Genomic DNA, 72089 nt, shown 5'->3' with positions numbered 1-72089 from the left:
ACCGAGTCAGAAAATTCATACTTACATTCTAGATTTTTTCCATGTATTCTGGTTTGACCTTGGGGAAGACAACTAATTTTTTTCCCTGAGCTTCAGCTTGCTCATGTACAAAATGAGGTTGGTAATACAACAAGGCAGGTAATGCACCTTGGGTGCAGGCAGTGAGGATGGAAACTAGCGCAGCATCCTTCCTGAAGCAGCAGCAGATGCTTAGGCGCCATCAGCTCCCTTCCTCACCTCCCCTGAACAAGCCCTCCCCATATCCAACTGTGCACTATTTGTGTTTCCCTCTTAAGGCTGTGTCTCCTTTGCTCCCTTCTCCCCGGCTCTTCCTTTACTTAGATCCCACTGATATCTGATTTTTTTCCATGATTAAAATAAAGCATCATGGAAAACTAATTAATATTTTGGAGATGAAGGATGTAGTGCTGCCAGCCCTGGCTCTCTGCTGAGTGCAGAACAATTACAATGAAACCTACCAGCTTGGCTGTTCAGGAGGAAAAGGATTTATTTATCAACTAGAGGGAACAGAAAGCCTTTATAATGCAGCCACCAGCTTGCCTTTGATGGCCCTGCCAGCTTCCAACCCCAGGTGTTTCTAAAAGAGGCCAAGGGGAGAGTGGCCTTGCTCTGCAGAGAATGGCAGCATCTAGTCCCCCAACTCAAGCCTGTGTGTGGCCACATCTTAATGCTTACCCCCAATAGCCTCTCTTGTGGGACCTAATGTTTTGTTATTAGGACATAAAGAATGCCCCATTAGGAGCCAGAGACTGGTGGGACTAGAAGAACCAGGAGAGCATCCTATTTGATAGTTTCATGGACCACACACCATGGATCACACCCAGTACTCCCAAATGTGCTGGATTCCTGTATCTCTCTAGGAAGATCATTCCTGGTTCCTAGTGCACATTGTGGCTAAAATCCATTGCATGGTCTTTGTATGGAGCCATGAACCTTGGCACAGTCCATCCATGAGGCCCTCCAAAATTGAGATGTTATTTTTCTTCTCTTATATTTACCCAATCTAGAAGGACATTGTGTGTGTAGTAGCGGGCTTATAATACATATACAATGACACCCAAATTCCCTCAGATTTGCCTAGAGGTGAATAGGCTCAGTGAAGAAATACCAGTGACATGGACTTGAACTTGTGGGCTTTGGAGAGCACTGTCATGGTGACGTATAATCACCTTTAGATGCTTTAGGCTGAACAACTGCTTCATGAAGCCCAGAGACTTGCATGTTCCTGCCCCCAAGCTGGTCGCCCTGGCCTCACATGGCAGCATCTTCTCTATGTAGTAGTGTGCCTCAGTTTCACCATCTTCACCTGCTCAATTGCATATCACAAGGACCACAAACCCAGGGAGGAATCAGGGTCACTCTGTGATGTGTGCTTGGCACACAGCTTCCTGGCTATGAGTCTAGGAGCTTCAACCTCTTGAGTTAAGGCTCTGACTCAGTCAAAGGCAGCATGGGCTGGGTCTAGTTGCCAGCTCTGATTGGCACCCAGTGACTGTTAGCAACTGCTCTGCTAACGGATGAGGCTAAGGGAGCTAGCGGAGGGCTGGAGTTAGCAAAGAGGCGGTGGCATGATTGATCGCGAGGCTTTTACTGTGTGCTCAGGGATTTTTATTCTGCTTGTGGTTTAGAGTCTACTTCCTGACCCTGCTGTTTGACCCCCACTTTCTCGTGTCTGCATCTCAGTGTCTGCTCTCTCCCCACAGTCGCTGACAGTTCTCTTCCCTTGTTCCCTCTTTTGTTGAGAGCCCTTTGTGGTTTGTTCGTCCTCCTCCCGTCAATACGTTCCCTGGAGCACAGCACTGCCGTCAGATGATTCAACTAAAGTGTGTGCTGTATATAAACGTTGGCCTCGGAGGGAGAGGGAATAGGTCCTCCATGCCCTCTGCAGGCTGAAGGCTCCAGAGAGTCCTAATAAACCTTCACCAGGCCAGACAAGGCCAGTTGGCTTCCTCAGGAGCCCTTAAGTGACTGAAAGTCTAGGGACTTCTTCCTGTATGTAGGTACTGGATGCCTTGACCTTCCAGAAAGGACTTCATCCAGTGGATAAGAGGCAGCTCTCAACTGTCAGAAGGCCCAACATCCACTGAATGCTGTGGACCCATAGATAAAGACAGACTCAAGTTAAGTGTGTGAATCATCCTGTTGATCTAGGCTACTTCTCCACAGAGCATTGATTCATGCATGCATTGAGCCAGAACCCATTTGTCTGCTTGGGAAGTGACCTAAGAGTTTGACCATTTTGAGTTAAGACTCTGATTCAGTGAAGGAAAGCTTGGGCTGCCTTATGTATTTGTCATCATGCAGTGTATCTGCTCTGCACCTGGGCTGGGCCTCGAGAAGCTGAGAGGTGCTGTCTCTTACTGGCTTTCCCAGGATTAAAAAGGCCTAGTCCCCCAGCATTGTGTCCGCCACATAAAATGCCATAGCACGGAAGAAGTCAGCCTCTTGGCACTTCCAGTCTCGTTATGGGGAGACTAGAAGAAGTTAGTCCTGTTGGAGTGGGTTTGGTCTGGGGTGAGTCTGGGATGGGGACTGGGTTGGGTCACATCATCACCACCTGCCTGAAGCCAGAGGACAAAAAAAGCCTTTACAGGGACTCACAAGGATAAAATGGAGGCAGCTGTCCCCTCAAGTCCAAGGAAACAAAGATCAATAAGACAATAAGGGTCTAAACACAGACCCCAGAGTGGCTTGGGTAAAGGCCACGGAGAGCTAGAAACTGAAGTTGAAGGAATAGAGAGGGAGCAAATGGCAGAGTCCTTTTGGTGTGTGGCATCAGGCTGGGAAGCATGTGCAGCAGCATCTGTAAGAGAAAAACTTTTTTTGGGGGGGGGTAAGAAAGAAATGGTCTTTATCATGTATGAATGTGAATGAATATATAAATTGTGGTACATCCGAATAATAAGTCTTAGCAGAAAAGCCACAGAGCAGAGCCACACATGTCAACATGGATAAATCACACAGACATAATGCCGGGGGAGGGTGGGAAAGCTGAAATCTAGAAAGCTTCTTTTATAGTACAATTGATGGGATGTTTAAAAACATGCAAAACAATTCCACATATTGTTCAGGAACAAATAAATATGCAGTAAATGTGTAATGTAATTTATGCGAGCAATAAAGCCTAAATTCTGGGTTGTGACGGCTTCTGTGGGAAGGGGTGTTCATGAGGAAGTGCCGAGGGTTCACTCCCATTGGCAAAGTCTCGCTTCTTATACATGGGGAGATCCAGAAATGCTTATTCTATTATTATTTATTCCTTTTTATGTGTCTCAAATACTGTGTATTAAAATGTGTTTAAGAAGTATAAAGTTGGGTTGGTTGAGAAAGTGCGAGCCAGTCTGCTTTCTCCCCCGCTTGCTGCCTCTAGTCCACACTCGGTCTTCCCACATCCTTGCTCAGAGGTGCCAGACATGTCCTTGACGTCTGGTTCTTGGGCCAGACTTTTTCACTCCCTGAGCCTCCTTCAGTGCAGTGCTATCTGCACTGAGACTGAGAGGAGCCAAAAGGTTCACCCCTCCTGCTCACTATACAGGGCAAGTATGGCTTTATTTGAGGAGTTCTCTTGGCTTGGGGGTGTAAGAGGACCGCTAACTCTGGAATTTCCTGAAAACAATTCCTTCCCAGACAGCCCTTCCTCCTCCTCTCACCATTCCCACAACAACAATGCAATACTAACCTTGCTTCCAGCCTCCCTTCCAATGGAGATAGGAGATGGGGAACCCTACGCCCTTCTATTTTCATCCATAAAGACAATGTACGACTGGAGTCTCTGCAGCGGAGGAGACTGCAAAGCTCAAATCAAGGCCTTCCTTATGTTGTCATAACTCATAAGGTGTAGATCTGGGTTTCTAGGCTCTGTGTGCATCTGATCCTAAAGCCCATGCATGCCCTTTCCTCTGCACTGACTGTCTCCTGGCAGCTGACTGAAAGCCCCCAGTGAGTGCCTCAGAGCCTTTTCACTCTGGTTCAGCAGCACCATGGGGCATGTCCTTAGCCAATCCGCTGTGCTTCTATTAGTCCTCTTCTTGTTTGGCTGGAAGAGAGGTGGTGGGGAATTCTCAGACTCCATCATGTCCTTCACTAGAGTAACCTGCTTCAGTGTGCCTTAGTGTCCTGTCCTTGAGCAGAGCTACAGGGCATCACTCCACTTCTCAGTGCCTGGCTGTGTGGTGAGGAAGTTCCAGGCAGGCCCTTGATGTTGCCACTTAAGCTTGAAGGTATCAGTACCAAATCCAGTGGCCTGACTAAGACAGACTAGCAGCTGTGATCCCTACCTGCTAGAGTCCTACAGAACTTGCTTTGGGGGTTTGGATCCTGCTGGACTATCTTTCTAAGTTTATAGAATTAACTTCTACCTGGATATGGGTAATTGGATCTTCATAAAGTTTCCAAGGAATTATAGACTGCCATATTTCATGGACTGACTGAAAAGTCAAACTTAGGCATAAAAAGGTTTAGATTATATCACAGATGTTGTCTCCAGAATGGCAGCTCAGGTGAGGGCTAAGTGATTTATTTTTCAAGGTGTTTTGCAGTTTTGCAGGCTGGGGTGAGCTTGCCTACTATAAAGTGTTCTGGGATGGAACTTATTTATTTACACATTTATTTATTTTATTTATTGGGTGGGGGTTTGAGACAGAGTTGCACTGTAGCTTTGGAGCCTGTCCTAGAACTAGTTCTTGTAGACCAGGCTGGCCTCGAACTCCCAGAAATCTGCCTGCCTCTGCTTCTCAAGTGCTGGGATTAAATGCGTGAACCACCACCACCCAACTGGAATGGAATTCTTTAGGATGGCAGCATCTACAGTCATTGTTGGGTCTGAGAGGTGCCACTTAGGCTGATGTAAGAACCCAAATTCATAACTTCTAGTCCAGCATGTGACTTATTATCCAACTGCTTTTCTTCCCCCAGGAAAGTGTAGTAGGGATCCTTCCTCTTGGCCTAGAGGGGTAGTGAGACTCCTAATTCCTTCCCCTGAGGGAAAAAAAGTGTTTTGTTTGTTTTTGCTTTCTGCAGCCTTCACAGGCAAAAGTGGACATGGGTGGGGAGTCATCAGAGGGAGAGCGTGAGGCTGCATAACCAAGCTTCCACGAATCTATCAAGCCATACATCTCAGGAGGAGCACCCCCAAAGGAGTGTGCATGTGAGAAATGGGTCACTGCCAGGATTATAGGAGCTTGCCAGAGTTTGGTGGGTGCATCACTAGTGTCTTAGCTCCCCTTACATATTCCTTTTCCTTCCTGGTTCTGGTAGCTGTTTAGAGAAATAAAATGCAGGCCTTCCAAGGCAAAGGCTGGGCAGAGCTGGTGAAGGGGGAGTTCCAGATGGAAGAAGGCCCCAACTCTGCCTTCATGAGTTCCTTCTCTCTTGTCTCCCCTACCCAAAGTGACCTGCTTCTTATTTCCGGTCACTTCATGTTATGCCTGGTGACCTCTTGCTGGGCACACCAGGTCCACAGGAAACATCTGCATGACCTTGAACAAATCATTTCGTTTGCAAATCAATGGCTTCTGCACTTCTCCAGTGCTTGTCTCCTCTTAGGAGCAGTTGGGTGTGTGTGTGTGGGGGGGGGGTCATGTGTGCCCGTCACTGGGCTTTCTCTCTGGCAGAGGACAGCTGTCTTAGTTTCATTTCTGCTCTTGTTACAAAATGTCCTGACCAAAATCTTAGAGAAGGCTGGGTTTATTTTAGCTCGTGATTCCAGTTATCGGCCAAGAGTGGGGGGGAAGTCAAGGTACGAACTTGAAACAGCTGGTCACACCCATAGTCAATAACATAGAGAGAATAGATGCACACATACTTTCTTATGCTCAGCACCTCCTCTACATGTTTGTAGTCTAGGGCCCAAGGCCAGGGAGCAGGGCTGCCCACAGTGAAGTGGGCCTACCCATAGCAATTAGTGTAATCAAGATAATTCCCCACACATATGCCTACAACTCAACTTGATCTAGGCAATCCTTTATTGAAACTCTCTTCCCAGGTGATCCTAGACTGTGTCCAGTTAATAATTAAAGTGTGGATGGAAAAGATTGTAAGAGGAAAAGATTGTAAGGGCCAGAGGAAGCTGTCTTCTAGACAAAACGGAAGATAGTACTATCAAAGCAGTCATGACAGCACACAGAGCTGTGCAAGCTCAGCTAGGAGAAACCCCAGCATAGAAGGCGGAGGTAGGCATGAAGTCCAGTTCCTAATCAAGGAACTATTCGCAATTAAGAGTTGCTGGAGGAGGAAGAAAAGGAAGATGAGAAGGAGAGAGAGAGAGAGAGAGAGAGACTGACTCAGTTCTCTGTAAGTATATGGTACCTGATAGGTCAACCAACCCTCAGGAGATGATCATAAATTGGACTTGATGTTTTTGATTTTTTTTTTTTTTAAAAAACAGGATACAATGTTGGGGGGCAGATAGGGAAGATGTGGGTGGGTCTTGAGAAGAGCTGGGGTTTGGGGGAGTAGGAGAATATGATCAAAATATATTGTATAATAGTCTTAAGGAATTAATTTAAAAAGAAATACCAGGTAGAAAATCTGAAAGAAAAAAAAATACTAAGCATTCCAACAGTGGGGCGGGCTATCTGCTTGCTAGTAAGGAGGAATTATTTGACCCTCCCCCAAATAAGGTAGTGCCTTCACTGGAAAGCTCTGCTAGACACTGAAGGCCCCTCAAGCCATGTCAAGCCTTCAAGGCACAAATTGGGAAGCTCCCTTCAGACTGAGCTGTATGCCGCTGACATGATTGAGATCTGATTGGGGTCATAAGGATGAGGATAGTGAGCTCACTACTGTATCACTGGGGACCCAGAGCAACCAGAGAATGAACCGAGCTGGAAGATGCCCGTGTGAATGGCCTAATAACTCAACACGAGCCCCAACTCTGGGATCTCTATAACTGAAACACAGAGAATGAGCTAGAAAGTTGGCCCTGGAGCCGTAAGATGAAGGCAGGTGGGCAGAGCAGAGCAGGTCTGAAGAGGTATGAGATCAGAGTGTGGCTGTGGGGATGGAATGAGTCACTGGAGAGAAAACTTTGCCTGTGGTCTGTCTGCACTGCAGCAGATGGGGCTGGGGGCCCAGGCTGGGCAGGGAGGCGCAGAAGGCACATTTTAAGGTATAGTGTCGATACTGCATCTGTCCCTTTTAAATTCAGTTCATTCTTCTAATAAATCAAGTGGAGCTTGGGTGCAGGCTTGTCATTCTGAAAAAGGCCTGTGGCTCATCAATTTCCATAGCACACTGGTGCTTTAAGGGGAACGTAATTACTGAACCCAGAGAAGCCCGGGGCACTTTTTAACATCTGTACACACCTGGCTGTCTCGATGATCTTTAAAAACTCCTCGGAATTTAGAAAGGAGCTACTAATAAGAGATTGCGTTATTGCTGGTCATTTAGCAGGTGTGAGCATGTAAAAGTGTGTGTGCCTTCCACAGGGCTGCCGCTCTGTCTGCCATGTTATCTGTGAGTTTCAGCACCGAGGACAGTACCCCGGAGTCCTCTGGAAACACCAGCGTTTATTTATATTTATTTGTTCTGAGATAGACTCTCACGTACCTATCTCTGAAAAAATATTTTTTAAGAAATGAAATTCTGCCTACTATGAGTACAAATCTAGAGGGACAAGAGAAGCATATTTCCTTATATCCACTGGGAAACATTGTTTCCAATTCTGAAAGACAAAGCTTGGCTTGGAGGAAGGAATCAAGATTCAGCTCCGGACTATACCTTCAGCTTAAACACTTTATCTTTGTGATCTTGGTTGGCCACATTTTGTGCTTTGGGTGATGGTAGAAAACATGAACTCTTTTTTTCAGGAGTGGGGAAAATAATTTGAGGAACTATCTCATAAAGTAGCTAGCACCGTGCATAGTAAGCCCTCGGAATAGTGGAAGCTCTTTTGGTGGGGGCTGTCCATATGCTTCCAGGAAATATTACTGCATGTAGCAGGTGACTCAGATGGACTGTGGACTCTCCAGTCCTGGTACTGGAGCTATCACGTGACAGTATTCCCATCTGTCTAAAGCAGAAAGAGCAAACTGAGCAGTGGAGTTAAGCTTCTCATGGAGCCAGGTTATTTAAATTTAAAGGACAATGGCTGACACTTTTGAGACATTCTCCCCCCCCCCTTTTTTTCTTACATTTTTAGGTGTTGAAATTCCAGGTTTCATGATACTGACATTAAAACACAGTGTTTAGAAATACATTTTTTGTCTGAAAAAATGAAAGTGGTTCAGCTTTAGTTCTCAATTATTATGGCTCAACATTGGCAGGAAAAAAAGTTCCATATGTGAAATGCCATTCCCTGGTAGTCACTGACCTTTCTCGCTAATATTTTCATATGCTGGGGAGGAGCCGAGGAGGGAGGTGATTCATCCCCCTGAACCTAGAAAAGGTCCCCTAAAGTAGTATGGAGAACTTGAGCGCAACCTTTAAACATCACGGTGTTTTTGATGGACAAGAAAGTGTGGCTTATTTACGTAAAAAGGACAGTGGGAGGGAAGACTTTTTAGGCACCCATGAATGAGGTGCAATGTGAAATTTAACCAGGGAGTTGGGTCATGGAAAAGCAAATGAGGAGAAGAAAGCCCCACGAGATATTTTATCCGGGACTTGTTGTCTTGAAAATAGGGTTGAAGAGGGAAACAGCTCATTTATTAAATTCCTATGATCATCTCTAATACTCTCTACCAGCCTGGAACTATTCCCCCCAATTTATACACGAGGTGACTGAAGCTTAGAGGGATTAAAAAAAAAAAAAAAAAAAAAAGGTGTCAGGGGTAATAGAACTCATAAGTACCAGAGCCAAGAGTGTAGCAAGAATGCTAAGATACAAGAAGTTTTGAGAAGTGCAAATGAAATTTGATGGGAAACAGTACAGCAAATCCCACTTAGTGAAATGTTAGGCAGAGCTCTCAGGAGAGCAGGTGCTCAGGTGGGAGGTAAAGGATTCGCTTTGCCGTCTTAGGAAAGGAAAGTGATTTGAGGTAGTGGGTCCCAGATGATGCCTTCAGCAGTGCTTAGTGAGTCAGAGGACCAAGGGTGTATCAATTTCCTGAACCCAGGCATGGCTTTGCCCAACAAGCTTGGTGGTATCTGTTCAAATGTCTTTTGTAGGTTTCTGGATATATATACATCTGGAGTAAATTCTCTGTCTGTCTGTCTGTCTGTCTGTCTCTCTCTCTCTCTTTCTCTTCAATCTCCCTCTTTTCCTCTCCTCCCTCTTTCCCTCCTCCCCCTTTCTACTTCCCTCTCCTCTTCTGTGTGTAAGTGTATGTGAGTATGTGAGTGTTGCACAGAACAACATGTAGATACATCTATACATGTATGCATAGAGCCAAGTTGAACTATGACTCTAGTTTTCACTCTGCCTGTTTTAGGGATATCAATCAATCACTTAAACAATCAACCAACCAGTCAATTAATCGCTCATGTCTCATAGACCCAGAATAGCCTGAATAGATAAATATATGACAGCCATTAGGTCCCCTCTTCTCCCTGTGACCTCTGGATGTTGGTTCTCAAGTTTCATGCTGTGCCAGTATCCCATGAAGAGCTTGTGAATTAGATCCTCACAGTCAGCAAGACTAGGGTAGGCGGATGAAGGCCATATAGTAACAGTTCCTTTGGACTTTTAGTGCAAATGGTATCTTGACCAAACTCAGAGCAGCTTTGAGGTTGCTCCTCCTCCTGGTGCTGTGCCAGCATCATCAAGAGACCACCAGGGGGTTGCTGAGCAAAACTTCCATAGTTGCATAGAACTTAGACCATGTTCTTGGTTTTTTTTTTTTTTCCCCTCACACCGTGGGTGAGAGGCTCTTCAATGAACAGGGCTGAAGAGAGCATGGCTCTTCCAGCTGATTCTGAATAAAAGTCCATCAAAGCTGTTAGTCAACTTTGCTCCATCACTAGAATGCAGCTGTGCATTTGAAGGGGACCTGGGCTGGGAGCACAGGACCCTGCCCCGCTGCTGATTCATTCAGTGGTCCTCAGCGGAACTTCCCCATTGCTACACTCCAGTATCCATGTCAGAAAACTGGAGGACTAGGAGCCTCTGGAGTCTAAGGTGCTCTGAGTCTATGATGTCATCATTAACTCTCCCAATCCCCACTTTCTCTGAGGTGTAAACCCTTCCCTGCTCTCCCAGTGCACCACAGGGATTGCCCATTTTTCTCTCCAATCAAGTGGAGTCATTTACAAAGAGGAGAAGACTAAAGAGACTTGGTCAAGTTTTTAGCTGGGAAACTGACCATGTGGGGTTTCTGGGATCAGATTGTTAGCATCCAGTTTAATTTTTTCTCATTTACTGGGGTGCAGGTAAGGATGTTCTGAGTGCCAAGAGAGTGGCATTGGAGTCACATGTGACTGAGAGATCGGGGGCACATGGTGACTATGCTACAAAAATTCAGGAGCATGGTTGACATGCTAATTACATGACCAGGGCCCCCAGTGTTGTGTGGCAAACAACGTGAGAGGTCTTTGTGGTATCCCTAGAAGTGCATATAGGCTTAGAGGTGTATCCTTCTCCTTTAAGAGGTGGCTGTTAATGATAGCATTAGGGACCATCATTACAAGTGTTAGGTGGGAAGCTCAACGAAGTCTTTAGCTTGTCTTCCCTGGAAGTAATGAACAGCATCACTTGGACTCAGTGTAGAAGCCATCAGCTCAGAAGCCCATGCACTTAGGGGGGAATACATCTTCCATATCTCACCCTACATGCAAGAGTTGGAGATCTCCATGGAGATTCTGATGAAGCAGAAGATGCTTTCAAGTTCTACATGGACCAGGGCCTCCTAGGAAGGACAGCCTCCTCTGTCGCTCTCACAAATAGATGCTGTTTTCTCCACCATGCCATGCTTGCTGAACTTGATAAGCAAAAGTGAGGTGAACAAGTCCTAATAACAATTCATGCATGTAGGGGTTCAATTATGCACCCTACGGGGCTGTCTTGGCTCTCTGTGTTTTCAGCCCTGTGACATTTTAAACCAACTACTTAGGAATCAACTGTGTGTTAGATTTTAAGAAACAAAAATGCCCAAAGATAGCCTTTCTTATAAAGGACTTGAGATGTCTTTGGGAAAGCTCTCAGAAAGCATGATTCTCAAGGGGCGTGGACTTGTTTTGATGGGCATGGGGTCTCTGTGGGAGAGGCTCTTTTTTCCTGGGGAGTCTAAGAGTCAGGGGAAGATTTTCAAAATGAGAAGAGTTTGAAGCAGAAAAGGGAAGGGGTAAGAACTGTCATTCTGGGAAGGCAGTGAGGACAGCAAGGGTGAAAACCCTGGGACAGGGGAGCTAAGTGATTGGGACACGCTGGTGACCCCTGTGCTTGAGATGGAAATACATGGGCCAGGTCCTAGCAGAGGGAACTGGGGAGAAGGTGACTAGAGAGCCAGGGCTGCAAAGTGCTGAGAACTTCCAACCTGAAACCTATGGGGAGCTGCTGATTTATTCTCATTAGGAAAGTGACCTGATCAGAGCTGCATCTTAGAGCTGTCATACTGATGGAAGATAGAACTGACCCAGGGGAGGAACGTGCAACCGTGGAGGGATTACAAGAGGGCAGGGGAGGCATGTGGAGGCCCCATCAATCTTCTGGCATAGTGCCCTTAGCTTGCCCCTGGGCAGGAAAGCTGCCTCCAGTCTCCTTAACCCAGGCTGGCCCGAGAAACTCCTGTTCTCCAGAACGAAGGAGGCTTCCTCAGCAGTGCTTGGGAGGAAAGTTTAGGGGACCATTTCAGATCTGATCTGGAGCCTCAGGGTACTAGGGAGTGGGAATAGATAGCCCTTTCTTGCAGTGGCTGAATGGAGGAGAGTGCCCTTGGATTCTTTCTTCCAGGACTAAGTAAGGCCTTCCATTTATAGAGTACTGGGGGCTACTCCGTGCTGCTCCCTCTATTTCTATGGCAATATTACCCCTTTCTTTCCTTATTGCTGTCTCTCAGATGGTTTCCCAGCGCCTCCAGGGATGCTAGAGAAGGGAGCTAATTGCTTTCCTATAAATACTAGCCCAAATGAGCTCCCTCCTGGGGCTCCGAGACCTGGCTTTCCTTTCTCATTGCCTCTGTGGTGGGTGGGCAGTAGTGGGTGGGTGTAATCTACAACAGCAATTCACCAAGATGTTTAATAGTTTCTTCAGGGCCTCTTAGGCTCAGCTGCGCCTTCCTTTACCCAATTAGCGGGGGAGTGGGAAGAGAGCTAAATGTCAGGCACAGTGCTAGGCTCTAGCAATATGGGGGTGAATCAAAACCACTATCAGGGATCTCATGAAGTAGAGATAAAGACAGATCTACAGCCAAGTCACAGTGGATTATATATAATCTGGTGAAAAGGAAGAACCCTGGGTCTGCCTAGAGCAGGAATGGAGGATTTCACAAGGTAGGGAAAAGAAGAACAATAGACAGAGACCAGTAGGGCAGGCTAGACAGAAGGCACAGCTATAAGAAGTGCCACCAGAGATAGCTAGAGCTGGCCCTGTGTGACTCTGGCCCAGGGTGTCTTGGGAGGAGGGGAACAGGCTAAGAAAACACAGTGGCACCTCAGAATCGTGGAACTTGCTATCCTGTGGTTGTTGGGAGTCATAGGAGGCTCTTGAGCTGTGGTGTGGTCTCATCAGAAACTGCTTAGGAAAGGACACTCCAGAGGGAGGCTGAGACTGCCCTCTCTTTGGTCAGTTAGCCTCATTAGCTCAAACAGGCTGACTTCTTGGGGTTGGAGCTCAGAGGGAGGTGAGAGCATTGAACAAGGAATTACAATGAGGACACAATTAACATCTCACAAACAGAACAGAAATGCAAACACCTCGCTGAAGAGCAGAATTATGCACAAGGGGGAGGGGGAATCTTCCTCTAATAGCTCTCCGACTTTCATTAGTTCTGACAGTGAAGGCTGCATCGTCCTGCGTTCCATGGCAACTGTTTCCAGGAAGAGCAGCCCGGAGGAGGCAGGCTCTGAGACTTTCAATCAGTCTGGAAGCTTAGCCAGACAAAACGTCTTGTCGCTAGTTTTGCAGCCTCCTTGGGCACAGAAGGGAAAGGGAATGACGTTGGCAAACACTCAGAGAGGTTATCTGAAGAAAGAGACATCCTTCTGAGGATGTATTCTAGGAGAAGGACCCAGGACCAGCACTTCCTGCTTCCTCAAAACCAGGGTCTGTGGCTAAAACAGACACCAGAGGCAGGGAGAGCAAGGCTACAGGCTATGGGGGTCTTCTCCAGTCCTCTGGAAATTATTTAGATATCTCTCCACAGTAAACCCTCCTGGAATAACAGAGGTGGAAAATCAGGAGATTCTGTGGCAAGGCCGGAGCTGGATCTAAATTGCAAATGTTCCCCACTTGCTGGACTATCCCAGGCAGTTTGTGTCTTTTCTCTGGGGTTCACTGAGCGTCCCTTGGGCCCTAGGTGGATAACCAAGACAGCTTCTAGGAAGGCCTAGTTGAAGAATCATCTCTTAGTAGGTAGGTGTGGATTTTCTGCCCTCTTGTTCTGCTCCTATGGTCAGAGTCTGATTAAATGAAACAGATACATGGTCTAGCATCTAGAGATTTTACGTTTCAGCTTTCCAGACAGGCCCCTGTAGTAGCACTGCCTACTCTCTGTACTTTTTCTTCCTTTTCTAGCCTTACCTCAATGCCCTCCCAATGATTCCTGCGTCATTGACTATATAGCACAAGGATTTTGTATGGGGATGGAGGGAATAAACGACTTAGCTCTGTCTCTCTGCACAATAAAGAGTTCAGTGTTCTTAGGACTCTGATCCTAGGTCAGACAAAATGGTTGGGATTAGGACCAGGGAAAACATATACTAGGTTTGTTGGCCACATGGGATGGCACTCATAGGCAGTACAACCCCGCAGGGCTCTGTTCTTCATCACAGCAAATCTGTACGAATGGCCTACTGTATTAGGAAACTCTGTGGCTTACACAGAAACCCTTTTCTCATGAGCTTGCTGGCAAGAAGAGGGAGATGGTCATAAACCACAGACACGATGCAGCGTAGAGACGAAGCAGGATATGTTGCAGCCATGGACAAAGGAAAAGGAGAGGGAGGAAAGAGGACTGAATGCCAGTCAGAGGAGGGCTGTGATTTCAAACTGGTGTGGGCAGGAGGCCTTGGGAGAAGGCTGCATCCAAGCAGGCTGGAATTGGTCAATGTCTGGATAGAGTCTTTCAGGCAAAAGGGACTCGGTGCAAAGGCTCTGATGGGGTATGATAGGCAGGCTCAAGGGATGGCAGGGGAGCAAGGTGGGTGCCACACTGCAGGTGTCCAGGCTGAGTGGATTGCTGTCAATTTTCTCTATGTGGCGCTGTGTTAATTGTCAAATATTAGAAGGAGCTACTTTCTTCTCCCTGGAATCAATCACAATCAAATACTTTCTTACAAGTTATCACTTAAATGAAGTCTTTTAAACTTAAAAAAGCATCTGAAATTTGTCAATGGAGTCTTATGCCAGCAGAGAAACTGAGGCTCAGAAAGGGTCAATTACTTGTTTAAGACCATTTAGATAGTAGAAGAGATGGAATTCATATCCAGGACGTTTGAAAAGGAATCTGCACCCCAGGGCTCTGGTTCTGGGAGGTCCTGGGGGTTGAACTCAAGGTTTGTGATACAGAGTTCACTTGGGGGTACCATCCGACTGGACTCCTCAGATCCCTCTCATCCCTGCTCTCCCAAACCTCTTACATGGTCATGAAGCTGCCATCTCTGTGAACATGGCTGCTTCCAGCTCGACTTCAGTCTTTTTTATAAACCCACACATGGACAACTAAGCCACAACGCATCCTTTATCCTTCTCTAACTCTCAGAGCTATGCTGCCCTAAAACAGGTCGCCCCACCTACCTGAGCCATTGTCTCTTGCTTCCTGCCTGCTAATGGAAGTTACCCACTCAGGGCTTAGGATGGACTTCAGTAACATAAAGTGTATCTTGTATCAGTGTCTGACACAGGCAAGGTAGTCAATGAAAGTTTATTGAGTAAATAAATCAGGATAGTGTTTGCGGAAGTATATATCCATGGACCTGTTTAGCCTATCTGTAAAGAAAAAATCCTAAAATGTAATAATCAATGGTATGAGCTTTGCAATAAAGAAAATCCAGGTTCAAGGCACATGAAAAATCTGTCCTTGTTAAAGGATAAGAAACAGAAACCCAGATACATATAAAGCCAAAAACATAATTTCTAGGTTTTGGAAGCCTTCCCAGGATTTCTGAGAGGTAGCTGTCATTCTCAGAGCATGAATCCCTATACATGAAAATGTCCCCATGCAAATAAATAGATTCTTTATCTGCTACATAATAAATCCCACAGACTTTCAGCATTCTACGGTCAGGCATTCTGAATCCATATGACTAAGCTCCAATCTTTATTTTTTTGTTGTTTTTGTTTTTGTTTTTTTTATTAATTAATTTATTTAATTATTAAAGATTTCTGCCTCTTCCCTGCCACCACCTTCCATTCCCCCCTCCCCCAATCAAGTCTTCCTCCCTCCTCAGCCCAAAGAGCAAGCAGGTTTCCCTGCCCTGTGGGAGGTCCAAGGACCACCCACCTCCATCCAGGTCTATTAAGGTGAGCATCCAAACTACCTGGGTTCCCACAAAGCCATTACGTGCAATAGGATCAAGAACCCATTGCCATTGTTCTTCAGTTCTCAGTACTCCTCATTGTCCGTTATGTTCAGCGAGACCGGTTTTGTCCCATGCTTTTTCAGACCCCGACCAGCTGGCCTTGGTGAGTTCCCGATAGAACATCCCCATTGCCTCAGTGTGTGGGTGCACCCCTCGCGGTCCTGAGTTCCTTGCTCGTGCTCTCTCTCCTTCTGCTCCTCCTTTGGATCGTGAGACTTCAGTCCAGTGCTCCAATGTTGGTCTCTGTCTCTCTCTTCTTTCATCGCCTGATGAAGGTTAATATTCAGGAGGATGCTAAGCTCCAATCTTTACAAGACAATCATGAAATACCTAATTTTCCCTACTCCCTAGCTGTGCTTGAGATAAGATCAGTTTTTCAAGGGTCCGTGGTGGGGAGCCTGGTTCTCAGAATGTTGTCATTCACTTGGTGGGACCTTCAATAGGCAGAAACTAGTAGAAGCCTCTTATATGACTGGGGGTGTGACCTCCAAAGGGGTTGAGATATTTCTCCCAGAAGCTTGGTTATTTGGGGCAGGGGGATGTTTGTTGGAAAAGCTGGATCCTGGTCGTTCTGCTTTCTCCTTTGGCTATCTGTATCAGGACACATTTACTTGTTCTGACATGTACCACTATATGATGAATTCAACCAGACTGCACCGCTCACCAGAACTGAGCCCCCAGACCTTGACCCCCTCAAACTAGAAACTGAATAAACCCTTTTCCTTCTGAAGAAATGCCTACCTCAGGTATTTCACCGTGACTAAAGATTTATAGTTCATTTTCGGACTTGCTGCTCATATTTTTGCCTCTCAAAGTTTCTTTTAGCTGAATAACCTGGGACTCTTATGAATCATCTAAGAATCTCTGATAAGCTGATAAACAGCTATTTCTACTTTAAACCAGGGTTTGGTAAACTACAGCCTGTAGGCCACATCCAGCCCATGGCATGCTTTCGTAAATAAAACTTAATTGGAACAGAGATATCCTTTCATTTCTGCATTGTCTGTGACTGCTTTTGAGGGGGGTGCACTGACGACAGGTTTAACTAATCGCAGCAGACCATGTGGCCTACAAAGCATTGAACAATTGCATGTTGCTCTTGTATAAAGTCTGGTGTCTTGACTCACTTTCCAGATCAACTGTGGCTGTGCCCATGAATGATTACCAGATCCCACAAAGCCATACCTCTCCCCCGTTCTCCTGAAAAGTCCCGGTTCTCTGTCCATGGCTGTATTCCTTTATTTTCCATATCTGCTTGTCTGCCCCAAGTCCTGTCTACTGTTCTCTCTTCGCAACCACACAGTTCAGCGCCAGGGCACACAGAGGACCTTCCTTGGAGTCCTTCATTAACTCCTCCAAATGGAAAGCAACCTCCATGTCCAGGAATAGCAAACTGCTGAGAGACTATGGTGTAACCTGGCACATCACTGCGTGACACATGAAATCAATTGCTGGAGAATAGACCGTAGCTTCCAAAGGGTTGCCCATCTCAGATAGGGGATGTTTTGAGAAAGGAGCCTAAGAATCTGTTTAAGATAATTCCGCTTCTACAAATAAGTAAATTAATAAATACTCAGAAAAAAAATAATTAAAAAGAGCAGGAGGAAATGTACAAAATTTTTATTCCTCTCTGGGTAGAGGGTTATGGGTGACTTTCATTATGCTATTTTATTAGTTTGTATGTTTTTCATAATAAGAATATATTGCTTTTAGAACCAGGGGAGGGGATCCAAGTTATTAAAACACTAGTGCTGTAGACATAGCTCAGCAGCAGAGGCTGACCAGCATATGTGAGGCCCTAGCTTCCAATCTTAGCCTTGCAGAAACAGTGACTAAAGCCCAGCTGCCAGCTTGGCCACATGTCAACCCTTTGACCTTGAAAATCCATCTAGACTCGGTTTCCTTATCTGAGAAACAGATGAGAGCATAGCTTTCTTCACTAAGTTGTTGAATTGACCTTTGAAAAAGATTTATTTGCTTTTGTTTTATATATGAGCATTTTGCCTGCATGTATATATGTATACTGTATGTGAGTCTGGTGCCCAAGAAGACCAGACAAAGGCACCAGAGCCATAGACAGTTATGAGTCACCACACAAATGCTGGGAACCAAACCTAGATCCTCTGCAAGAACAGCAAGTGCTCTTAACCACCAGGCCTTCTCACCAGCCCCTAACGGAACTTCAAGAACAGACCAGTTGGCTGTAAAACGTCCTTCTCTGAAGCAGGCTGCACAAGCAGCCAGACCTTAGTGGGGATAGGGAAGCTGCAGGGAGAAGCCCACGGAAACCCCATCGGCTCTGGAGGGAAGAACCACTGTTGGATAAAAACAGTGGGGCTGAGGCTTAGAATGTTCAGAGGCAGCAGAGGCTTTCACCACATGGTGCCAGACACTCATCCCAGAAAGGAGACCACTCTGGAAGGCCCCCAGCTTCGTCTCTCTGCCATGCACAGGGGCTCTTTGTGTTTTACCTTCACCCAGAACTCACTGTGCCCAGAGGGAGCGGCTGCCCTGTCTTTTCCAACACTCTATCTTCCTACCCTATCTTGCTTTCTCATTGCTTCCGGGCAGCCTTGTGCTGACCAATCCCTTCCTTTCCCCTCAAGAGGCCCACCTTGGGCCCTCTGCAGATTTTTGTCTTCATTACCAGAATCTTTCTTGTTTCTCTCTGCCTGACTGACTTGCTAACACAGTATCTTTGCTGGAGATGACGAACAATGACTCTTATCTGCTCTCCTCCTCTCTTCTTTCCCCTCTTCTTTTGCAGGCACCCTTACTATTTTTCCTTATCATCCATATAAGTGAGGTGAGGGAAGAGGATGAAGGAGGCCAGTTCAGGAGCTGGTGAAATGACTTTAGGAAGTATTGATAAAAACGAAAAGATATGGGATTGCCGGAACGCAAATAGCTCTACGCAGTTTAAATGCATAGAAAGGTGATGCATAGAAAGGGCTATGATGTCTCCTAAGGGTCTGTATTGGCAAAACAACATGCCTAGGAATCTGGGGCTGTGCTATTGGATAGATCTGAATGCCTGCATGCATTGCTATCTACCATACCCTTTCTTACCGCCTTTTTCTGAACACCGTCCGGGAATGTGATAGTATTTGGACAATTGCAGGTCATTGTGTAAGGTGATTTACATGCAATCTGGAGAGGTCAAACAGATGCCTACTGACTTCTTAACTTCTGAGAACCTAGAACAACTGCCTGCTGCTGCAAAACTTGGGGTTTCAGGGAATCCATTGAAGCTCTCAGACCATGGCTTTGGAGGGAGCAGAAGGGATGATGTCAGCCCTTTAACTGCATTGTTTCAAGGGAGTGACAGATTCTGTCTTCATGATGTTATGTCACAGTCTCTGGGATCAGAGTCCCCAGTGCAGGAAGGTGCCTCTGAAGCAAGGTAGGCGTGGGAGATTTTCTAGGAAGCGTGCATAAGAGGAAACTGGAATTTGCTAACAGTACGAACCTTCTTGGTTTTAGACTGATGAGGGAATGATGGCCAGAAATGCTGTTCTTCCTCATCTTTCTCTTGTATGTTAGGGGTAGGGATGAGAGGCCAGCAGCCCCTGTAAGTGGCAGGAGCCACATTACATCTTTGTATGCACTGAACTCCAGAGATCTGAGGCATCTCCCCCAGATCTTGCTGTCTCGGGAGACTCAACTTCTTCACAATGTAGCTATGGAGATTTTAATGTTTGACTTCTGACTTATCCTTTCCTTCTGGACAGGGTGGGCTTATTTCCTTTTAGTTTCTGGAAGGTACTATAACATGCCCATAACCCAAGAAGGAAGAGAAATCACTCATCTGAATGGATAGAGGGTTGAAAGATCTTACATCTTTCACGAGACATGTAAGTTCCCCTCCCAGGCTCAAGGTGTGTCAGGCAGCTTCCCACATGCCCCTCTGGGGACACAAAGAAGCAGAAAGGCATAGTCTTTGCTCTTGAAAGGCCAAGGGTGCAAAGTCAAGGAATGATGAACATTATTACAACGATACCAGCACCCAGGCAGTGGCTGTTGGGCAATGGATCTTCAAGACACCTTCCAGTGTTCCTTCCTCATTGTGCAAGAATCAGCGAAGGACCACGGAGAGTTGGCATTGCCTGAAGACACAGGGATATTTTATGACTGATCTGGGATTGGAAACTACCTCTCCTGGCTTCTAGAAACCTGTTCTCTGGCTTCAAAATAAGCTCGTGGAAACTGTAGCAGGTTTCCCAAGCAGGAAAGGCAAGTGCCCCCCCTTTTTTGCCTGAGAAGTTTATGGAATCTCCCCTTTTGGCATTGTAGGAAATCCCTCAGTCCAGGTGAATCCAGATGGTTGCTCCGGGAGCTTTTCCAGTCTTTCTTCCCTGTACTTCTCCCTCACTGTACTCTGATTTGGTACCTTCCCACCAAGCCCACAGAGTCACAGAAAGGCAGACGGGAGAACCCTGAGAAACCGTGGGGCCATTCCTCACCCTTCCTACTGCAGATAAATACTGTTACCATTCCCCAAACTGCCTAAAGGCAAAGGTGACTACAAATCCATCCCCTATACTGGGCCAACATCTACCCCTGACTGTGTTTGTCTTTTGGAAACAGAAATAAATGTAATGAGTTGCAAAAACAAGCAATTCGTGTAGATTATTAAAGAAATTAAACAATAGGATGTTGTTAATCAGTTAAAAAGTAGAATATCTTCAAAGACATTGGTCTCACCTCACAATTAGGTCCTTATCCTTGGAAATAACTTGATCTATCTATCTACCTGTCTACCTTTCGTGTATCCATCTGTCATCTGTCCATCTCAACATGCCTGTATGGTGTTGTTTATTAGATATGCATGGTACTAAAATCTGATCATGGGAGTGGCATTACTTTGCAATCAACATTTTTCTTTAACAATACATCATGAGCATCTTTCCTCATTAGCTCTTGAGCGATTACCCCATCCTTCATAATGGTAGCACATTATCCTATTGTGTGATGTACCCTAATTTATTTAATCATCCCTATTTTTAAAGACAACTGGGTTCTTTCCATTTCTTAGAATTTTAAAGCGAGCATTTGAACACTGTCAATAATCTCCTTCATATACTTTTTTAGAAATAAAGTATTGGATTGAAGTCTCCATCCTTACAATTGTCATGCAATGCGCTCTCTGGGAGGCTATCTGATGTATGCTCCCATGACAGTCTCAGAGACTACTAATTGCCCACATGTTCATTAGTCATGGGTATAAATCATTTGCTAAGCTGACAGATAAGAAATGAATCCGTTGCATTTTAAAAGTTGCTTCGTTTTGTTTTTCAGTGAGGATTTGAATCTTTCTCATGTGTCTCTTGGCTATTTTAAGTTCTGCTTGATCCATGTGCTTGTGTGTGCCCTGGCCTCAGCATACATGCACACCATAATGTAGAACTTCATGGAGTAAGTTGTGTCCACCCCAGTGCCTAGCCTATCAAGGAAGCCTTTATCAGTTGTCTGCTCTGTGCTGGCTGGGAGGTTGCAAGGTTTTAGGCAAAGACACAGCACACAATGTTCCTACTCTGAAAGGTTTTTAAAGAGACAAACATAACCCACTGGAAAGCATGAATGACGTGGCTAGCCACTGAAGAGCCTGAGGGCAGCAGGGGCCCATCTTTCGGCTCTAAATTGAGATGAGATGCTGTGAGGTCATTTTAGTTCTCTGTTATTCAACGTAAGAAGTGCTGTTCCCGAGGTGAACCCAGATAATAAACAGTCTTATCTATATCAATGAATTGAAAGTGACCAATAGCTTTTCTCTGCGGTCTTGCTTACCTCGAATGCCAAGTTCTCTGAAACATTAGCAGTGACTCACATCTCCAACTGTGATTCCTCCAAGGTCATCTCCTGGACAGGCAGAGTTCTACAGAACACTGCACTGACAACGGATACCGTGAGTAGAGAAGTCCTCACAGGTCATGAGTCTATGGCACAACTGTAATTAGGATGGGTAATATTGGAAGATACCAGAGGAATGGTGACATCTGCGATTCCTGTCCGTGAAGCAGTTGCAGGCTAGACTGTCTTTGGGGAGATGTTGTGGTGTACTCCATAGAAGAACGTCAGCTGTCCAGCAGAGGTGGCTGCCTATCACATTTGCCTCCATCAGTGCGTTACAGTCCAAGCTACATGTCACAGTCACCCAGAGAACTTCAAAAAGCTTGAATTCTAAGCACCCATCCTTAGGGATTCTGATTCAAATGGCTAGGAAGTAGGTTCAAATGACCAGGTCTTATAAAATTTCACCAAGAAACTCTAGCGTGAAGCCAGAGCCAGGAACCACTGGCCTGAATACATCATGGGGAGATTTTTATAGAAACTAACTATAGGATTATTGACTCTGGGATTAGGAGTCTTGTCTGCATCTTGTCACAGTTTTGTCTGTGATTTCTTTCTCTTTCCTTTTTTAAATGAATGTTTTGTTTGTTTGTGCACTACATGTGGGCCTAGTGATCAGAGAGGCCATGCAAGGGCATCAGATCCCTTGGAACTGGAGTTACAGATGGTTATGAACCACCGTGCGCATGCTGGGAATGATACCCAGGTCCTCTGGAAGATCAGCTAGAACTCTTAACTGTGGGGCCACTTTCCCAGTCCCTCTCTGGTTTCCTGTCTTTTTAAAATCCTTTGAAGGTATGGACATGGAAGTCAGATTTGATTTTTTTATTTCAAGGCACTCTCAGAGGTCATGTGGGTAGCAGGGTCAGTCTTAAAAACGTAGAATCTAGGCTCAGACTCCTTGGACTGTGTAATCTAAGCTATGAAGGAGCATAGAGAAGGCGCTTAACCTCTGGGGGCCTCCCACTTAGAACTGTGAGTGGCTCGAACACTATGACAAGGGTGTCGGCAAATTAAAAGAGTTTCATGAATTCAGAGCTCTTGGCAGTGGCAGGTAGTGGTAAGTACTCCATATGCATTATTCTCCATCTGAGAGAAGGTTTTTCCAGAGCCAAGCACTTCTCTTCAGAATCGCTAGTCTACACCGCTCTCTTCTCATCCCTCATATCAGTGACTGAACTTTGCTTGGTCTCTGAAATCTTCTCATTTGCCTGCTTTCGCCTTTCTCAGAGTGCACTGAGCACGGATATCAGTAAAACCCTCTGGCATGCCACTGGCTTGACTGGCAAGGGTCACCCTGGGTGGCCGACAGAACAGCCCCTCAGAAGGCTTTGCTTTGGGAGCAGTGCAGAAGGAAGTGTGGGGGCTTTGGAAAGATGGAGGAAAGATTTTGACTCTTGGAACTGAATCTGCTGGTGGTATGAACTTGGGCAAAACCCTTCAAACTACTGAACCACACTTTTCTCTTTCGTGAGTTGGAGATTATTGTACTTACTTTGTGAACTTTTGACAGAGAACGGGAAATCATCTCTTCATCACCTATAACAATTAAGGCAGGTATCCTTAAGAGAAAACGTCTATAATAAGTCACTTCCAACGTGTCCTTTCCTCTGGCTGTAGCTGAAACCTTCCGGGTTGGGGGGTGGGGTGGGGCTAAGCATGTCCAAAAGTATTCCTGTCTGCCATCTTTGTAACACCAGCTAACATGTCCATAAACGTTCCTGTCTGCTGCGTTTCCTTCTTGAACTCTGACCTTAAACCAAGCATGTCCAGCAACGTACAACTCAAATTGAGCGTTCTTGGAAATAAGCCAACCCCAAAAGTCTTTCCCATGTGAACATTTAGGGGATCTTGAACAAAATCACCATACTTCTTTGTTCTCAGAGGGTGTTGATTTCAAATAACTCCTGGGCTCAATTTACCTGTTTGGTTTGCTTTTTTTTTTTTTTTTTTTTTTTTTTTTTTTTCCGGGGGCAAGGGGCATTCTTGTTCTATAAGCAAATGGGAGAAAAATCTTAATAATCACCCCGGGTTTCACAGAGGCATCTGGTCTGGAAGGAGAAAGTAAAGAAGGCAGTTTTGAGGTCACACTCCCAGGACCCACTGCTCCCCAGAATAGAACTACTGGTGTTTCAGGGATGAGGCCTCAGCCAAGGACTTAGATTAAGAACATAGTTCATCCATGAAGCTTTCTCTCCAGGTCACAGTGGACTCCCCAAAACAAGAAGGTTTCCTAAGACAGGAAACAAGTAAAAAGATCAGGCTCTGAGAACAGGCTCGGTTTCTTCATCTACAACATGGGTTTAATCCACACAGGTCAGCCTAGGGAGTGGGACAACTCAGTAAAATGACACCCATGTCGGCCCAATGTGAACTCTGTGGGGCTATGCCACTTGGAACCCCTAGAGTCCTGAAGTCTTAGGAATGAATCTTCTATAGGCAATCTCAAGAAGTTCACATTCTAGCAGATGACAAGAAATTTAAAAAAAAAAAAAACTGGAAAAGAAATGGAAAGAGAAAAGAGGAAAAAAATCTTTCAGATGGGAAACTCAGGCCAATCTTCCCAGCCAAGGAAGCAGTAAGTTCAGGCAAATTCTATCTATCTATCTATCTATCTATCTATCTATCTATCTATCCAACCATCCCAATCTTTTCTCATTTTACATACCAATCCCAGTTCCCACTCTCTCCCCTCTTCCCGCTCCCCCACCTTCCACCCACCTCACTCCCCCACCCACTTCTCAGAGAGGATAAGGCTTCCCATGGGGAGTCAACAAAGTCTAACACATTGCTTTGAGGCAGGACCAAAGTCCTCCCCACTATATCTAGGTTGAGAAAGGTATCCCTCCAAAGAGAATGTGTTAGTTCATTCACTGGGGATAAATCCTGGTCTTACTGCCAGTGGCCCCCCAGACTGCCCCAGCCGTGGAGCTGTCACCCACATTTAGAGGCCCTACTTTGGTCCTATGCTGTTTTCCCTGCCGTCAGTTGGGAATCAATGAGCTCCCACTAGCTCAGGGCAGCTGTTTCAGTGGGTTTCCCCATCACGGCCTTGACCCCTCTGCTCATAGTATCACTCCTCCCTCCTTCCACTGGACTTTGGTAGCGAATTTTTAAAAGTAGGAGTCTGCTGTTTGTATGGGCAGAATGTGCACACACACCTGTGTGTGAGAAAAAGCCCACACCACTTTTCCAAAAGGATTGTCATGACCACTAGCACATGGGATGGGAGCAGAAGCCAAGCTTCCTGGAATGGAACTGCAGAAAGAACGCAGGCGGCGGTGTCAGACTTCCAGCCCCAGCAGCAACATTTTCAAAGTAGTGTGTAGCAAGGCTCCTGTTTCCTGCCCCACCTTTGCACGTCCCTACTCTAATCAGCCGTGTAATTGCCAGATTTTGTCAGTTCTCATTTCCAAGTATCTGAAAACATTGCGCTCCTCTCTGCACATTGTCAGGCACTAACCTGTATCCTGTCTTGCCTCCTAACCCCTCAGCGCTGATGTGAGGCTTGCCCTCTTCTCCTTGCCTCTAGCTGCCTGCTGACTACATTTCCTCTGTGCTGTAGCTCCCCTTCCTGCATCGGCCCATTGCCACCAAACTCGAAGTACATGTGTGAGCCCGCCCCCTGTGCTGTGAAAGCTTTAGCAATGACCTCTCTTGCAGTACAGGTAATTTCAGTGAAGATCCAGGCCTTGCACACCTCTACGGCTCCAGTCTTGCCTCCCCCTCACACTTCTCATCAGCCAGCTTCTCTCTGCCATGCCCATACCGGCTCCATGCTGGCTTCTCTGTAGGCAGTGCCCTTTCCCAGCTTGTCCTCAAGAGATGGCTCTAATTTAATTTTCCTTGAAAGCCGAGTTTAGGTCTTTTCATCCTCCGAGGAGTCTTCTCTGACTCGCCTTGGAATGTCCACAGTAATGGAACCAACTCTTCCTGAGTCTGTTTACATATCTAGGTGAGTCTTAGCAAAGATGGTGTCTATTTATCTTTACACTTAGATCTAAGGCTGTGGCTCCACGTGAGTCAGGAGTCCAAATACAAGCCTGATGATTAAACGAATGAGTTACTGAATGCACATATAGTTTTATTCAGAATGAAACCACTCACCTGTGGTTTCTTTGGGGGAAGAAATAAAGAAGTCAGTGATCGCACGTTACTAATCTGTCCAGGTGCATTGTTGGCATTTCCCCAGGGGTATTTAAATGATTCAGTATTGCATTCAAGTGTGCCATACTTTGGGGTGGGTTTTCACAATATTGGGTTCTTTAACCTCTAGGATGTGAGAGGATCCCAGGTGAACCTGAGACACTCAGAACATCCTAGTTTTTCTGTATCTTGAGAATCTGGTGGGAAGGTCCAAGGTATTCATGAAGGACCCACAGGGAATGGAATCAGCAGCTACTTTGGAAGAGGCACTGGGATAAGGAAATAAAAGATACGGGGTTGAGAGTTACTGGGTCAAACTATAATTTACTCAGCTTGAGTCTTCGATCTGGATTACAATGCTTGTTTACTTAGGGCAGAGACTCTGGTCTTTACATTGTTTGGCTCAGGGACATCCACATGATCAGCAGTAGAAAAGTCTTCACAGCTTGCCATCACCCTGTCACCCCATGTCACCCCAGATGTCTGAAGATGGTGCTTATCACCCACAGCACCCATCCTGCCTACCAGTCCTAGGCAAAGACTCGCGGTTTCTCAGTAGGTATTATATCCCAATAGCATTTAGAATTGGCCAGAATTGACTCATGAACTACAACCCATTTCCCAGCCACCTCAGTTACTTTTGTTGTCATAAAACACTATGACCAAAAGCAACGTGGGGAGGGAGAAAAGGGTTTATTTAACCTACTATCAGGTATCACTCCATCCCTGAGGGAACTCAAGGCAGGAATCTGGAGTCAGGAATCTGGAGTCAGGAACTGAAGCAGGGGCCTCCAAGGAACAATGTTTACTGGTTCACTCAGCATACTGTCTTAGACCACTCGGAATCACCTGCCAAGGGCTGGAACCACCCACAGTGGACTAGGGCTTCCCACATCAGTCATCAGTCAAGAAAGTGTATGGCAGACTTCCTTGTAGGCCAGGCGGATGGAGGCATTTATCAACTGAGATCCCCTCTTCCAAAGTGACTCTAGCTTCTGTTAAGTTGACATAAAGCTAATCAGGAAACCACCCTTCTACCAGATCTTGAGATCTTTATAGCAGGAAGCCTGGATCTGTATGATTGGCCAGTCTTTCCTCTGAGCTCCAGGTTCCATGTGCTTCCTTTACATCTACGATGTCTCTGTCATTGTGAAATCAAAGTCTGTTGCCCAGATTGGTCTTGAACTCTCAGTCTTCTCTCATGACTTTGCCTCCTAAATACATGGATTACAGGTGTATACCACCACATCTAGCTCCTCCTCACTTTCTCAGTATCAGCAAAAAGGTCCCCAAGTATGTCCCATTGAGTCACCCTAAGTACCTACTAGTCACCCTTGTTTTTTCTCATTTTCTTACCCCTGCATCTATTGCGTCAGAAAATCCTATTGATTGTACTTACCAGTGCTGGGTACCAATCTTCCCCCTCCAGTCATATTCCAGCTCTTCCTTAGCATCCATCATGATAAAGCTACCTCTGCCATTTCAATTGCTCCTAACCTCCATTCCCAATGCTTAAAAACATAATTCAATTCCACTCCTAGACATCTACCCAAGAATGACAGAAACATATGTCTATAGGAATCACCATGTCATATTTATGCAGGTTTACTCATACTTGCCAAGATTGGAAACCACCCAAATAGTCATAAAAAACTAATGGACAAGAATGTTGTATATTAATACAGTATGTTATTCGGCTATAATTTAAAAAGGCAAAGTACTGATGTACACAGCATTCACGAATCTCAGATACACTATGCAGAATGAAAGAAGACACAGAATTCGAGTTTGAGTTCTGTAATAAAGCACTTTGACTAAAAGCAGCTTAAAGCAGAAACAGTTTCTTTGGTTTATGCTTCCCTGTTACAATACATCACTGATGGATGTCAGGCAGAAACCCAAGACATGAAACTGAGGCAGGGAGGCAGGAACCACGAAGGAAGGCTCCTTGCCGGCCCATCTGAGGCTCTGTCTTCGGCACATATTTAGTTCACTGTCTTCTACAGCCCAGGGCTACCTGCCTAGGGATGGTGATGCCCACAGTAGGCTATGCCCTTCTGCATCAATTAACATTTAAGACAGTCCCTCAGAGACCAGTCTGACCAGGCAATTTCTCAGTTAAGGTATGCTAGGTTGTATCTAGTTAATAAATAAGGCCAACCAGGACACATGGGAAAATTAAATGGTAGGACCACATGGATGTCATCTTTCAGAACAAGCAAAACCAGCATCAGATAAAAGGGAAAGAGCCACTACCTCCAGGGTTGGAGAGGTAGGGAGGAGTTGACAAGGTAGAGACTTGAGGGAACTTTCTGAGAGGAAGGTGTTCTGTAATAGCAACGTGGGCTTCATTTGTCAAAATAGTACAGGCAAGATTAGTTCGTTTCATTGAAGTAAATTTTACCTCAAGAAAGACAAAAATATAACTGTAAAAAAAAGTATAAACAAGTGGCAGGGTAGCGAGTGGGTGGATTTTTTGAATGATGCAAGAACGGCAAGCCATGAGAAGATGCTGGAGCTTGGCGATGGCACAGGGAGCTCATTCTACTTTTCTGATGACTCTGGATGTGTTTTCCCCATTTTCCTTAATGCCATTTTAAAGTGTAAATCAAATCGTGCCTCTTTGCACCTTAAATTCATTGAGTGGTTTCCAGCTGCTTGTAAAATAAATCTGAACTGTGTGCTGTGGTTGTGCACAATCTGGCTGCTGAGCATGCGTGCTCTCTTCCCCCTCCTCATCCCTGACTGGGTTCTCATTCTCCTGAGCTACACAAGAAACTCCTACATATGCCAACAGCCCTTCTGATGAGCTTCTTCAATCTCCACGTGGGTGCCTCTTACAAGCTTTCCAACCTTTTGGAAGCCTTCCCAATGGGCAAGGTGGAGTCCCTTGCTTGCCTATCTCCTCACTAGGAGATGGAATCTATGAAGACTGGAAAGAGGTATCTATTAGTGGTCACTTTACATAGAACTCTTCAGGCATCTCACCTTATGGAGCTCTGAGACTAAGCATATTCTTCTGTGCTGTTCTGACTGGCACCCGGGACCTTTCAAGTCTGAGCTGAGGTAGAGTCAGAGCTGATGTCTTGTAGGGCAAGGTAGGTGCTTTGGCATGTTTTGGGTCCATCTGGGTGAGTTGTGAATGAGGGTGTGTGATCTGAAACTCTGGGAGTCTTCTCAGAGAGGCTGGGAGTGAGAAGGAAGTGACCACGCTGGCTTTAGCGGCGATCTTTATGCTGCCTATAATCTTGGGAGGGGCACGTGTTCACCATGCATTGCCTGGAAAGAGCACTGTATTACAAGCCAAGACCTATAAATCTCATCCTGGCCCTATGTGATGTTTCACAGTTCTGGGCAAATAACAGCCTCCCCGAGCCTTGTGTCCCTCGTGCTTCAGAAGACTTCTTTGACATCAGTGTTTCCCAAATGCAATAATATTGTGGTTCATTAATGGGCGGAGAGAGGAAAATGAAATACAGAAAGGGGAAGAGGAGAGTGGGTTCGAACACTTAGTACGGCAAGATGACAAGAAGTAGGAGAGGCCATTGGACTACTCAGCATACGTGTGAGCTGTTAGGAAACAAGGCTGATGTGTGCCCAAGGCTATTTACACATTCTCTAGCATGTTCTGCTATGTGGCACTTACTGCTCTTTACATCCTAGGCAGGGCTGCAGTGCACAGAGCTCCCACAGTCCAAGAAAATGTGCTCAGGTCAGAGTCACTAGCTCTAGTTGTTCACAGTCCCAAAGGCAAACGCAATGGAGGATGGATGTCTCATGTGTCCCTTCATCCTTGTCGGCGACAGAGAGAGGAGAGAAGGTGAGCATAGACAGAAGAGCGTACCAATGGCATACACTAGTTCACAACTGTCTTAGATTCATTTGAATCCTTAGGCTTTACCGATGGCCATCTTCCAGCACCAGTGTCTGTGTATGCTTTGGCAGTTAGGGTATGAAGCCAGATGACTTGGGTCTGAGCAATCTAAGTTTTCCCACTTCTGTGTCGTTTGTCTTTGAACTTACTACTTAATGTCACTGTGGATCAAATGCCTTCTCTTATTTTTACACTACTGTAAAATTAAACACAACCTGTGACATCACCAGACAAATTACATAGGAGAAACATAGGGGGAAAGCTTTAGTGAGCAGCCTGACATACAGTATGCACTCAGCAAATGTCACCCATTATGAAGATGGCTGATGCTGTGGGATATTACCTAAGTGGAAGCAATCACAACTCAGGTTTTGCATATAATCTTGGAAGTCATTTTGTCCTCTTCCCAACACTGTATTTATCATCAAAAGTACCAAACATCACCCAGCACTGCGCATTCAGAGGGCAGCATGCTATGATGCTCCAGCTAGGGACTGGGAGGCTATTTCTGTTGTCTTCAGCCCAGGCAGCTCTTACAGAGCCCGATTTTTATGAGTGTGTAAAATGCCTTGTGGACACATTAAATTTAATATATGACCATAATAACAATGGAGCCACCAGCTTGAGAGAGAGAGAGAGGCAACAACCAGGGAGAAGAGAATTTGAAGCATAAAACATGGGCAGGGAAAGCTTTCCCACAGGTGGTGGACACAGGCAGTGGGGAAATGCAGGGCAGATATATAACACACAGCTAGGAGCAGCAAGCCGGTAGAAGATCTTTGGCCTGTCTCTCTGTGCTCAGTGCAGAAGGGTGAAAAGTAATATGGGAGCAGACACAGAACTAGAGAAGAGAGGCAATGAGAGCTAGGGAAGGGTGGCCCATAGCATCTTGAGCCCCAGGGACAGGGAAGGCAGAAGAGGCAAACTGAGTCCAGCTACAGAAGAAGGTGCCAGTAGAGATTATAAGTAGATCATTTGTTCGGTCCATTTTTCAGGCTGTGTCATTAAGAGTGGCCATCATTATCATGCACATAGATTCAGACTGACCAACACAGAGATAGAGTCTTCTGAGCATTTGAGTGGTAGCATGTCCCAGTTATGGGAACAGTATCTAAAGCGAGAGAGTTCTATCATTTTGATTTCTGAATCATAAAACTGAAGATTAAATAAAACAGAGAAAAGTCCATGTCGTGTGAATGTAGACAGTTATGGGGAGGCACTGTGGATCTTAAGGGGTTTGACCTCTGGGAAGTCTTTAAGTCATTGGGGGCATGCCTAAAAAGGATATTATGGGTCCTGACAGACCTTCTCTAACCTGCTTCCTGAATGGTATCGTAACAAGTTTGCTCAACCATGTTCCCCAGACAAGATGGCCACCCTTGCCACAGGCCTAAAGCAGCAAAGCCTCCTAATCTTAGCCTCAAAGAACCAGAACTGTGAGAAGACAAAAGAGCTCTTTACTGTTTATTAGTTATTTGCCTCATGCGTTTTGTTATAACAATAAGTAGTTGATGTATCCATAATGGCAATAGTAAAATTTTAAACATTTTATGGGTCTAGGGACAAGAAAAGTCTAGAAGGACACATGGTGATTTTTCAGCCAAAAGGCTGCTTCAAATAGTGAAGCTTCTTTATCATGAAGGTGAGCATTTCTGCAGCTAGTGCTCTGGAACCGTTTGCTGTCAGTGAGCTGATACATGTACGTATGAATAGACACATGGTCAGTCTAACAATCCATTAGGGTAAGAAGCAGGGCATCTGACCTACCCGTCTCAGCTCCATGTCTCAGTACAAGTGAAATATATTCACATAGCCAAGAGTCACACTTTACATAATACATAGTGGACTTCAAAGTTAACATGTTTTTTTTTTAGGTACCAGAAGGAAAAATTAGCCTACATTCTCACGTATCATTCATATCATTCAGAAAGCACTAACCAATCAAAACTTTTATCTGAAGATTTCTAAAGTTTAGTTATTTTAGAATATAATTACTCTACTTGTAGTTTAGCATAGATGGAGGACAGAGGCCTGTGTGCAGCAACATTCCCTAAATTGAAAGAGTCCATCCTTGAAGGATTCTCTAAAGATTCAGGAAGTAAACAACTCACAAGTCTCAGGAAGGCCCTGAAACTTACAAGATTTACAAGACCTCTTCCTTCCCAAGGTTATATAAGCAGTAAAGACGTCTGGGAGAGAGAACCTTTCTGACTTGCTGAGAGTCATGCAGGAGGCTCCCAGGTTGCAGCTCTTATGAGTTTATTACTCATGCTGGGGTAGGATTTTCAGTGAAACACCTTCCCTTTGACTCACCCATGTTCTTATAAATTACCCCTTATACACATTCTTGTTAATAACCCCAAGAAACTCATTGGTTCATGAAGTTAGAATTTTGGTGGGATAATTTCTTTGGTTTGTCACTGGAGTCTTTTATGGGGTTAGCAGATGCTTCTCCACAGAAGTCACACAACAATGCCCTAAGCTCAAGAAAGAACACCGTCCAGTTTGCTCACTAAGTTAAGTGTTGTCAGGTGCAGGAATTCCAAAATGAAGGGAGAATGAACCTTCCCATCTGAAGAATGCCAGGCTTCTTCAAGAGAATTCATCTAAATAATCCCCAAATAAAGAGCAAAAGATAAATGAGGTGAATGATAAATAAGATAAATGATAGCAGCTTTGACTTAAAAGGAGCTCCCTACCTAATGAGCTGATTTTACATTTCTATGTCCTCTGATCATTTAGACCATTTTAGAGGGGAGACAACTGAGGCAGGCAGTGGGAGTTCTTATGCTTCTCTAAGAGCAGTATGACCAAGAGCCTGCCAGGTGTGCTGGTAACAAACAGGTCCTCCGTGCTGTGGTTCAACTGCTTGGGGCCCACCAGCTCCTGGTGCTGCTACTATTTGGGTTCTCTAGACAGAAGGGAGCTAAGGAGATTGGAGGCAATCCACAAAGCTACTCTGTTCAATGCTACAGGCTCATCTGAGAAAGGGATCCTTGGTGGTTGCAAGTATAAAGAGAAATAACCTCTCTCTTCACTGCGGCTCTTGGCAATTTGGTCTTTCTGGGCTAATCAACTGGTAACCTCAAGTTTCAAGAATGCAATCACACAGTACTGACTCTCAAAGTCAGAAATGCGTCTTGCTCTGTTGTCGGGGTTTCTGTCCTGCCCAGTTCCTGCAATCGTTAAGTCACAAAGAAATCACACAGAGGTCTACATTAGTTATAAACTGATTGACCCATTAGTTCAAGCTTTTTATTAACTCTTATAACTAATATTAGCCCATTATTCTAGTCTATTTTGGCCACATGGACTCAGTACCTTTTTCAGCGAGGCAGTCACATCTTGCTTGCTCTGCAGCTGAGCCAGGACTGTGGACCAAGCTTTCCCCTTCCTAGAATTCTCCTGTTCTCATCGACCTGCCTCTACTTCCTGTCTGGTTGTCCCGCCTATACTTCTTGCCTGACTACAGGTCAAACAGCGTTTATTTAAAATATAATTGACAGAATACAGACCATTGTTCCACACCATTCCTCCAAATCAGAAACAGAGAGAACAGGCTTGACACACGCAAGGAAACACCCAACTGCACGCCCTGTAGCTGCTCATTGCATCCTACCAGGGCACATGCAGCAGGAGGACTTGAATCCTGGAGTTTAAGCTCCAGCCATCAGCATCATGCTTCCTTCCTTCCTGGGTATCCTCTACATCTCTGAGTGCCCTCAGCAGCCTCGGTTCCTCATTTATCTTTTGCTCTGTGTTAGAGAGATTGAGCACCACATTTCCTCCTCATGGCTTTAGCAGTAAACACATCTTAGACTTGCTTCCTGCTTCTGTAGTAGTAAGTACCTGCAGGCTGGGGTATGCATTCACTGTTTCTTCTTGTGCAAGTGCCCAGTCGGTGCTCAGTAAGGGTCTTTTGTATTTAATGAACTAGAAATGAAAATTGAGATCAAGTTTGTTCTTCTTGTTTTAACATTAGCTCATCAAAGGAACTTGGTTTTGCAACAGATGGGAGCTAGTACAGAGATCCATACCTGCTCAAAATGCAGAGAATAAGTGACTCTGGAGTGCTCACGACCTACATCAAAGGCTCAGAGAAAATTGTGGAAGAAAGGACGCAAAGACTGTCAATAGAGAACCAGGACAACTGCTGCTAGGTAGTATCTCCTAGATATGACAGGGCACATGCACCCAGGATGTCAGCAACATGCATAATGACCACAGAAGTTGACATGCCTATGTGGAAGTGGAGATTCCACAAAGTCTTATTCCTAGGTGAAGAGCTGCAGGAAGTCAATGAATGTTGAGAGAGGGAGAATCAGTTTCCTCTGGGGATAAACCAGGTCTTGTATAGGTTCCCCAATGTCAAGTGGTCAGCTCTAGCCACACATACATTTAGACAGTGTTCATGTAAGAAATTCTAAATATAAATAGATATATAATGTGTGTGTGTGTGTGTGTGTGTGTGTATTTAGAAGCTAAAAATTCTGCAGCACAGGACTCTAACCTTCAAGTTCTTCTGACACTTAGCCTAAGCAAACAGAATATTCCAGAGTCTTGTAGCTAAGCATCTGTGAACACCCATGTTAGCCTTCCTGTCCAGAGAAGCAGGTCTCTGGACTGCATTTGATCTGAATGTATCAGACCTGGCATTTCTGCTGCAGAAGCCCAGCTGACGCATGCCTCTGCAGCGCTGAAAAAAAAGCTTCCTTTTCTCCCCTTTCACGACTTGGTGACAAATGATCCATGGTGCAGTTTACACATTTTCTGGCAATCATAAACACTCTTCTTATGAGGGAAGATGAGATATGTTATATTTTCTTCTTTTTCTTTCTCAGCCCATTCTTTGCCTTCAGGAACACAGAGAAATTACAGGGCTCAGTACTGGGATAGGGACCCAGAGTACTGTCATTAGATGGAAAACTATCTAAAGCCATTGATTGCTTCTTTGACATCTTGATGCTTTAGTCCATGCCATCTCTTTTATGTGCTGTGCTGGGCTGGGTTCTGGAGACCTCACCTCTACTTCCACAGTCCAGGAGACCAGTAAGTAAACAGAACCTCAGTTTGTGGAACACAGAAAGTTCTTTGGTCCCGAATGAACACAGAAGGGGGGTAATCACCTTTTGCTGGGAGCTATCCACTTGAATTCCCTGAGGAGTCAGACTTTCTGCTGAGGTTTGAAGGCACGTAGAATCGATCAGAATAAAGATTCCAGGTAGAATCTTCAGGTTGGAAGGAATGGAAGATTCTACAGCATGCAGATGCAAAATATTATGGTGGTGTGGCTAGTACATGATTGATGTGAGACGCTCTTCTGTATGCTGTGGATATGTTTTGTTACCATTGGTTAATGAAGAAGCTACTTTGGTCTATGACAGGACAGAATATAACTAGATGGGAAATCCAAGCAGATATAGGGAGAAAGAAGGTGGGGTTGGAGATGACAGCAGTCACCGGAGAAGCAAGATGCGAGGTAACAAGCCATGAGCATCATGATAAAATATAAACTAATAGAAATGGGCTAATTTAAGTTGTAAGAGCTAGTTAACAATGAGCCTGAGTTAATAGGCCAAACTGTATGTAATTAATATTAAACCTATAAGTGGTTATTTTAAAAGTGGCTGTGAGGCCAAGCAGGACGAGAAACATGATGGCATATCTGACTGGAAGGTGAGAAGACAGAGTTGCCATGGTGCTTTGGAACTCTGCTGGGGACAAGGGATGTGATCACACAAGGCTCAGAAGAGGACCAATGTAAGGGCAGTGGAGAGGGTGGGCAGGAGGAGGGTATGACACTTGGCAGGTGTGTTCTACATCCTTGTAGCCTGCCCTTGGAGAGGGAGGATCCAAACCCTTGGGACCACTGCATCTTATTCCAACCAAAAAGGCTTCTTCCAAGACCCTGAAGACTCTCCTTCCCAACATTATTGCCTGAAAAACTGCCACAGTATTGTCCTAAGTGTCTTTTCTCTCCTGAAACATCACAGAATAGGACCCATCCATTCAAAGGGACAATTGAGGCCACATAATCTCTTCTATAAAGAATTAGTGAAACTGTGTTGAATTTTCACATAAGAGCAAAGCCCTGGAGTACAATGGAAATGGCATCAATAGACCACCCGCATAGATGGATGGCTGTCCACCGTGCAGCTGGTCTGAGAGCTGTTTCATCTCCACCCAGTATTTGGAAGGAATGGTGCTTGCTCACACCATACCACCCTCTTTTATAGCCTTCTTAATTCCTTTAGCTGAAAGGGAAGGGAATGTGTTCCAGATTTCTGCCTGAAGAAATCAAGATAGAGAAGTGATATGCCCAAGCACACGGAGTTTATAAATGTCTAAACAAAGCTGCAGATCCAGTTCTGATTCCCACGTCCTTTCTAAGTGGTGGGACTCTGCAGATGCAAGGAAGGTCAGGCAGGAGATAAGCCAGTCCAGCCTCAGTACTGGAGATACCTCAGAGCTGGCCGGGGTATTTACTGAGCATCTAGGATTGGTTCCATTGTACATTGCTGTGACTTTTTGGAAACTTGTAAATCCAATATCATCTTTTAAACTGCAGACTCTGGGACTGGCATGCAGCTCAGTTGTAGAGCTTGCCTAGCATGCACAAGGCCCTGGGTTTGATCTTCAGTACCATATAAACTGAATTGCTCATGCATGCCTATAAACCCAGCACTCAGGAGGTGGATGCAAATGAATCAGGGGCTCAAGTTCATCAAGATCATCCCTGGAGCACAAATAATAAAAAAACCCAGAGACAGATATTGGGGTTCAACCTGAAGATCAGAATAGCAAAGCAGTCAAGCCACTAGAGAGATCTTACCTCTATCAAGGCTCAGACAAACAAAGAGGCGATCCTGAAGTGCTCTCCACCAACTTCAGACTCCACGCTCCCTGAGTTCCTGCCTCTTCCCCTTTATGTTCCCCTCTCCCTTAGAGCTGTTGACAAGTGTTAGGAATCCTAATGCAGATATGAGGTGAGATCTAAGCATCATATATGATTGGATGATTCTTTCTGCCCAGAAAAGCAAAGATTCTTCTACATGATTCCAGAAATACAATTCTCCACAATTCCCTGGAATACAAATTTCGTTCAAGTGGAGGCCATGCTTGCTTCCACTATGTATATTTTCCAGTTCCCAGAACATAGGCCAACTCATAAACCCAACAGCGGCATTCACAGTTCACATATGGGTGTAAGACTGAACTTAGCATCTGACCTCTGGAGTAGCTGGAGTTCAGGAGTAGCATCCTCCCTACTGTTTCTTTACTTATTTTTACCAAATAAGCCAGCCAAGCGAAATAATTTGAAGGGATAGATGATTTGAACTCTTAATATAAAGATCTACACAGTCATGTAGATATTGGCATGAGTGATATAAGGATACGGGAGAATAAAGTTTATAGGAAGAAATACAAGATGAAAATTTAGATGACTCCAAACTGCTGAATCTGGCTTTAATACTGGAAATGTGGCATCTGTAGTTTAGTCCAAGTCATGCTAAAGGCACAGGACCTAGTCACTCAACGATCAGAGTTCAGGAGAATCCCTATTACATGCTTCAAGGTTTTTTGTAGCTAAGGACAGGGAAGGGGGGGGGGGCGGAGGAGATTCATTAGGGGCAGAATGAGGTAATTAATTGTTTTCCTTAAATAAACTGGTTAGCAAGTGCTCACAGTGATGGTTGAAATAGGGAGCATCTTTCAGTTTGGGGGGGCTGGTTAAGAATGTGGGCTTTGGGACCTTAGGTGCTTTTGCTTAAATGTCACCTCTGCTACTTTTTAAACATAAGGTTTTACTTCATATTTTTGACCTTCAATATTGCAGCCTGTAGGAAGGGGGGCTCATAAGTGGGTCCTCAGACGTCCCCTTTAAGGTATAGATGAGGTAGCATAAATACATTCTGTAGCCCAGTGCTTGGCATCAAAAGTTCTCAACCACTGGTAACCTCAGGTTAGCAGTGGGAGGTGGGAAGGGAGGGATTCTGTCCTGGGAGTAAACGTAACTGAAACTGAATTCTGCAAGGAAAGCTGACCCCTCTGGGCTTGGACAGCAGAGTTAATTTGGTATGATGCTATCTATGATGCTCGTGCAACAATCAAAAACAACAGGACGTTATTGGTAGAACAGCAGCTTTTGCTGTTCTGTACCCCAGCTTCTCAGGCCCCCATTCAGTACCTCACAAAGCCATTTGTTTTCATGATTTTTTTTTACAACTCTGGACCTTTGAGAAAGAGTAGAAGTCAGTACTAGTTGAGGGTGGAAAACTGAGAAGTCAGCTGGCTGTTTATAGGTGAAATATTTATTATCTTCCATGTTTGGATCAAGGGTGGTCTTGAATCCATGTCTGGGGAACACCTGCTTGGCACCGGCCAATCAGCACTAAGTAATTTTTATGTTAATGTATCCTACGACAACGGAATGTCTTTGTAAGACAGGTTTTTAATGGTCTGTTTTGACTGCTGATTTGTTTGTTTTTAGATACTATGCAACCTACAACCTTCCTCTAACCCACACCTGTCAGTGCAGTTGCCAGCCCTTGTATGGTTGTGCACCCATCACAGGTACACAAGCAATGCACTTCAATTATCCATTGCTTTATCACAAGCTACGCCAACATTTAGGGGCTTCAAATAACCAGTATTTACTCATTCATTGGTAAACTATCTCAGACTCATTTGGGCAGTCCTGCTTCCTCATGTGGCTGAAGGCATCTGGAGGCTCCATCAGAACTAGAAATCTAACATGGCTCCATTCACACATACAGTGACTCGGAGCACTGCTTGGACCATCTAGCACTCAACAGTTTCTCCAGCATGTGACCAGGCCTCTTGACATACGGTATGGGACCCTTCTAGGACCAGAGTGAGAGCTTTCTGGTTTCCCAAGCTCTAGACCTCAGACTAGCACAGAGACGCTCCTTCCATCTTCCACTCATCAAAGGAATTCCTAAGGAAACATTGATTGAAGGGACCCAGACTTCACCTCCGTATGGGGGAAGTGGTTGCGAAAAATTATCAGTGGTCTTGTGTATTAGTTACTTTCGGTTGCTGTGACAAAATGCTGGACAAGAAAATAACTGAAGAAGTAAGTTGTTTTGTCTTGTTTTGGTTCACAGTTTCGGTCTGTCATGGCAGGGAAAGCGTGGTGGTTAGGCAGCGGGTCGCATGACAGGAAGGAAGCAGAGGGAAAGGAATGCTGACATTCAGCTCACTCTCTTTTTTTCTGTTCAGCCCAGGATCCCAGCACATAAGACGGTGCTCCTCACACTCAGGCTCACTCATTGCTCTATAGCAGAACCTTTCCGGAAACACAATCACAGACACAGCCAGTGTTGTGTCTCCAAGTGGTGCTAGATTCAGTCAGATTGAAAACATAGATAAGCTCTCACCCTTTGTCAGCGCAGAGGCCATCTTGGTTCTACTCAGCTCCATCTCTCTTCTACAAGGCTGGCACTACCTTTAACACAATTTTGCTGATGGGTTCTGGACTACTTGGCTTGACTTGGAGGGCCTCACTTCTTTGGGAAATCGTAGCATCTCTGCATTTTTTTTTCATTTGCAAAGGATTAAGTGGAAGTCACTTTATGAAAGTCACAGGGACAGACAGTGGTGATGGAACAGCGGCATTGAACTGGGGTCTACAGCTCACCTCCCCATTCACTCTTCTTGAAAGTTTCTCCATCAGCTTCCTGGGAAAGATTGAAATAAATTGAACACAAAGGTGGAGTCCCAGAAAAGGTCTCTGCAGGCAGAAGAGAACCTCAGAGCTGGGTGCCTGCTATGAATGAGCCTTCCTTGTCTTCTGTTGAGGCTTGTGTGGAAGTAGCAAGTGGTCTGTGAGCCTGGTTTATGAAGAGCTGAGAGTGACTATATTGCCAGCCTCATCCTGGGATGGGAGGGTTTAGTCAGGTGACTGTGGTGCAAATAGTAGAAGGGATCCTGGGGTGAGTCTCAGAACCTTCCTGGGTGCTAGTCAGGGTGTTGACCCCTGGGACACTCAGCTTCCTGATGTCTTAAGAAACAAAGGTCTTTTCACACAGGCATTCATCCCCATGTCAGCAACCAGGTGGACCTTTAGTGCCATTTTCCATGTCCAGCTTCCTGTGTGACCAAAGCTCCCCAAGGCATTTGAATGGGGAAAAGCTAAAGAACTAAGATGGCCCAGAAGGATTGGAAGTCTCGGCTGGCAGAACACTGTGGCTGAGTGAGGTCCCAGTCAGGGCTCCTAGACACATCCAAAGACCCCCACTCCTTCCAGCTAGACAAATTGATTCACTAAAAGACCACGTATTCTGGGGAATCTCCAAGCGGAAGACGGGTAGAGAAACAAACACAGGATCTCCATTCTGATTCTTCTCCCCCTCCGAACCCTCTTCTAACTCCAAGGGGCTGGGGTTCTGCTGCAGCCACCAGGATTAAAGTGTACCCTCTCCATCAACCGTGTAAGGAGCACTTGACAGCTTTCCAGGGCTTCTTCCCCAGTCACCCTCCTCCTGCTGCTGAACCATAACCACATCCTATTTACGGTCCCAGAGATTAAGGATGGAAATTTGACTTTTTAATTTTATTATTCTTGTTCTTCCTTCCTGCTTCATTAGAACCGTGTTATTGGCCTGAAATACTGTACGTAAATGATGCTCCAGGGCCCATCTGGAAGGTGGATTCTCGGGGGATGTAATTATGCTAAGCGAGTCTCACTGGGAACAGCGCAAAAGGATTTAGCTCCTACCTGTGCGTCCTCTGGCACTGCATCCTTTAGTTGTTTCCAGGGGACAGGCTCCTGTCCCTTGAGGCCCTATCCTACTTGATGTGTGTGTGTTTCAATGGTATAGCCACTATCATCCTTAATAAGCCATTGTGTATGTAAAATGGAGATATAATTTATCATACCTTTGTGTGTTCTTGAGTTGAAGGTATTCATGACTTGGGGGCAGGGTTAATGGTCACCATAGAGAAAAATGCAACTTCAGATGATGGTGGAACTGTGCTGTGTGCCCTCCATGTGGAGTCAGAGTTTGATCTTTTTTGCTCTGGTGATTGGCTGGGAAGGAAGCTGGCTGTGGAGGTAGGCATGTGCCCTTGATTCCAGTCAAGGTTGAGGCCTCAAAAAACATAAATCCGAGATGCACAGTGCGCCCAAGCCTTTGCCCTCATTTGCAAGAGGGCTTCTCACTCCTGGGAGCCTTCTTTCTCCTCTGTGAAAGGAAAGTAATCACTCTCAGCCCTTATCTCAGAAGAGTGCGTGAAAGTGTTTTGTAGTCATTCAAATAAACATTGTTCCTCTGCTCCTCTGTGCCACTGGGTGCATGGATTAACTGAGTTCTCACCCTTCGGAGAGCACAACCTTGCAAACTTTAAGTTATCCAGCATTAAACACATGCAAAGAATTCATATATTTGGTATATTTGAGACTTGTAGAACAGGAACAAAATACCTATGAAGTCAACATGCCTGGATGTATGTGTCATCTGGCCTCAGACCTCACACGGGCCACCCCTTCACACCACATCTTCCCTCTCCTGTCCTCCGCACTCCAACCCCAGCTCCTTTCTTATTCTGCACCCTTGTTATGGGGTATTGGTTTAGCCCCGCCAATACTGCCTCTTATTACATACTTCTTGGATAACCTTTACGAAATAAGGCATGGGCTAAGTATGGCAGCTATCTAGAAAGCGCAGTCATCCTAAGCCCATAGTTGAGGCAGTGCAGTAAGAAGCCGTGGATAGATAAGTGACATGGGTCATGAAAGACAGTGTCATCAGCCTCCTAGGGGCCCCTACCATGCCTCACCACCAGTTCCTGACCTCTTCTCTTGGTCTCTGTCCAAGGTCACAGATGCATCTTTATATAATTTTAAACTGTATATGGAATTATATGCTATGTATTATTTATGTTTAATGTGAGTAGCCTCACATTTGTGTGAATCCCCCAGGCTGATATGTGTGACCATATTCATTGTCATTGCTGTATAGTATTCTGAAACATAGACAAATCAACACTCATAAATGCTAGAAACATTTATACTGCTTCCAATTTGAGGCCATTGTGATGAGATCGGTTGCATACTTTTTGCTTATATCTTTAGAAGGGCTTTATTGCACTCTCAGTGGCATAAACGAGCAACACGCTAAGCATACACATGATGCATGATGTCTTAAGTCTTGACAAAGTCGCCACTACGGCAGTCAAGGTAGTTTATAGCCATTCAAAATGTCCACATACCTTTCTTGAATTCCTTCCTCCTGTCCTCTTTACAGCCCAGCTCTGCCTCCAGTCAACATTAGCCTGCTTCTGTCAGTATATACTCACTTTAATTTCTAGTTATTACCAGCATGATAAAGTATGACTATACTCTCTTTAGTCTGAATTCTTTGGGTCAGCATAATTGTAGCCTCTGTGTGTTTGGTTTTTTTTCTGTTTGGTGGTATTCCATTTTCGGCACATCCTGTGGGTTATCATTCCTCCATTGATTGGTGCTACGCTATTCCCAATCTGGGATTTCTACAAACAAAGCTGTTAGGAGCAGTCACATTTAATCTTTTAGGAAACTACTTGTTAATTTTTATCAGGCCAAATATGTAAGAGTCAAATGGCTGCGTCAGATAATAGGCAAGGTTTAAACTTTTAAGGAATGGCTCTGTTGATTTCCCGTGGTCACACCACTTTACCTAGCCGTGTTTCTGGACACTTAACAAAACGTGCCATCACCTTGATTAAACAAGAGTGGAAGTGCTCTGGACTTTTGGTTTACAATTTCCTAATGGCTGATTCGTTCTGAGCATATTCTCATCACTCCTGACGAACCTTCAGAGATGTTTCTATTTGGGATGTAACTTCCAGGAGGATAAATTCTTGGTTTCGGTGGACTACTCTGTCAGCTTATGTTGCAAGGGCGACTTCAGAGTGAGCAATGCTGAAGGTAAGAGGTTGTGGTACATAGGACTTCTAATGTCCCTGTATCTGCATCCCGACTAGACTACAAGCCTGGGAAGCAGTGACAGGAGCATTGTAACTCTGTTTTTACCCCATGACCCCACACCAAGTGCCACCCATGTTGGGAGCGGAGGAGAGACAGCTGGACAGTCACCTCTGTGCTGGTCTGTATACTCAGTCACTTCCAGTGACAGATATGGGGACAGAGATAAACCCATGTTACAGCTAATTGACAGAAGGTCCAGGAAAAACCCATTTTCCCAAACCCTTGGAGCTCCCATTCAGGAGAGATAGAACTTATCACAAGTTTAAAGCTAACAGTCCTGTGTTTCTATTCCATGCCCTGTCTCCCTTGGATCACACCACCTCCCAGGTGCTCCAAAAGACACATCTGAATGACTGTACAGAAATGTCTTGGAGAATCATGCTAAGAGGCTCTTGTCATGGTTCAGAGATGTTGGCTGTGTGCTCAGAGCCTCCCCTGGGCTCACCAACTAGTCTCCTCTCCACCCCTGACCTGGCATGGTTGTTATAGGATTTCAATAGTTGTGTTGGTTGTGTTTAGAAATTCCGTGCACCTTTGCCAAGCCCCCTCCTCTGGGCTGATGGCCTCCTCTCCCTCTTCAGGGCATCGCCAGCTCTTCTCCTCCCCTTCGTCTTGCTCTCTAGGGCCCTCACTTCATGCTCCACAAGGCGCAGGCCCCTTTGGTTTGTTGTCGGAGAGTCATGTTATTGCCTGCTTCCCTGTACACCTGAGATGCCTCTTAGGAATGGCAGCTTCGGAATCTCAGCAACGTCTTGTGGGGTTCGCATGACCCGTACAGATTACTTAATGTCTCTGGTATTCTGCCGCATCACCCACAAACAGGTGAACATAGTGGCAGCTTAGACAGCTAGGGGGATGGCATGACGGGCAGTTAATTAGTTAACTCTTGCTGTGTTTCCTTGCCGATGTTGCGTTAGATGGTCCACCCTTAAGCTTACCCGTGTGCTTCAGGAATGACAGAAAGTGCTTAATCCCTAAAGAATATGAGGTAGGGGTGGGGATGGCAGGAATCTGGAAGTCACCTCCCATGGCACTTCCAGGGGCATAGCTGTTGTCTGCAGCACCGTACGCTGGGGAAAATTCAGTCAGTGAAAGGTCACAGTAGCTGCTTCGTCGCTGGGGTTTCTAGTAAGTCACACTATCGTGCCTATGCTTGTATTCATCTTGGAAATGGGTAAATGGACACCATATCAGCTGGTACCCTGTGTGTTGTCACCAGTGCAGACTTGTGAAGTTGGCAGGAAAGCCTTCAGTCCCTCTGGTGCTCAGTGGTTATGTTTAATAAAATGATCAGACCTACCTGGCAGTGTCAGTTTTTTGAGGTCTCTGTCTTCTTCGGTTGCTTTGAAAATATCACGTAGGCCAGGTGAGGAAACAGCAGACTTTGTTATCACAGTTCTAAAGGCTGAAAATCTCTAACCAGGTACCAGTTGGTTGATATCCTGCCATGAACTCTCTTCCTGCTGACAAATGGCCACCTCCTCACTGTGTCCTGTGGTAGAGAGAAAGGAAAGGGTTCCTTCTGCCCTTTCTTATAAGGCTACAGTCTTATGAATGTAAAATGGGGACTTTTATGGATATGGAAGAGGAAATGGAAAGGGGGGATGAGAAAGGGTAATAGAGGTTTGGTGATAATGTCACCAAATTGTTATGTGAGTGTATGAAAGTCATAACTAAATTCACAACTTCCTATACTTAACATATGCTAATAGAAAGCCTAGCTGGGCCTGGCATCATAGGCCTGTAAGCTCAGCTCTGAAGGAGGTTCAAACAGAAAGGTCCTAAAGTTCAAGACCAATTTTGGCTACAGAGGAAATTCAAGACCAACCTGGGAGACTTATCAAGATTTCATCTGAAAACAAAACAAAGAAAACATTGTTATTTGTTTGGTGCACTGGGGAGATAGCTCTATCAGCAAAGCTCTATCTATCCACACACAGGAGAACCTGAGTTTGTATCGCTAGTGAGTTTGTATCGCTAGTGAGTTTGTATCGCTAGTGAGTTTGTATCACTAGTACCCATGTTCATGCCAGGCACGTGTCTGTAACTCAGCACTAAGGAGACTAGCATCCATGTACAAACCAGGCACATGTCTGTAACTCAGCACTAAGGGGGCAGATGGGCAGATCCTTGGAGCTTATTGACCAATCCAGTCGAGTTGGATCTGTGGGCTCCAGAGTCAGTGAGAGACCTGGTCTCAGAAAATAAGGTGAAAGGCTAGAGAAGTGGTTCACCTGGTAAGAGGTTTGCTCTGTGAATGTAGTATTCATATAAAAAAAAAGGCACAGATGCATGGGCATGCCTGTAACCTCAGCATTGGGGGCCTGGGACAGACAGACAGACAAATCCCAGGGGTTTGCCAACTTAGTCAACAGAGTTTCAGGTTAAGTGAGAGACCCTGTCTCTAGGGAAGACTCCCAATGTCCTCTTCTGACCTTCCTAGGTGTGCACACCCACAAGCACATATGTGCACACACACATGGGAGGGGCAGGGAGAACAAAAGAAAACACTCAGCATAAATGCTGGCCCCTTTATGCACGCACAGGACTGGACCTCCTCGTGTACATATACGGAAAATAAGGATTGATGCTATAGCTTAGTGAGAGAGGACTTGCCTACCATGTTTAAAGCCCCAGGTTCCATTCCCAGTACAATAGAAACAGAAAGCAGACACAGGGTTGATAAAGGGCACGGCCCTATGGGATTAAGGCTCCTTTCTTATATCACCCAGCTTAAGTTAGCTACAGAAATAAGCCCACAGTCTGCAGATGTAGTTATACTGGGAATAGGATTTCAATAAATGAAAGAGGGGTGTAGGGGTCTACCCAGAGCAAGGGATTGAAGTCAGAGTATCTACAAATGCACTTCACCAAGATGCGCATTGTCCTGTGGAAGGAAACTTCCAGGCATGCTCATTGAGGAACAGTGACGAGAACTGAGCAGCATGCTCATTGAGGAACAGTGACAAGAACTGAGCAGCCAGGGCTGTGTCAGAGATGGTGGGAGTTTCAGAAAGACGCAGGCTAACGAGACTGCTCTGTGCAGGATGAGGGAGGGGCAACTGTGAAGACAGAAGTGAGAGGTAATTTCCCTCCAGGGAGACGACTGCATGTATTTGCTGTGGATCTCTGTTTCTCTCCAGGAACTTTTAGGAGCCATTTCTCATCTGTACCTAAGTGCCTCCCAACGTCTCTGTGACTATAGATGGCTTTTCCTGTGAAGCTCTGGGGACAGGACGCAGGTGGGCAGATGTGGAGTCCCTATGTTATTAAGGGAGGAAATCCATAGCTGGTAGTGGAAGCCTAAGAAGCGGGGTTGACTCAAAGGCAACACCCCCACACGCTAAGCAGACCCTACATTCCTTGTGTCAGCCATAGCAACCGGCAGAGTTCCTAGACTAACATGAATTCTCCAGATGAGTTTGCTGGAAAACGTAATCTTTCCTAGAGGCACGGATTTGGCATCAGAAAGAAGACAGTGCCAAGTTTCAGGTCCTGCTCGTGAACAGGACCAGGGCCATCGTTGCCTCCTCCATGGATGCCAAGTGAGTTACAAAGAGTTCTCAGCCTCTCCAGCAGTGTCACGGGCATTGGGTGTTACTGAATTTGGCATCCTTGGCCCACTGTCTAGACACTGGTCCATTCTTTTCAGGCTGTATAAACTCACCCCAGAATTCCACTTTGTCCTGCCTTACCGCGCTGTTTGCAGGGTAGAAGTTCTGAGGAATATAGAGGATATAGTTAAGTAGGGAAAGCCATTGCTATCCCCATTTTAGAGGCACAATATTAGGAGATGCGCATCATGTGCTCAAATCTGCACCTCCTTTTGGGAACTGCAGCCTAGCATGGGTCTGCTGTGAGCAAAGAAAAAGCTTAGATTCTAGAACCACTGTACTACGTAGCTCTAGAGCCACTCTAGTGTGTATGGGAGGGGCAACACCAAGCCTCTGCAGTACAGTGCAGACAGTACAGGAGAGAGATGATAATGGTGTACAAAATACACCACAATGATCATGGTAGGTGGGTAAACAACAGCAGTGGACTCCCCACTTGTGACTCTCCAAACCCTGCAATTTCTACATTATCCCATGATGTGGGAACCAGGCAGGACTCATGCACTGGAGGAGTTTTCAAAACACAAAAGTAATATCTGAACTGAAACCTGAAGGGCCAGTCCTGACGGTCTCAAGAGAGTTCCGGTGAGAGCTTGCATTGGTCCAGGGAGGAAAAGCCAACTTCTGAGGAAGTGAACCTATTTGTAGTCAAGTAACCAGCCAAGGATACCCTCAGAGAGGCCGATGATGGGGTGGAGGGAGATGCATGTGTGTGTGAGAGGGTTACACAGATGAGCGCATGTGCCCAGGCGTCATGCATGATCTTTCACTCGTCACTTTATTCCCTTGAGAGTGTCCCTCGCTGAACCTGGAACTCACCTTTTTTTATTTTTATTTTTGTTGCTAGGCTGGCAAAGCCTCAGGATCTCCCTGGCCACCTCTTCACCTCTCTACTCCCTCCCCACCTCCCCACCTCCTATCCCACTCCTCTGTTTTAACTCTGAGGTTTGCAGACACAGATAACTACACACCCGTGCTAGGGGGATCCAAGTTCAGGCCCTCATGCTTATATAGTAAACATTCCTAATCCTGTGAACCATCTCTCCAGGCCCGAGGCCAGAGAATTCTAAAGACCACAAAAGCTAACAGTGCTTTTATAGAACAAATTCAGGGGGAATTTTGGAGATGTGATATTTGTAACTAGGGTCCTGTTGGCTAGGGTGAGGGAAGACAGGAAGTCGGGGGTGGGTGCAGAATCCGAAACCACCCATTGTTTTCTGGGGTTCTCATTTTTCTTATGTCTGTGCTCTTGTTTTTGTCAGCACTAGACATTGTTAATATTTTCGGGACTCTCATTAATATTTCATCCGACTACTTTCGTTTTCTCCTTAAACAAGTATTTAGAGTGGGTTGCCGCATCCCTGGGTAATTTTATTAAATCTAAAGGCCAATTTCTTTTTACAACAGCCGACTGCTTTGGTTTTAAGAGGAAAATCAATAGGAAGAAAGAGTTTGCTGAAGCAGACGGTTGCTCCATAGCAAGTGTCCGGGAATTTATCTATCCATTTTCAAACGGGTGAGTCGCTCCAACTGTAAAAATAATCTCCTCTTGTGTGCACATAGTAAATGAGGATCTGTTTAAATTGGAGGAGAAGAGCATCAAGCAACTTCTTCTCAAAGGCAAGACTTTGAGAACACACTCTAGCTTAGTCTGCTCAGATGCTGACAGAAGTCAAGCAAGAACAAGGCTGAGCTCTCCCACCTAGGCAGAACTCCCAGCTCAGCCACCAGCTCTGAGTGCAACCTGCAGCCTGGCTTCGCTGCTCTCTGAGGCTGGATCCACCTCCTGCTTTAGGGGAGCTGATGTGTGAGAGACGAACTTGGCCTAGAGGCTGCAGAGGAGACAGAAAGGCTAAAACGAGCATTTCTATTCAGTTCAAAACAGCAGAATGAGCAACACTGAGATCAATTAAAATGAACCACTTTTCTTGAGTTAACAGTGAGTAGAAAAACAATGAAATTATCGTTTTGGGGAACCTTTCCGACTTAAGACGAAAACAAGCCCAGGACAACAGTGAGATCCCCCTGGCTCCCGCCGCTGATGTGGGGATGAAGTTCCCCAAGGTTGGGTGAGGTGCTTTTTCCCCCTTCATTTTCCAAGACAGAGCAGGGATCATCTATGTGGGCCATGCCTTTCTGCTGCTTCCCAAACCTCCAGGCATTTCCTAAAGCTAAATTAACTTCATGCATGGCTGGCAGCTTCACCTTTCCACTGCTGCAGGACTCCTGACTCTCATTAAGCCTTCAGGGCAGGTATGCTGGCATCCATACCCTGACACCAAGTCTGGGGTGAAGGTGACAGAGACAGGAGCTCCAGGCAGCACAACCTTCTGCAGAAAAAAACACCAATAAAGTGTCACCACAAGCCTCCACGCCCGTGACAAGCCACGCAGTAAACAGCTGCCTTTTGCAAAGTCCTTCCAGTGTCTTGAGCCCTCCACCATTAATGTCTCCTAAGGGAGGGCAACCCTGTCCTATCCATTTTGTGGGTGAGGAAAGTAAGGCTGGCATTTGAAGCTACTTAGAGTTATACCACTCATGACAGTGGCGTGATCCTTGTAAGTATAGTATTAGCATTTTATAGCCCACCTGGTTTTCTACTCGACACTGATATGTAATCTCACTTGACCCTCAGTAGCATTTTGGTGACACATGAGGGCAAGGTGTGTGTGTGTGTTGCTCTTGTCGGGGTGTGCACATGTATGTGCTGGTGTGCACATACATGTGAAAGCTAGAGATCAACATTGAAAGGCTGTCAGTTCTCTCCCCCTTATATTTTGAGACAGGGTCTCTCACTGAACCTAGAGCCCAAGCATTGTGCTAGGCTGGCCAGCCAATGAGCTCCAGGTACCCTCCTGTCTTCACCTTTCCAGCACTGGGGTTCCAGGCACTATGCACAGTATCGCTTTGGGGGCATATGGCATGTGGAGATGTACCCAGCTTTTTGTCTAAGTGCTGGGGATCTGAACACAGACTCTCATGTTTACATGTCAGATTGAGCCATTTTCCCAGCCCGAAGGCAGAATTTTTATCTCTGTGTTATTAATATGAAAACCAAGACTCAGAGAGGGTAAGTGATGTGCCTGAGGCCAGAACGAAAGAATGAGCAAGTCAGATTCATCGTTCAAATTTGGCCGGGCCTCTCACTACATTGGCTGCATCCAGTGTGAATACAGTTAATTGTGAGAAACAGATTATTGAAAGAAAAGACATTTTCCTACAAGAAGTTTGGAATGGAGGGCACTCTAGAGCCACCCTAACCAGGATGAGTTTTTCATCTGAGGCTCTTGCTGAGAGAGGGTCAGAGCATCCACATACTTGTGGGTATCTACGTGCAAAGGCCTCGATTAGAGTGACAAGGCTATTATTACCGTGTGGGAGAAAGGACCACGGTTTTTTACTAATAAAAAGAAGGGAAGGGAGGGTGCACAGACCTGTCTGAAAGAAACATGGTACAAGAGAATGTGGGGCGGGCATGCCCACTTTTTAAATGTAGTTCAATGCATGCGTATAGGGGCTTACATATAGCCAATGTAGGCATGCATATAGATTACGAGACCACGCTGCACATGTGCACAGATTACGAAGGGTATAAGGCCCTAAGGTGACTAGGCATGTTGCCTAAATGCTGATGGCACATGCACGGCCCTGGGACACACACACGTGCGCACACACACACACACACCACCCCTGCAGAAATGCTAGCACCTAGGGTGACTAAGCATTTAAGCATTTTACCTTAATGCTGATGGCCCTGGGACCCGAATGTGATGGAAATGACAACAAAGGCTGTCTGGGGAAATTATCATTGGTGGTGTGTTTGGGGGAGTGTCACTTCCTGATACATAGACCTCTGATAGGGCAAGTGCTCTGTTAATGCCCATGGGATTCATCTGATCCTTGGGAGATTCTGTGGTGTAGGAGCTGAGAAGACGATGGGATGGCGCAGTGGGTAAGTCCTAAGACCTTGCTGTGCAAATACGAGGATCTGAGTTCTAATTTCCAGTATCTGTGCAAAAAGTTAGGCATTACCATGCATGCCTATAAACCTAAGTGCTGGTACCAGGGACAGGGACAGGGACAGGAGGCTGGCTTGGTTTGTGGGTTAACAGCTAGCTCTGAGTTCAGTGAGAGATCCTAGCCCAGGGGAGTATGGTGGAGAATAAGAACCATAGACAGGGCAACCTGATGTCTTCCTCTGGCTTCCAGAAACCTGTGTGTGTGTGCGCGCGCGCGCACACACACACACACACACACACACACACACACACACACACACACAGCAATGCTTCTACATTTTTCAAGAATGTTTTCAGGGCAGCACCTTAGCTCAGAAACCATCGCCCCATTTTTTTTTTTTTTTTTTTTGGTTTTTCGAGACAGGGTTTCTCTGGGTTTAGCTTTGGAGCCTGTCCTGGAACTAGCTCTTGTAGACCAGGCTGGCCTCGAACTCCCAGAGATCCACCTGCCTCTGCCTCCCAAGTGCTGGGATTAAAGGCGTGTGCCACCACTGCCCGGCCCCATTTTTCTACCTCTTAGATGAAGACTCATAGTCCCTGAGACAGATGGGCACGGGCCTTGGATCCACTTGGAGCAGAACAGGGACCAGGAGCTGGGGCTGTGCCTGTTAGGTGTAAGAGGCCCCTTCTCTGGAGCTGTGTGAGAGCCGCATGAGTGCAGAGCATACTGGAGTGAGAACAAAGTACTGTCCCCTGGACGCCGTGGGACACCATGTTGGCCCACTTGCCACTCAGCAAGCAGAGTGAAAGCGAGAAGAACTTGAGGAAAAAGCTTTCCCTGTACAGGTTAAACATGCCACCTCTCCCAGCCTCATTTGCACCGTGCGTTTGTCAGAAGACCTTTAGACAGAACTGGAGCAAGCCACCGTACTTTCCAGGTGCCGATGAGTCTCGGTCACAAAAAAACTAGTTGGTGGCTCATGCAAGACAGAAAGACACCCAGGGGTCCTGGGGGCTTCTGGCCTACACTGATGCCCACACTGCATCAGCTTAGGTGATGCTGGCTTCCAATGGGGATCTTGGGGTCAGCAGACACTCCACCTGCTAGGCCACAGGCAGTGGAAGCCCAGAGTAGCATCCCTGGCAAATGATGAGTTTCTCTCCCTGCTGCAGCCATCTCTCTTCTGTCAGAGCCCTAATGAGGTTTCAGTGCCAGGAGGCAAGCAAATGGAGAGCAAACAGCCCAAAGTCACTAACGTTACTGACAGTAACTAGGCTGCAAGAGCCCTGCGGTGCCTCTTCTGCCTAAGAGGAACAGAGCTAAGGGGGAGAGCTTGGGCCTTTCAGTGGGGGTGGGGGGAGAGGGGAGATTCTCAGGGATCCATCTGTGCCTGCACTGGGATCTGGAATTAACCCTTTCTGCCTCATTAGTTGCTAAATGCTGAGATTAACAACCGAGGCTGGGAACAGCGGGTTCTAGTTGCTGTTTCTGTGGGCAAAGACTTGGCAGTGGGGTCCTGGGGAAGTCACAGAAGCAGCCCCAGGTGCCGAGAAGCTTAGGTTTACTAGATTACCAACTTCCTGCCTCCCAGCTCCTCCTACATCCCCTGATCTCTGGAGCTCCTTTCTAAAGGCCTTGAAGGGCTGACTTAATGTAAGGGTGAGGCAGACCTAGATTCAAATCCTACCCCCACAAAGTAGAACCAGTTCTATGTTGTAGTTCCTGTATTTGTGGGGAAGGAACTATCTGCCTCATGAGGTTTCCGTGAGGATTGAATGAGATACCATTTCTATATCCTAGGGATACAATGTTGAGTCTTAGATGACTTGTGTTCAAGCCCTTGTCCATCCCAGCCTCCCCTGCTCTTGCTTAACTGCCAAAGAACCCATGTTTGAAGCCTGTCTCAGTTTGTGTGCTGCTCCAAGAAAACACCAAAACTGGATAATTTACAAACATCAGAAACACATCTTCTCACAGTTCAGGGCTTGGAAGGCTGGGAAGTGTGGAAGGTCCAGAAGGTTCCACTGTCTAGCAAGAAAGAGCTAATCTCTGATTCTGAGGCGATGTCTTCAGGCTGCAAATTCTGGTGAGAGATGACCATTGTGTGTCTTCATATGGTGGAAGGCAGAAGGAAGGTGACGAGGCAGGGGAGCTAAATGCGCTCTGTGAGGTGTCTTTGGTATGGGCCTTAACCCTGTTCTCCCAAGAGTCCACATGGCCTAATCCTGTTGAAGGCTACACCTCCTAGAATATGGCATTGACAATACCTGGATTTTGGAGAGAAAGCACAAATCACAGCTGAGCCTGCTACCGCTGAGTGTGAGCTTTGGAATCAAAATAGGAGGAGGAGGGAGGGAGGAGAGAGGGGGTAGAGGGATGAGGGGGAGGGAGGATTGTGGGGATTTATATTCCAAGAGCAGAGGATTCCTTAGGAAAGAGGCAAGTGGAAGCAGAGGATTTGGAGTGGGAAAGGAGGAGGAGTGCCCTAAGGGTGGCCTAGCACTGAGGACTTGCCGTGGACAGACAGGTTCACAGTAGAGCTATAAGAAGTGACTTCTAACGGCCGGCTTGACACCGTCTGGATTGACTTACAGAACAACTCTCAGTCCATGCATTGCCTAGTTCAGATGGACCTGTGAGCTTCTCTGTGTTGTATTGCTTTGGATGTTAATTAATAGTTGTCCCTGCCCAGTGTGGGTGACACCATTTCCCCGACAGGTGGTCCTGGACTATATACCAGTTAGGTGAGGGGGAGCCGTCAAGCCTTGTTTCTCCCTGGTTCCTGCCACAGGCTCCTGCTTGAGTTCCTATCCTGACCTCCCTTAATAACAGGACCGTGACCTGGAAGTGTAGGCCAAATAAACCCTTTCCTCCACTAAGTGGATTCTGCTCAGAGCGTTTTATCACAGCAGCAAGAGCAAGGAAAGTATTGAGGAAGAGTGTGAGAAGTGTTTAACAAGGCCGTTCATTAGCCACTCATTTACTTCACACCATTAAAGATCAGAATAGCATAAGAATTCTGTTGGCTATTCGACTGGGCCTTCTTCCAGGGGACGGCACCAGATCACGTGGACTCCAGGTATCGTTGGTAATAATATAAACCACAGTATAGCACAGTGCTTGCGACACAGTATCCACTAATCAGACACCATGCCTCTGTAGCTTGAGAGCTCAGGAGAGAGGAGCACACCTACTTGCACGGATCTGTGTCTAAGACCCAACTCTGAAAAAACCCGATAATGAAGGAAGGAAAATGGCATAAAACGGGTCTGTTGTCATTACCATCTTGGCTGAAGTTGAATGGAATTCTGGGAACATCAAGCGAGGAAGAACTAATCAGCTCAAATAGGCTTAGAGCTAGGCACAGGCGAAGTGTGTGTGTGGCGGGAGAGTCTTAGCCATCCAAGCCCCAGGGAAGTGGTTCTCAGTCCTGGCTGTGCATTAAAGCCGAATGGAGTGCTTTCAAAAAGACTAACATCTGCTCCCGGCTCAGATCCGTTGAGGTAGCATTTCTGACTCTGGGCATCAATATTTTTATGATGTCCCCAAATGACCTAGTGCTGTGAAGCTCAGTTGAAGGTGTTGGAAACTCGATTCTGGGGTGCCCCTGTGAAAACACCGTGGTTCTGATCTGGGCTTGGAGAAAAGACCAGAAAGATGCCAGGTCAGGAAGGGTTGGGTTTGCAGGCAACCTGAGCTTCTTTTCTCAGGTGGGTCCCTAAGCCTGTAGCTTCAGAAAGACACTGGTCAGGCCTAGGGGCAGGAGTTGCGGAAGCTGCCTTGAGAACAGAGCCAACAAGTGAGGGCAGGAGTGGGACCTGGCATAGGTGGACCAGAGTCTAGGCTCAGCATCAGGCAAGATGGTTGAATACAGATGCAAGGCAGGGGCTGTTTAGACTAGGGACTGACTAGTCACAGCCTGATCAAGCTCAGCAGGACATTTTTGAGAAAGGCTAAAATCTAGTACCCATACATGGATACAGGGGTGGGGGTGATGGGGTAGGAGAGGGTGGTGCATAGCAAAAGTGATGATGCTGCTGATGGCCGATATGGGCAGGAATGTGATGGAGCCCCTGTCAGCCGGGTGGTGATAATACTATGACGGTGTGGTGGCACTGTGATAGGAGTGTTAATGACCATGGTACGCTATGCAACAGATGACCTTGACACTCCTGACTTAGGTCACATGCCATTATTCTTTCCGTTCCCATAGGTCAGAAGTCTTAGTGAGCCTCACTGGGACCTCCGCCAGTGGCCTCTTAATGCTGGAACAAGGCAGGCTCAGTGAGTTTCTGTTCCTTGCTGGCGAAGGCATCTATTTATTTCAAGTTGTTGGCAGAACTCAAAACTAAAGCTATCAGACTGAGATTCCCTTTTCCTGGAAGCTGCTAGCTGGGTCTAGTTCAAAGGCCTCTGATGTCACAACTTTGCATGTTTTCCGCATTGCGCCCTCTAGTGATAGCAGGCTGAGTGCTGCTGTCCTCCGAAGCCCTTAGCTCACCCCCATCTCTCCTGCCCACATTATCAGACTGTGCTTTCTGAAGGACTTAACCTGCAGGATTCCTTTCTTTGTGATGTGTATATGGGTTCTTAGATACTGAGTCACGACCTTTTTGGTGGGAAAGAGCTAATCTACTCCAATGACGCTGAAAAAGTGATGGCTTTGAAGGTGAACATCCAAACTGTCTAGGCTCCCACAAAGCCAGAACATGAAGTAGGATCAAAATCCCCTGCCATTGTCCTTGGCCTCTCGTCAGCTCTCATTGTCCGCCATGTTCAGAGAGTCCGGTTTTATCCCATGCTTTTTCAGTCACAGTCCAGCTGGCCTTGGTGAGCTCCCAATAGATCGGCCCCACTGTCTCAGTGGGCGGATGCACCCCTCGTGGTCCTGACTTCCTTGTTCATGTTCTCCCTCCTTCTACTCCTCATTAGGACCTTGGGAGCTCAGTCCGGTGCTCCAGTGTGGGTCTCTGTCTCTATCTCCATCCATCGCTAGATGAAGGTTCTATGGTGATATGCAAGATATTCATCAGTATAGCTATAGGATAGGGTCATTTCAGGTTCCCTATCCTCAGGTGCCCAAGGAACTAACTGGGGACATTGCCCTGGGCACCTGGTAGCCACTCCAAGTTTGGATGTTCACCTTCCTAGACCTGGATGGAGGGGGGAGGACCTTGGACTTTCCACAGGGCAGGGAACCCTGACAGCTCTTGGGACTGGAGAGGGAGGAGAAGAGGAGTGGGGGGAGGGGGAGGGGGGAAGGATGGGAGGAGGGGGAGGGAAATGGGAGACGGGGAGGAAGCGGAAAAATTTTTTTTTCAATTAAAAAAAAAAGTGATGGCTTTGTTGGTGGCGTAGGGACCCTTTCATTTTGACGCAGGCATCCTGAGGTGGGGCTATGAGGTAGGGGAGGGCGCTGCTCGATCAGGTTCCCACGGGTTCCAGAACAAAGTGTGACAGTCTGCAGGAGCAACACTGGCTGTCCTGCAAGCTAGTAAGGACTGGGCTGCAGGTAGAGAAACACACACAGTGCAGGAAGGGATTCAGAATAGGGCCAGACTTGGGCCAGTTCTTCACAGTCCTCTGTCGTCCATCTTGACTGCCCAAGGTTGGGTGTCACCTTTCAGTCTCTGTTTCCCTCCGTCTTTCCCAGGTGACTCTTGCTTTCTGATCCTTCCCCCTGGCTCACAGGGAGAAGAAGATGGCCGGAGGCTGTGGTTGCTGAATGCTACTGTCCGGTTAGATATTTATTATCTGAAGAAATTCATAGCTCTCACGTTACACGTGAGGAAACTGAGGCACACGCAGCTAGTAAGCTGCAAAGCAAAGGTTGAGCCCAGGCTGTCTCTCTCTGCAGCACCGATCATCAGAGCCCGATTCACCAGTAACTGGTGGGGAGCACAGGGAAGCTCGCTACCTCCTCATGGGAGTATGGCTTCTCTGATCTGGGCTCTGGAGTTAAGTGAAAGGAGGGTGGCGGCCCACAAGATGACTGTCCCTCTGTAACCTGGGCTATGACTCTATAGCTTCGACTCAGCCTATTTCAGGCAAATTTTCTCAGAATTGAAAACGTGAAGTAAACATTGTGTTTGACTACAGGTCCTAGGAGAAAGATGGAAGGGAAGTTTAATAAGTCAATGTTGTTTCCACAGAAGGCTCTGTGTGTGTGTGTGTGTGTGTGCGCGTGCACGCATATGTGTGTCCCTGCCTCTGGCAGCTGCCACTCTAAGACTGGCTGCCACTCAGCAACAGAGGGCAGGGCTGCTGCTGCCTCCCCTAGCTGCAGGCTTTAGTCCAGCATCCTTGACCAAGCCTGCCCCTGCCCTTCATTCAAAGGCCACAGCCCCCAGCATGGCACAGCTTAAAAACCACCAGAGGACTGCCTTTTCAAGTGAGGTGGCTCAAATTTGTCGGGATTGTTTTAAGGGTCTAGAGGCTGTTTCAGAAGACAATCCATTTGTGAATTGTAAGCCAAGCCCCTGCTGTGGGAGTGGATGGGCTGGAGATGTGAGTCTTGCATTTCAATAAAGCAGGGCTCCTGCTATTTTTTGATTTTCAAACTTCCTCACAGGGTGGCTAGGCTTGGATCAGAGGATATTCACACTGCTCCCTCAACCCTCACCCAGATTGTTGAATTGTTTTTGTTTTGTTTTGTTTTGTGAGGAAACGGAAACCTCCAGGTGGAAGTTGGGTTGTTCTGGGGTCACACTGTTCTGCAAGGGAAGATCCCAGACTGGAGGCTTCTCAGGTCGGGCCATTTCCCTGTGAGGGAGGAAGAGAGGCAAGTGGTCATTTGAATCTGAAGAATTCAGAGGATGGAAAAGGAAAGGATGAGGAGAGGAAGAAAAAGGGCAGAGAGGACTAAAAGGAGGAAGGGAGAAGTCATGGAAGAGAGAGAGGTGAAAAGGAGAAGGGGAACGTGTATGTGCTGCCTAGTTTTATGTCAACTTGATACAAGTTAGAGTCCCCTGAAAGGTCCCGCAATTGAGAAAATGCCTCCATGAGATCCTGCTGTAAGGCATTTGCTTAATTAGTGATTTATGGGGGAGGACCCAGTCCTTTGTAGGTGGTGCGGTCCCTTGGGTGGTTGATCCTGGCTTCTGTAATAAAGCATGCTGAGCAAGCCATGAGAAGCAAGCCAGGCAGCAGCCACCTTGCATCAGGTTCCTGTCCTGTCCTAACTTTCCTCAGTAGGGAACTATTACCTGAAAGTAGAAGCTGAAATAAACCCTTTCCTCCACAATTTGCTTTTGGTTATGGTCTTTCTTAGGAACAATAAAAATTTTAAGACCTAATAGAAGGGAAGGGAGGAGGAGAAGAAGGGAAAGGCAAAGGGGATCATGGGTAGAATGGAGGGGAGAGACGGGGAGGGGAGGGAATGAAGAGAGGAGAGGAGGGGAGTGGAGGTAAAGGAAAATCAACCCACAGAACCCATGGTAGTGGGGATTTCTAATGTGAATTTCACAGATGGAACCAACGGCTCTTGAATGACAGGAGGGATGTTGTGTAATCAGAACAGACCATGAGAGTTTCAGAAATGCCACCCCCACCATAACCTCCCAATGCAGAACCTAGATATCACGTATGAATCGAACCCACAACTGGGACTCGGAAGCCTGACTGAACAAACAGTGATGGCATCTAAAAGTCTGGAAGGCCAAAACAACTAAGCTAAAAATGCTGCCGTGAGGGGTGAAACCATCCAACCATCCAAAACACACAGCTATCAGGTCAGCTCTATCCTGTGGCCTAAAGATCACTGGATTCCGAAATCCAGGCAAATCCACCAATCAAAACAGCTCGACTGCTGACGTTAGGATTCTTCCTTCGGTGGCTGTGTTTTGGTCCAAATGTGGAAGTGGTGACACAATCTGGCATCTAGTCCACAAGCATCCCCACAACTCCCATCTCATCTTCCCGGAGCCTGGGGCTGCTCCATGCAGATGAAAGAACATGGAGAGATAGGCCCAACTGGCCCAGAGGACGCCAGGCCCCAGCAACTGCAGATGGAGCAACTTGGGACAGACCGAGCTGGAACATCCCAGCCTGCCAGCAGGATCACAGCCCATTGTAAAACTCCAGTTGTTTGAAGCCACTGGGCTTTGAGATAGTTCACAAGACAGCAGTAAATAACGGAACACAGGGATCCATTTCAGAGTCTCCTTTGGTTCTGATAAAGTGTTATACTTCGTGATAAATAACTTATGCTCTATAAATTTAGGGAGGCACGCAGAACTCTTTCTCTCCCTGTGCCCAGCCGTGTACTTACTTGAAAGCAGCGTGTTGAATTGGTATAGATTTGCAAATGCTATAAGAGGTGGGAAATAAAGCCCAGAGGATTGGGAAGACAGCTTTGCAAGAGAGTGCTCACCTACATACACTGGAGTTTAATCCTCCAGAACCCAAGGCGGAGGGGCTTGGTAGCTGCCTATAATCCCAACTCTGCAGAGGAGGAGGCAGACAGGTCCCTGGGTCCTCTGGCCACCCAGTCACTTACTCAAGGAGTTCCAGGCCAGTGGGAAACCCTCTTTACCTACTGCCTCCTCAGATAGGTGGCCAATGCCTGAAAAACAACATTTAAGGCTGTACTCTGTCCATGACACATAAGTGTGCCTGTAGATATGTGTCTACCTACACCTACATGAACATGCATGTCCATATTCTCAGAATCATATTCCACTTGGGCTCTCAGGCCATTTCCTCCTGGTCAATGCTATGTAAGTTTCTTCCAGATCTTTGGAGCCAGGATGGACTCTGTTCACCCTTCCTCATCTATAGCACATGTAGATGTACCGTATTTCTTCGATATACATAGCAACTGTTTTGCGCCCCCATTAGTTATTATTTCAAGTACATTAGCATCATGATGGATCCCAAGCGCATCAGCATCTGATGAATCCAGGATGGGCAGTTTCGCTGTCTCCAGTCTTGAGAATGCACAGAAGGACCTTCTGGCATACTTCCACTTTGTTACCCATGGATTGGTTACCTTTCCAAAATTAAAGAGGGATCTAATTGACTCCGTGACAGGCATGTTTGTTTGGGAACTATAAGAGCTTGTCTTAAGTTACCTTTCCTGCTTCTGGAACTCATGGAAGGGTTTCCTTTGGCCCTCAGTTCATGGGTGGAAGGGAAATGAAGGTGTTGGGAGCCCATGGCATCCCCAGCCAGGGAGCAGCTCCATTTTGGGCAGGTCTTCCCACCTTAGCGAACCCACATGAGATAATCTCCCACAGTCATGGTCAGAAGCACAGTTCCCAGGTGGTGCTGGACTTTATTAAGGGACAGCTGGGCTAACCACCACAGTTTTTTTTTTCCTGACCACTGTAACACATCTCTCTACATAACATCGTCCCGTCTGAGATTGCCAGTACCATACAGGTTAGTCACATTCTCATCTTACAGAAAGAGAAACTGAGTTTGAAAAAAACTTGAGCATGTGCCAAAGGGCACACAGCTAATAAACCATTTTTTTTTCAACTTAAATGCATTAGTATTCCACAGGGACCCAAGACATGGAGAAAACTGAAACCAAAGACACACTAAGAAAACCACATTACAAAGAGATTAGAGGATTCTAATTGTCTCATTCACTGGTTTCTCTGTGGTCATAAAAGGATGGCTGATCTCTAAAATGCAAGATTCTGAAATTACAAAGATAAGGGCTTTTGTAGAAATTCTGACATACCCTTGTGGGGAGGGTAGTAGTGGTGGCCTCTGGGAGCTGGGAAAAGGTTGTTCCACAGCAGAGCCTGCCCCTGGGCCTCATGAAGCTGAGATGAGCCATATACATAGCCAGATGGTACCCCCGGGGATCATGCTTAATGTTCCTTGGCCTAGATTTTCCATCTGGGGCTCAGTCGTGGGACATTGTTCCCGCTCTGAGATGTGACCGTGAACTAAGGCATTGGTGGGACATCCTGGGATGCCATGGGGAAGTTGGACTATTCTGAAATTTTAGAATGGAATCTGTCTTTCCACCTCACAGACACGAGGCTGTTACTCCACATCCCGACCCCAGTTGAAGCTGGAAGGAAAGGATCATTGGATAAAGGAAGTACTAACAGCATGGACCGGGCCATGCTTCCAGGTTCCTGTCCAGCCTCACAATGGGGATGGAGAACTCTTAGCTACATTGCAGAGACAAAGAAGCAGGTTTCAGGGGATCTACAAGCCTCCACATGTGGAGCAGCTTAGCTGCTGGATTTTCTGGGATCCTGTGTTTGAAACTTCTTGATTGCTGCTCCTTTGACTGTATCTGAAGCTTGGGAGCAAAGCAGGCTGGAGCCGGCAGCTCAGGCTTCTAGCCGAGAGACAGTAAAGCCCAAGAAAGGAAATCCCAGGGTTAGAGCATCCTTCACTCATTGCCCTGCATTCTCTCCAGGGAGCTAACAGCATGACTAGTGAATGTCTTTAGCTCCTAGATTTGGAGCCTAGAGCTGAATGCAAGTCCTAGGAGTGTTGGTAGGTAAGTGGAGAGACATCACATGATGTTCAGTACTTAGGCTGGACCACTCACGGTCACACCTGGGCATTTGCCTGTGGTAGCCATGTAAGATATTGGTCAAATTTGATGTTGGTCAATCTCTGTGCCTTGGTTTCTCCGTAAGTAAAGCAGAGGCTAAAAACAGCACTCTCTTCATGAGGCTACCGAACACATAAATAAGTTAATTTGCATAAAGAGCTGAGAACACTGCCTGGTGCAATAATAAGTACTGGGTAAATGGGAATTGCTTTCATTTTCCCATCAAACTGTCCAAGGCTGTCAGCAATAAAGTCAGACTAGCTCCCAAAGAGAAGGAAAGGAAGGGGGATGTTCCCCACACAAAGTCAGCTCTCCAGAGCTATTTGCTGGAAAATAGGTGTACTCACTGCTTTCACCTTGCCAGGAACCTTCTGGTCACAAAGGACCCCATACCTCATCCTGGTATGGAAGGTTTCAAGGGTGGAGAGCTGGGTTTTTCTCCCCAGGCAGGTAGATGTTCCTGCCTGAGTGTGCTTGCTTACTTGTGTAAGTGGAGACAGGGCAGAGAAATCAGGTAAAGACTGGGTAAGGAAATGTTGCCTCTGCACTGGGAGATCTGGTTTGGGATAGGGAGATGAGCCAAGAGACCTTTTCAAATCCTGACTGCTGTGTGATAATGCTCTTGTATACTGTAAAGATTTGCCACTCATATTGGTTTAACAAAACATTGATTGGCCAGTAGCCAGGCAGGAAGTACAGGTGGTGCAACCAGAGTAGGAGAATTCTGGGGGGAAGAAAGACAAAGAGATGCAGTTGCCAGCCAGAAGCAGAGGAAACAAGATGACAGTGCCTCACTGATAAAAGGTACTAAGCCACGTGGCTAAACATGGATGAGAAGTATGGGTTAATTTAAGTTGTAAGAGCTAGTTAATAATGAGCCTAAGTTAATAAGTCAAACCATTTATAGTTAATATAAGCCTCTGTGTGTTTCTTTGGGACTGAACAGCTGTGGAACCAGGCGAGACAGAAGTCTCTGTCTATCCTTGACTCCACCAGATACCAGTACAGCCTAGAAAAGGAACTAACCTTTCTTTTTTTAAAAAAATATTTATTTATTTATTTATTTATTATGTATACAATATTCTGTCTGTGTGTATGCCTGAAGGCCAGAAGAGGGCAGCAGACCCCATTACAGATGGTTGTGAGCCACCATGTGGTTGCTGGGAATTGAATTCAGGACCTTTGGAAGAGCAGGCAATGCTCTTAACCTCTGAGCCATCTCTCCAGCCCCCACTAACCTTTCTTAAAATACCAGTTTTCCCTCCTCCCATAAAGACATCTCTGTGGCATGAGCAGCATAGCACCATCTTCCACATTTGACTGGAGATGGCCTCTGGTCTCAGCACAGCTGAGTTCTCATTCATCAGCCCCTCCTTATATACCTTCCACGTGTCTGGCACTGTGCTAGGCTCAGAGATGTGGAGAAGACTAAAACAGACAGCCTTTCCTCCAAAGGGTCCTGTGGACATTGAATTGTGATTGTGAGTGTAGCCTGTGAGGTGACTTAGAGCTAAGGTGGCTTAGAGCTGTGCCAGGGACGGGTCTTCTTGACCTCTGCAAGAAGGCAGCATTCTGGTGGCACTGTGTGTTTTAGCAGGACCTTTCACCCACCCAACACTGCACTGCATCCAACCTTAGGGACATCAGCATCTTCTCTTCTCCCTATGGACGTGAAGGCTCCAGGCTTCTCCCACCAGGTGACCCTGGAATTCTAGTGCCAGTTGTCACAGACTGCCCCTCCTCCCTCTGCCCAGAGTTCCTAAGCACATCTGATTCTATCAAATCTGATTGCCTCTCTCTTCATCAGGACCCTTGCCCCAGGGGACTGGAGCCAGGCCACATGGCTAGTTATTTCCAGAAGGTTGCTTCCAGAACTAAAGCAGGGGAGGTATCTCTGGAGCCAGGTGGTAAAGGGGGGTAGGGAGGATAGTGCCCTAGGAAAATGGTGCTGCTAGTTGTCATGACAACTGTTGCTAGGTGTCACCAGGAATCCACATTAGAGGTTGACCTTCCCAGGGGAGGGGGAAAAACAATAGATGTTGAGTGGCACTGTTTCCCTTGGCTGAGCTAGTCTGACCCATCCATCAATTCTTTCATCCATCCATCCATCCATCCATCCATCCATCCATCCATCCATCCATTCATCCACCCAGCCTCTCATCCCTCTATCCCTCCACCTGTCCATTCATCTCTCCACTCAGTGAGTGTTTTTCTAACACTGTTTTCTAGGACTACTGTGGGTCCTGGGAATTCATGAATAAGTCAGGGCTTTTCCTAAAGAGCTCAAGACAGAAATAGAAGAAAAAATGCAAATATATGAAAATTTTGCTGGACATTTTAGAGGACTCAGCAGGTTGAGGTACTTTGAGCCAAGCCTGATGACCTGAATTCAATTCCCAGGACCCTCATGATTGAGGGAGAAAACCAACTCCTGCAAGCTGTCCTTTGACCTCCAGGGGCGGCAGGGGTGAAGATGCCTGGGATGGGGAGGTGGCACAGTTGTGCACAATGACTGAAGTCATAGTCCTTGGAGCCAGGAGCGTTTGGAGTGTTTCTTCATGGTGACTGAGAAGGAGCATTCCAAGTGGGGACACAGGAGCCAGGACGAAGCTTACTGTAAGAGAGGTGCAATGGGAAAGCCTGGTTATATAAGGACTAGAAGTGTAGTTAACTTGGCAGTGAGAGAGTCCTTGGGAAGTACTGGAGAGGCTTCTGTGGAGTGGAGAATGGAGGCTGAGGAGTTCCAGGAAGAGTGGAGGTGGATGCTGTTGTATTAGCCTCTCTTCAGGAAGCTCAGTATGAGGGTACGGGGAGGGAGCAGTGTGGGAGAGGAGTGTTCTTCTGTGGGGAACTTGAACAAATTCTGGGGATCAAGGAGAAGTCATTCAGGGGAGAGTGACAACAGGCCATGGATGCGACGTGCAAAAGTGGCCAGTGTTGCCAGTGACTCAGCTCTGTCGCTATGGGATTAGTTACTGTGGGCCAGGGGCACACTTCATGCCTCTGAGATGCCAGCTTATGAAATGTGGAGGGCAGGTTGGGGAACAGGTGTAAGGAGGTGACAGTTTCAAAATGGAAGAGTCACAGTCTCTCTATCTGGACCTGCATTCCTGTATGTGAGTTTATATGTGTGTCCTTCAATCTGTGAGCTTGCGTGTATCTGTGAATGTGGCGATATCACTCTCGGGGTAGGTCGTGGTGGGTCAGGGTAGCAGGAGGATTTCCGGTTTTCCTAACCCCTGACTCTGGTGCATGTGTGTGTGTGTTCTGGTGTGTGTCTGAGGGCATGTGTCTGTGCCTGCTTCTCTGTGTGTTCATGTCTGCCCATGTTTGTCTCTGTGTGGGATGGCAGCGTGGAATATGTGTCAGAGTTGGAAAGAAAGACCTGGAGACTGTTCTAACCAAAATCATTCCATTGTTGAAGAGAAACAACCAGCTCCCATGAAACTCAACTCAAGATGTCAGAGAACAGGGCTGCAGAGAGCTCAGCTGGGAAGCACTTGCTGTACAAGTGTGAGGATCTGAGTTTGCTTCCCCAGAACCCACATAAAAAAGGCAGGTGTGGTACCACGTGCTTATAAGCTCAGTATCTGGGAGTAAAGGCCGTGTATCACCAACCAGCCTAGCCTGACTAGTGGGAGACCCTGGCTGTAAACCAGGTGGGCAGGATCTGGGAACAATGTGTTTGTCCTCTGGCCTCCAGATGCATAAATACACATGTGTATCTACACATACACACACACACACACACACACAATCCCAGAGACAGAAGAAAGAACCAACTGCTCTGCTCACACACTGGCCTCCAGATGCACATGGTGTGTGCCCATTGTGAACATAGTCACACAGGACCCAACCCAGACCTTCAGAATGGGAGGTCACTGGAAGTTTGTGGCTTCTTGGAATCAGAGCTACCTGGATTACACAAAACTTGCCCCTATCTTACCTGAGGCCCAGCTCCAAATGGAAGGACATTGCCCTGAAGCTTGTTTTCATTTGGCCTAAGAAATGATCTGGATCGTAAGAAATGCCCAGCACAGAGATAGTCAGGAGCCTAGGGGGCCGGCACAATGGTTATGAGCACTGCCTGCTCGCTCATCCAGAGGACCTAGAGTCCATTCCCATCATCCATATGGTCACTCACAACTGTCTGTAATTCTAGTTTCAGGGGATCCAACACCCTCTTTCAGTCTTTTTGGACACCACACATGTGTGTTCATTAGGGCAACACACCTTCATACACAGAAAAAAATTAAAGAAAAAACTTTAAAAAGAGAGATGATCAGGTGACCAGGGCTACACTGGCTGCTGAGTGCTGACACACACCCACTCACGACAGGAATCAAAGCCTACCTGAGGTAAGTTCTCTCCACTAGCTGGTCAGAAGCTGGTGGACGCTGGTGTCCCACCTGCAATTTTACTTCCTCCTGTGTGTCTCATTTTGTCATCTAATTTGGTGACAAATCAAGGTGACTTGTAGGGAGCAAGCCTGTATTTAGTGTGACATTCTCATCTGGAATGCTAGCCCTGTGTACACCCTTACCCTCACTCAGTGGATGTCTGTGGAGACAGAACAGAGCTATGGGGTGGGGGCCCTGAAAGCTCCAGCCCCAGCCCAATCCCCCAAATCAGATCATTGTTACCAAGGTTGGAAAGAGCTAACCCATCTACACTCCCCAAGGCTGCTTCTAGATGATCAGCAGCCATGCCCCCTGCTGCAGCTGAAGCCGGCATGTGCTTTGGATAAATGGTACTCACTTCCCTCTGAGCGGCTCCGTCTAATAGAAACATAATTATGCCAGGCACGTGATTTAAAAATTTTAAGAGACACGTTTTGAAAACTTAAGAGGAAGGCCTAGAACGAGTTTCAATAATGTATTTTAGTTAACCCAATATAACCAAAATAATATTATCATTTCAACATGCAATCAATTATTAAATTTTTTGCAACCTTGATGAATATTTCACACATACAGACTTTCTCAATTTGAACTCACCACATCTGGAAGGATTGGAAGTTATGTGTGCTGGTGACTTACATATCAGACAGTGCAGCTTGGCAGAGTCTCTGATGTTGGTTCTGAGGTGAAAGCCCTGGGCTCAGTTTCCTCATCTCTGCAATCATGGTGATAGTCTCCATTCTTTTGATACTCCTGGGGGTATTTTCAAGGTCTAGGAAATCAAATAGCATGCTGGATTTCAGAGCACTTGTTCTGAGAAATAAGAAAACATCGTGCTACTCTGAGATTCCATCTTATACCTGTCAGAATGGTCAAGATCAAAAACACTGATGACAGCTTATTCTGTAGAGAATGTGGGGTACAGGGAACACTCACTCCTGCATTGCTGGTGGGAGTGCAAACTGGTCCAGCCGCTTTGGAAATCAGTATGGTGATTTCTCAGAAAATTAAAAAACAAACTACCTCAAGTCCCAGCAATACCACTTTTGGGTACATACCCAAAGGATGCTCAGTCGTACCACAAGGACATGTACTCAACTATATATGTTCATAACAGCATTATTTGTAATAGCCAGAGACTGGAAACAACCTAAATGCCCTTCTACCGAAGAATAGTTAAAAAAAAAAAATGTGGTACATGGAGTACTACACAGTGGAAAAAAATAGGATCTTGAAATTTGCAGGCAAATGGATGAATCTAGAAAATATCATATCGAGTGAGGTAACCCAGACTCAGAAAGACAAATATCATATGTACTCGCTCATAAGTGGCTTTTAGACATAAAGCAAAGAAAATCTAGCCTACAATTCACAACCCCAGAGAACCTAAACAACAAAGAGAACCCTAAGAGAGACATGCATGGATCTAATCTACATGGGAAGTAGAAAAAGACAAGATCCCTTGAGTAAATTGGGAGCATGGGGATCATGGGCAGATAGAAGAGGATGGTGGAGGAAGGAAGAGGAGTGGAGAAAAATATATAGCTCAATAAAAACAATAAAAAAAGAAAACATGGTTACAAACTAGCATACTATGTGGCTAGTCGGCATCCAGCAGGTTTGTCCCATGCATCCCAGGATGGCAACATCTATCTGTACAATCCAGTCTGGAAATCAAAAATCTTCATTTCAGACTAAAGCCAAGTATGAAGCCTTGGCCAGATGTGCTTCCTACTCAAATGTCTTTCCTGTTGTCCTTCTTTGAGCCCCAGTGTGATAGTCTTTCACAGGCTTGGCACGTTCTTTAAGGCACAGGATATCTGCCTTCACACTGTGTGAAGACCGGGGGTACAAGAAGTCACATTGAACCCATGGTAGCACTAAGTACCCAGGGAGTTTCTGGAACTCTCTCACCAGTGGAGCAGGGAGAAGGTGCCTTTAGTGTTGGGACAAGTGAGCATGTGCCAGGAGGGAAAGTTTCTCCAGGGACCCAGTTACAAACATCTGTCTAGTTGTGGCTCATGAGAACTATGCCCTTAACACTGACAAGGTAGCCCAGACCTAGGTCCTGGGTTACTCTTTCTGTCTGTCTGTCTTTCTATCTGTCTGTCCTTTTCATTTTGAGCCAGTAGTTATTTTTCTCCTTTCTGCCTTTTCATATCATGTTTGGTAAAAACTACTGCATATGAGGATGCACACCCATTTTGTACTACAACCATCCAAAATTCAGAATCCCCTTTCGCAGGAATTATCTTATTCTAGCCCCAGCCTTTAGTTTTAGTGAGATATATCTTGGCGACTTTGGAAGAGGTTGAGACTTGAACGGTGAGTCCAGATCTGGGCTTGCCTTCCCAGTGAACATACCTGGGAAGGCCACTCCTCCATCTTCATGCTGAGGGTATGTCAGCTCTACAATAGAATCTCCGTTTAGCCCCGTGTTGGGCAAAGGGTGGGAACAAACGTTTGGGGGATGATGAAATGCACATGTTTGTAATATGGGGTGAATATAGGACATGACAGTGACTGATTGCAGATCTTGGAGTCAGAAAGCTTTCTCCAGATGCTCTGGCATCCCTCTGAAAATGGGTGGTGGTGGAGAGAAAGTATAGAGAAGCAGATGGACTTCTCACACAGGCACGGTCCAGAAGAGAGCAGGATGCAGTTTCAAAACCATGCTGATGTGTACTGGACAGGATACCAGGCTACCTCCTTAGACCCAAGTCTTTACTATAGCTGTGCTGTGAATTCCATGGTACTCTGTTTGCTCCCCTTCTGCTAAGGTTGAATGAAAGTAGATGTTTTTGGCTTTATATTTTGATTTTATTTTATGTGGATGAGTGTTGTTTCTGAATTTTTATCTGTGCACCATTTGCATGCCTGGTTCCTAAGGAGGCCAAAAGAGAGAGGCAGATCTTATGCCCTGGCACTGGAGTTGTGACTTGCCATGTGGGTGCTGGGAATCCAACTGTGGTCTTCAGGAAGGGCAGCCACTGCTTTTAATTGCTAAGGCACCTCTCCAGATTCCCAGCTTTTGGCATTTTTTTTAACACCACCTTGTCTATAGCACAAAGTCATTTGTCTATAGCACACTGGCATTTGCAGCCTAGAGAGTAGCCTCCTATGCTTTTTCTCCCTGATTGAGCCATGCTAGGCTGGGCCAGCCATCAAAGAGCATGAATTTCCATTCAGTTGGCAGGCACCTCTGCTCCCTGGGGCAAGCAGCTTAGCAATTGTAAAGATGCTAGAACTTAGCTTTGGCAGTAGGGGAGTTCAAAGGCTCCCTGACATAGCTCATCCTTCAATCACCCAAATGATGTCCTTCTTGATAGACTGATAAAGGAGAAGCCTGACTTCTCTACCAGAGAAGGTTCTAAAGCCAATTTTGGTGTGAACTGGTCTGTCATTCCCACAATCCGTTGTCATCTCTGGGTGTCAGTTACTTCCCATGAAATGATGTGGTTTGAGTCGATTATTTTCAAGTGTCCTTTGCTCTTTGGTTGTCCGCATCTTTTCAGTGCAGCAAGTTCAAACCAGGGCAGGGAGGGATCTGGCTGGTGGCCCAGTCACATAAGCAGCCTGTTTGTTGCTATAAAAATTAGCCACTGAATAGTCCAGATGTTTTAGCTGCCAGCAGTAAAAGAGAGCCCTCCTGACCACAGACCTTGACCAAATTTCAAGTTATTCAGACATTTCTTTGCAAAATAAACAAAAACAATGAAAGGAACATAGCCCAATAAAAAGACACTTACGGAGTTCCTATTCTATGCCAAGGGCTGGAAGCATGCAGCTGCAGTACTGTGCTTAGAGGTCACATTTGAAAGGGCTCTCTCTCCTCAGAAATCCCTGAAAGGGAAGTGGTTAGGAACCTTATTTTCAGATGAAGTGTCTGAAGGTCAGAGCCATCACTCAAAGCTCAGATTCAATTATGTCACTTCCTAGCTTAAAACACATCAACCCCTTCCTATTATACACTCTGCCCCCTCCTCCCCTTTCCAAGACTCAGCCCTGCTTCCCTTGCATGCCAGGGCCCTGGCCTCTGTTGCACACACTCCAGGCTCCATCTGTGAACCTTTGCACAGGGTTCTCTTCCTCCCGTAAAGCTCTCTGCAGCCCTTCAGCTGGATGGCTCCTTCAAATCCTTAAGACTTCAGCTTAAATGGCATCTCCTCGGAGAGGCCTCTTAGGAGAATCCTAAGTAATCCCCTTCTACCAATTAGTTTTCATTACAGCACCAGTTGCATCCTTCATACTCTGTCTCACAATTTACATTTCTCATTCAGTTGCTGGTTCGTTCAGCCGAGCCCTGCCTTTCTCTAGTCTTTCTGTAGACGCCAGGATGGAGGAAAGCAGGGCTCTTTCTTCACCTGCAGGTGCCTGGCAGTTAGCACAATGCGTGGCAGATGCACATGCTCAAAGGAGGTGTGTTGGAGAGCCATGATAATATGAAGACCTAGATGACAGGCCTTGCTTTGAAAGACCCTGCAAACTTATTGGGGGGAGGTCACTGTGCGGCTCAAACTTCTGCATCCTTGTGGCAAAATATCCAGCATGAAGAATCTGAGGAAGCAAAGATGAGTTTGGGCTCACAATTTTATCATGGTGGGGTAGGAAGGGCCCAGTGGAGGGGAATGACTCACATTTTTGCAGCCAGGAAGCAACAAGAATGCCTGTGCCTGAGGCCTCTCTCCCTTATTGGCCTTTTACTCCGTGCAGACCCCCCCAGCCTATGCTATGGTAACCCCCCACATTCAAAGAGTCTTCCCACTGCAGTTAATCCTTTCTAGAAACATCCTCATAGACACGCAGACGTGTGACATGCTAATCTCATAGGCACTTCTGAATCCAGTGAAGTGGACTGACAAAATTAGCCATCACTAACATACACATTGTCAGTCTGACACCCAAACACATCTCCTTAAAACTGTAACACTCTATCCCTAACCTTCCCAAAGGAACATGCCCATTCTGTAATGTTAAAGGCATCCAGTCCATTCCCCAGGAGTCTCCACAGTCTTAACAATCCTGACATTGCTCAAAAGTTCAAGGCCAAAATCTTTTCTGAGACTCAAGGCAAACCCTTAGCTAAGAGCTCCTTTTAAAACCCCCAAAGCAAGCTAAAGACCTTCCAAAGCACAATGAGTGAGGGTACACATTCCCATTTCTAAAGGGGATGGTAGGCGCTTAGCAAAGAATGAGGGAGCAAAGCAAGACCAAAACCTAGCAAAGAAGATGTTAAATCCTGAAGCTCTGTCTCCCAGCAGGAGCCTGTGGAAGCTTGATGTGATTTCCCCGGAGGTTAAGTTTCCCATTTTTGCAGCTTCATCATCTTCAGCCTACATAGTGTTTCCAGCAGTCTGGTTCTACTCACTGCCTGCTGCTATTCCAGGTAGATGTCCCATATTTAGGGCATCTCCAACTTCCTGATGTCTCCATTGCAGCTTAGGGTTAGCGCTCATAGCTTCTTGTATCATTGCTCAGGGATTGCCTGCAGGGCTTCAGATCCAACTTCATAATGCTTGTCATCGTGGACTTCCATTTGATATATGGCAGCCCCCATGACTCTTCAACTCTTGCATTTTGCTTGTCTGTAAATAAGAACCATAAAGAAAAAGAAGAGGGGGAGGAGGAGAAGAGGAAGAAGAAGAAGAGAAGAAGAAGAAGGAGAAGAAGAAGAAGAAGAAGAAGAAGAAGAAGAAGAAGAAGAAGAAGAAGAAGAAGAAGAAGAAGAAGAAGAAGAAGAAGATGCTATTTCATGATTTATCACCAGCTTGATCAATTCATTAATTCAGTAGTTGGACTCCTTTAACGTTGAGTGGTGCTTGGAGACTGAGAGACCCAGTGGCCACTAGGAACCTTAGAAGTGTAAGAAGGAAAGGATGATGGGGCCAGGGTCTGGACAGAATTTAGGTAAATGTATGATGGAATATTCCATGAAAACTAATCTTAGGTAAGAACAGGTAGTGGATTATGAGATAGTTGAGTGGACTGTTTACAGCCCCACCCCCATCCCACAGAGAGCACTGAGTATCTCAGGTATAAGTATTATGCATAAAAAATATGAATATCTGTTGTTTCCGCTATACACCTGCTATGGTCCCCAGCCCATCACAGGAATGCAGTCCATGTAGAAGGGTGAACTATAGTAGCCCCAGGAACTCTGAGTCTCTACTGAATCTCCCCCATGCTGCCCTGCTTAAGGATTTAGTTCCTGTGTGAAAATGAGGTGAGAAATTTTCAGACCTGAGAGGCTATGGTGTGACCAAGAGAACAGGCCTTGAAGGGACCTTAAAAATATTGGGATCCCCTTATCCAGGAAGGGACAAGAGTCTCACTTTTATTCTGTGACTGACACATAATCTCCATGTTCTTTTACCTACTTGAAAGAGGAGAAAAATCACCCCAAATAGATTGAGCATCTTGGGTGAGGTCTCAGAAAAGACTGGATCCCAAACCAGGTCTCCCTGACTCCATAGCACATGTCTCCTCTACCTCAGCACTCTATTGCTCCCGCACAGGAGGGCGCATGCCCCGAGAGATAGAGAAGGACCTGATGGAAGCAGATTAATGACAGAGCAAGGACTGCCGGGTTCCTAAACTCCCCCTGCAGCAGCTACTCCTGGGCTGTTTGTATTTCGTGTCCATTGTGCACTGTGTGTTTATTCTTCTATGAGTGATGTGGTGGGAGTCATTGATGGCTGTAGGACATAAAAGCCCTATTTCCTGTTCCCAGAAAGCTCATGATTACTCTACAGGTAGTCACCAAGGACCTCAGATGGAAGGCCTTCCTCTCGCTCTCTTCTCCATCTCCCACACTCCAGGCCTTTTCCCTTTAGCAGCTGGGCATCACTGCTGAGAGGAAGGAGAAAACACCCAACAAAGTCTCACTTGACATGTTCTTGACTAATAATAACCAGTGCAGGGTGGAATGAACAGGGCAGCCTTCCAGCAAGGCTCCTACTCGGCAATGACCTCAGACGCCACCATCGCCCTCTGCTCGTCACAGGAATGAAGTAGACAGTTGCTTCTTCTGTAGTGAGATGATGCCATTACTAGGGTCACAGAACAAAGGATATGAAGAAGGGTTGCTGGTCTG

This window comes from Chionomys nivalis, chromosome 7 (assembly GCF_950005125.1).
Source record: "Chionomys nivalis chromosome 7, mChiNiv1.1, whole genome shotgun sequence".
Lineage (NCBI taxonomy): Eukaryota > Metazoa > Chordata > Mammalia > Rodentia > Cricetidae > Chionomys > Chionomys nivalis.
The sequence above is the reverse complement of the archived record's forward strand: the minus strand, read 5'-3'. Positions refer to the sequence as shown.